Source organism: Artemia sp. Qi Xiang Cuo, chromosome 5 (assembly GCF_049724085.1).
Source record: "Artemia sp. Qi Xiang Cuo chromosome 5, ASM4972408v1, whole genome shotgun sequence".
In the NCBI taxonomy this organism is placed as follows: Eukaryota; Metazoa; Arthropoda; class Branchiopoda; order Anostraca; family Artemiidae; genus Artemia; species Artemia sp. Qi Xiang Cuo.
Genome location: NC_142798.1, coordinates 54326410 through 54398498, shown reverse-complemented (window position 1 = coordinate 54398498; position 72089 = coordinate 54326410). Strand labels below are relative to the sequence as shown.

General features: G+C 35.0%; 1 protein-coding gene across 6 annotated transcripts; it reads left to right on the top strand.

Moving 5' to 3' along the window:
• The first annotated feature begins 25832 nt into the window (after window positions 1-25832).
• LOC148952277 (uncharacterized) lies at window positions 25833-61997 on the top strand. 6 transcript variants are annotated; one of them, XM_089089712.1, is made up of 5 exons: window positions 25833-25890; window positions 48658-49522; window positions 51161-51372; window positions 58066-58203; window positions 61171-61997. In XM_089089712.1, the coding sequence occupies exons 2-5, from the start codon at window positions 48661-48663 to the stop codon at window positions 61894-61896; spliced, it is 1938 nt and encodes a 645-aa protein (XP_088945838.1). In that variant the 5' UTR covers window positions 25833-25890; window positions 48658-48660; the 3' UTR covers window positions 61897-61997. The 6 variants fall into 6 exon arrangements, with proteins under 6 accessions (XP_088945838.1, XP_088945841.1, XP_088945840.1 ...); XM_089089715.1 differs by having other exon boundaries at window positions 25836-25884; XM_089089714.1 differs by having other exon boundaries at window positions 25858-25894.
• The last annotated feature ends 10092 nt before the right edge of the window (window positions 61998-72089 follow it).

The following is a 72089-nucleotide window of genomic DNA, read 5'->3' as shown; positions in this document are numbered from 1 at the left end:
AAATCAACTAGGCTAAACAAAATGGCTGTCTCACAATTTTTATTGGATGTGTTTGGGGGAATGATGGGCGTGAGGGGGGGGGGGGGCTAGTTGCCGTCCAATCACTTAAGACTATTAAAAAGGGCACTAGCCCTTTGAATTTGCAATCGAACTAGCCTGTTTTGAAGTTTCTACGACAATGCCCTCAAAAAAATCTTACATGGCCCCAGGGCATAACTTAAAACCTTACCACGAGGGTTGTCGGGGAGTGTCCTCCTCAAAAAGATATTTTCTATCTGGAAATCAGCTAAGCTGACAATATGCTTATCTCAAAATTTTGATTGGATGTGTTTGGGGGAGTGATGGGCGTGGGGGGGCTAGTTTCCCTCCAATCACTTTCGACTTTTAAAAAGGGCACTAGCCGTTTGAATTTCCAATCGAATGAGCAGGTTTTAAAGTTTCTATGACAACACCTTCTATAAAAACCTTATATGCCCCCAGGGCATAACTTAAAACCCTTGCCCTGATTGTGGGGGAGTGTCCTCCTCAAAAACTTATTTTCTCTCTGGAAATCAAATACGTTGAACAAAATGACTATCTCGCAATTTTGATTTGGTTTGTTTGGGGGAAAGATGGGAGTGGGGCGGGGGCTAGGTGACCTCCATTCACTTTCGACTATTAAAAAGAGCACTTGCCTTTTGAATTTCCAACCAAATGAGGCTTTTTTGAAGTTTCTACGGCAATTCCTTCTATAAAAACCTTATATGCCCCAAGGGCATAACTTAAATCCCTTTCTCTGAGGGTTGTGGGGGAGTCTCCTGCTCAAAAACACATTTTCTACTTTGAAATCAACTACGCTGAACAAAATGGATATCTCAAAATTTTGATTGGATGTGTTTGGGGGAACGATGGGCATGGGCGGCATACTTGCCCTCCAATCACTTTCGACTATTAAAAGAGCACTAGCCATTTAATTTCCAATCAAATGAGCCTGTTTTGAAGTTTCTACGACGACGCCTTCAATAAAAACCTTATATGCCCCCAGGGCATAACTTAAAGCCCTTGCCCTGAAGGTTGTGGGGGAGTGTCCTCCTCAAAAACATATTTTCTATCTGAAAAACAAAATGGCTATCTCACAATTTTTGTTGGCTGTGTTTGGGGGAATGATGGGCATGGGGGGGGGCGAGTTGCCCTCCAATCACTTTCGACTATTAAAAAGGGCACTAGCCCTTTGAATTTCCGATCGAATGAGCTTTTTTTGAAGTTTATACGACAACACCTTCTATAAAAACCTTGTATGCCCGCAAGACATAACTTAAAACCCCTGCCCTGAAGGTTGTGGGGGAGTGTCCTCCTCAAAAACACATTTTCTGTCTGGAAATCAACTACGCCGAACAAAATGGATATCTCAAAATTTCGATTGGATGTGTTTGGAGGAATGATTGGCGTGAGGGGGGGGGGGTTAGTTGCCCTCCAATCACTTTCGACTATTAAAAAGGGCACTAGAACTCTCAATTTCGAATCGAATGAACCCGTTTTGAAATCTCTAGGACAACCCCTTCTATATGAAGTGCCTTGCTTTAAAAAAAAATAATAAACTGTGCATTGTGTCAACACTGATCTTATATGCCCTCATGGTATAACTTGAAACCATTGCTCTGAAGGTTGTTGGGGAGTGTCCTCCTCAAAAAGATATTTTCTAGCTGAAAATTAACTTCGGTGAACAAAATGGCGATCTCAAAATTTGTATTGGATGTGTTTGGGGGAATGACGGGCGGGGGGGGGGGGGCCTAGTTGCCCTCCAATCACTTTCGACTATTAAAAAGGGCACTAGCCACTCCAATTTCCAATCGAATGAGTTTCTACGACAACTCGTTCGATACGAAGTGGCCGGGTATCGAGAAAAAAAAAACAAATTGTGTGCACATCGTTCTTTACTTAGGCAGCGCTGGCACGCTACCTACAATTTTCCCTCTTCTGTTCGTGTGATTTGATAAGGTACTAGTTAACTGGGAACGGAAGAAATCTGGGCCTGTTTTTTTTAATCTTGGGTCAATACAACAGTTTTCCTATAGAAAAAAAATATTTTCATTTAAGTCTCCCTGTCTTGGTTTATATATATGCCAAAGCTAATCTAAAAAAAAAAAAAAATTGGCCAGTTCTGAGCGGTTATATATCGATACAACTAATTTTCAAAATATTTTTGGTTTCATTAAGGTCTACGTGGTCCTGTACATGCGTTTTTTAAGTTACAAGCCTATCAGATATAAAAAAAAAGGGGGGTCTATTTTCGACTCTTGTGAAGTACTATAGCCGGATATAGTTTTAAATTTACTTAGCGCATAGCGGTGCAAAGTAAACTTAAAAGTGTCATTTTGAGGCTGACTGGAGAGACAAAGCTTAAGGCCCTGTTTGTGAGTATTTTGGTCTCATTTCTGGGCAAAACAATTTCTTAAAAGTTTCTTTTGGGCTCAAGAGACCCTTTGACTCAATAGACAAATGATATAAATATCATGCTTTTAAGAAATTAATTTAAAAAACTTTTTTCACAAAACAAGTTTTTCAAATAAAACCAAAAAGCTCCATTAAGCCAAGAATAAGCAAAAAAAAAGTCAAATAATCTTCCAAGCGTAAAACTATCACTATAAATAAATAAATGAAACTCAAAACGAACAGAAATCAGAGGCAACGCTGTAGTGTTGCCTATAGTAAAAGCCATACGGCTCCGATGTTTTATTATTATTTATTTATTTTTTTCCCCAGAGGCACTTCACACGGAAGGGGTTGTCGTAGAAAATTCAAAGAGGGCTCATTCGTTTGGAAATCGAGAGTTCTAGTACACTTTTAATAGTCAAAAGTGATTGGAGAGCCACTAGCCCCCCCCCCACGCCCATCATTCCCCCAAACCCCGCCCCGCACAATTTCGAGATAGCCCTTGTGTTAAGGGGGGTTGATTTCCTGATAAAAAATTTGGCTTTGAGGAGGACATTTCCACAAAACCCTCACGGCAAGGGTTTTAAGATATGCCCTTGGGGCATATAAGTTTTTTATAGAAGGAGGTGTCGTAGAAACTTCAACACAGGCTCAATTGATTGAAAATTAAAGGGCTAGTGCCCTTTCTAATAGTCGAAAGTGATTGGAGTGTAACTAGCCCCCTCCCCCCCCACACCCATCGTTTCCTGAAACACATCCAATCAAAATTTTGAGATAGCAATTTTGTGCAGCGTAGTTGATTTCCAGATACAAAATATGTTTTTGAGGAGGACACTCCCCCACAACCCTCAGGGCAAGGGTTTTAAGTTGTACCCTGGGTGCATATAAGGTTTTTATAGAAGGCGTTGTCATAGAAACTTCAAAAAAGACTCATTCGATTGGAAATTCAAAAAGCTAGTTCCCATTTTAATAGTCGAAAGTGATTGGAGGGCGACTAGGCCCCCCCCCCGACGCCCATTATTCCCCCAGACACATTCAATCAAAATTTTGAGATAGCCATTTTGTTCAGCGTAGTTGATTTCGACATAGAAAATATTCTTTTGAGGAGGAAACTCCCCCACAACGCTCAGGGCAAGGGTTTTAAGTTATGCCCTGGGGGCACATAAGGTTTTTATAGAAGGCGTTGCCGTAGAAACTTCGAAAAAGGCTCATTCGATTGGAAATTCAAAAAGCTAGTGCCCTTTTTAATAGTCGAATGTGATTGGAGGGCAACCAGCCCCCCCACACCCATTATTCCTCCACACACATGCAATCCAAATTTTGAGATAGCTATTTTGTTCAGCGTAGATTATTTCCCAATAGAAAATAAATTTTTGAGGAGGAAACTCCCCCACAACCCTCAGGGCAAGGGTTTTAAGTTATGCCCTGGGGGCATATAAGGTTTTTTATACAAGGTGTTGTCGTAGAAACTTCAAAAAGGCTCATTCGATTGGAAATTCAAAGGGCTAGTGCCCTTTTTAATAGTCGAAAGTGATTGGAGGGGCCCTAGCCCCCCCCCCCCCACCCAACGCCCATCATTCCCCCAAACACATCCAATCAAAATTTTGAGATAGCTATTTTGTTCAGCGTAGTTGATTTTCACATAGAAAAAATGTTTTTGAGGAGGACAATCCCCCACTACCCTCAGGGCAAGGGTTTTAAGTTATGCCCTGGGGGCTTATAAGGTTTTTATAGAAGGCGTTGTCATAGAAACTTCAAAAAAAAGGCTCATTCGATTAGAAATTAAAAGGGCTAGTGCCCTTTTTAATATTCGAATGTGATGTGATTTGGGCCAAACGAACGAACAGAAATTAAAATTAACTATCTTACAAACGTAAAGATAACCGGTACAAACATAAATAAATGAATAAATCTTATATAGCTTCAATATTTTTTATTGATTTCCCCCCAGAGCTGTTTTATATGCAAGGGTTAAAAATAACATTTTGTTAAAAATAGTTGAAAGGTTAAGCAACAAAACTCTGGCGTCGACAAAACCCCCCTGGGCCCGGGGGCAGTAAGGGATTCTCGTATAAACTTCAGACATGACTCATTTGATTGGAAATTGGAAGTTCTAGTCTAGCTCTTAAGAGTCAAAATTGATCGAAGGGCAAAAAAAAACCACATGCCCTTTTCCCCACCACTCCCTTTGAACTAATTATGTTTATAACGGAAGGCTCGATGACAGTTTAAATGTTTTGATATTAACAAACACTTATTAGGCATCTGCTCTCCTCCATAACAAGGAAAGAGACATAGAATGTAATATAGTGGCGGACCCTGAGGAGGGAAAACTCCCCCACAACCCTCAAGGCAAGTGTTTTAAGTTATACCCTGGGGGCATGTAAGGTTTTTATAGAAGGTGGTGTCGTAGAAACTTCAAAAAAGGCTCATTCGATTGGAAATTCTAAGGCTAATGCCCTTTTTAATAGTCGAAAGTGATTTGAGGGCAACTAACCCCCCTCTCATGCCCATCATTTTCCCAAACATATCCAATCAAAATTTTGAGACAGCCATTTAAATAAACGTAGTTTTAAGTTTTGGAAATTAGATCTTTGAGGATGACAACTCCCCCACAGCCCTCAGGGCAAGGGTTGTAATTTAATGATCTCCGAATCCTTCCCATTATTTCTTATGGAAGGGATGCTCGTATAAACTTTAGAGAGGGCTAATTTGACTGAAAATTGAAAGTTCTTGTTCACTTCTTAAGAGTCAAAAGAGATTGGAGGTTAACTAGCCCGCCCCCCCTCCTCCAGGCCCTAAATGCATCAGATAAAAATTTTGAGATAGACATTTTGTTAGAATATTTCAAAGTTCTGATAACAAAAAACTCCAGTGTCAACACAGCCCATCAGGGCCCGGGGGTAGGCGTTTTAAGTTATGCCCTGTTGCATAACTTATTAAGGGGGGTTTATAACTTATGGGAAGCGGTTTTGTGTGGGAAGAACACATAGAAAATCTATTATAATTATCCAATTATAAGGTTAAAATACGTACTCTGTGATAGATGCAAAATTGTTTTGGCACATAAAATCCGATTAAGGTCAATTCCAAACAGTCGTGATCCCTTTGTGTCAGCAAGTGAAATGGTCTAAACCCCCTTATTGGAGCTATTTTTTCAACCCATTCATTGTTGTCAATCGCTGTCCACAAGCTATGCAAGCTGTCTATTGTTCATATATCAAGTTTTTATCAAAGAGGTAATGGTATAGGCTTTGAAAAAAGCCTCATTCGATGTAAATTGAAAGTTCTAGATCTGAGTTTTAAAGTCAAGAATAATCGAAAAGTAAGTACCCCTCCCCCCATGCCATAAAAACTTGAAACTTTTTGCAATCAAAAACGAACAAAAATTAATTTAAAAAAAACTTTCCGAAAAATAAGTTTTTCAAAGAAAAGTAAAGGCCATTTTAAACTTAAGCTCAGGAGATACAAATACCTGTTAAAATTCAAACTCAAAACGACCAAAAATTACTATTAAAGAATAAATGAAACCCAAAACGAACAGAAATTAAATAAACAATCATAGCAAAAAACATACAACAAGTAATAATATAGATGAATAAATAGATCTTAAAGCGAGTAATGCTTATATTGAATATGAAAATCAAACTTAAAAAGAAAACAAATATTTTGCTATTAAAGTATAAATGAAACTTAAAACGAACAGAAACTAAATAAACAATCAATGCGAACAAACATACAATATATATTAATGTAAGTGAATAAATAAATCTTAAAACGAGCGGAACTTAAAAAGAATATGCAAATCAAGTTTGAATCGAATAAAAATAACTAGAAACAAGAGTTTGTGTATCGTCTCACTGCAGAAGCCTAAAACCTACTGCGTCATTGGCGCTTTACTGAAAACGAATTATATTACAAATGTTTTCTTTTGTACTTAATATTGAAAATAAATATTAAAATTACAGCAAAATTTTGAACTGATGAGTTTTTAGAAATTAATATCATTATGCATCAAATATTCAGTTTAATTTATTAGTTCTTTTCAAGATTGGTCAAGACAAATATAGTTTCACTACAAGCAAAATTTGGATACTGCCCCATTCTTTAACTGTAATAATCTACAGGCTTCTGTGACATTGGTGCTTCACTGAAAACAAATTACATGTATAATGCAAATTTACTATTTTCCAGTTCTTACAGCATTGCAAATGAAAATAGAAATTAAAATGAAAAAAAACTTAAACTGATGGATCTTTCAACAATTAATATCACCATGTATCTAATATCAATTTGATTTTGGTTATACTTTCCAAGACTATTCAAGGCTCATATAGTTTTGCCATTTTTTTTAACTCTGCCGTTTTTTCAACCTAATCGTGTTAGTTTGTTACGAAAACATTCTATGGTTTCTAGGCATTTCTATTTGAGTGGAAAACTGCACCTCAAACTTTGTGGAACATGCATTTTCTTGCATGAAACACCAAAATATAATAAAATGTCAAGTTTCGGAGTGTTCCACCACTCGCAAGCAAGTGCCATTGGTATTTTTGAATCCGCATGGTCAATTTAGGGATTGGAAGGTAGGCTAATTCTCGTAGCAGCCCCATTCCGTCGTGGTATAATCTACCAAGCATACAACTACCCCAAATCAGCATCAATAAATAAATGAAACCTAAAACGAACAAAAATTGAAATAAATATTAGAGTCAAACTCAAAACGAGCATAAATTAATATGAGTAGGGTTAAAAACCCCTATGCTTTCTAAAAACCAGAATATAATTTGTACTTTACTGAAAAAAATTCAAATGAGTTTACTGAAAAAAAAATGTGCATTGTCAATTTAATTTACATATGCTGATATTCCCTAAAATCTTAATTAATTTCTGATTTCTTAAAGTTAGAAAAGTGAAAACATTTCAAAGAATTGTTTTCAGTAATGCGCCAATGACGCAGTAGGTTTTAGGCTACTGCAGTGAGGCGATACCCAAACTCTTGTTTGTAGTTATTTTTATTCGATTCAAACTTGATTTGCATATTCTTTTTAAGTTTCACTCGTTTTAAGATTTATTTATTCATTTACGTTAATATATATTGTATGATTGTTCGTATTGATTGTTTATTTAATTTCTGTTCGTTTGAAGTTTCATTTATACTTTAATAGCAAAATATTTGTTTTCGTTTTAAGCTTGATCTTCATATTCAATCCAAGCATTACTCGCTTTGGGATCTATTTATTCATTTATATTATTACTTGTTGTATGTTTTTTGCTATGAATGTTTATTTAATTTCTGTTCGTTCTGGGTTTCATTTATTCTCTAATAGTAATTTCTGGTCGTTTTTAGTTTGAATTTTAACAGGTATTTTTATATGCTGAGCTTAATTCTAAAATTGCCTTTAATTTTCTTTGAAAAATTTATTTTTCGGAAAGTTTTTTTTAAATTAATTACAATAAATAGGCAAGTCAAACTCAAAACAAGCCAAAATTAACATGAGTAGGGCTGATCACCCCTATGCCTTCTTAAGACCAGACAATAATTTGCTCTTTACTGATAAAAAAAAACAAAAAACAAATGACCATGGATTGTCCGTTTAATTGACATGTACTAATACTTATTCCTTAAAGTTTTAATAACCGTTTATTTATAAAAGCTAGAAAGGTGAAAACGTTTCAAACGTATTTTGTTTTCAGTAAAGTGTAAATTGTGTTCTGGTTTTGAGAAGGCATAGAGGTTATCAGCCCTACTCATGTTAATTTTTGCTCGTTTTGAGTTTGACTCGGCTATTTATTGTAATTTCTGTTCGGTTTGAGTTTTATTTATTTATTGATATTTGTTTGTGATAGTTTTACGCTTGTAAGATTATTTGACTTTATTTGTATTTATTCTTGGCTTATTGGAGCTCTTTACTTTTCTTTGAAAAACTTATTTTGCGGAAAAAGTTTTTCAATTAATTTCTGCTCATTTTTTATTGACATAGTCTTAGGATATGTTCCTTATTATAATAAAAATTGGTATTTCTAAACTTTTGTATTTGCGTCTTAATATTTTACTAAATTCCAAATTGACTTTATAGAAAGCGTCACCACAATACTCCCTATTTTAAGAAGAGTTGTCACAACTCTCAATACTTTACTTTAAAATAACTTAATTTTGCAGATAGTTCTTTTGCTGCCATCTTTGGGTCTTTCTGTGAATACACCCTCAATGGGTTTATTTAGGGTCATGTTTATGGTCAAATAAATGCCATGTCCTTTTTTTCCAAAGATATCAGTTTTGAAATTTATCCTTGTTTCTCTTTTCTCTGTCTCTGTCTTTAAGACTGTAAAATTCTCTTTTCATCCTCATTCTCATATGCATCTTCTGTTTTAGTTTGACCCCCAGTGGATTAAGCATTATATTAGTGGTTCTTCTTAAATTAGATTCAAAGCTATATTAGAAACTAGTTGATTAATTGAGTTTAAATTTAATTCCCATTAATAGTTGAATTTATCTGGGTGATGTGGTTGATTTAAAATTTATCTTCCGGGTTTAGAAATGCCTTGGATAAATTATACATAACGATTTTGCTTTTTAAATACAAAACATTTTCACATGTTTTTCCAACATAAAGCATTTTCACATTCTTTCAATAATATAAAGCCATCTAGGCTACTTAGCACTTTCTTTGATATTTTCTAGGCCTAATTTAATTTATGATTTAATCTCACTTTATGATGAACTGGTAGCAAAGTTTGTAATACTGCATACAGTTTCCAGAATAACAGTTGACCACTTATGGTTTGGTTTCTGATGGCATGAGCCGTTAGTGTGAGGATACAATTGAACTGGTTTAAAATTTACTAATTTCCAAAAATGCGTCAAAAACTGATTGAAAAAATGGATCCGAAAGGGTGTTACAAAAACTTGATTTCCAAAAAAAAACAAGGCTGTATCTAAAATAAATATTCATATTAGAATACACTTAAAGCATAAAGTGTTACATATATAGTAAAAAGAAACATTCAATTTTGTAAAGGTTAATTACTCTTAATTACTTTTCTTTCTTTTTACTCTAAACATAATATGCCGCTTAAATAGAAACATTATGTTTCTTGCTGGTGATTGCTTTCATCATCCTCTTCAAACTTAATACTTAACGGATTATTTCACAATAAAAATACTTATACGTTGACTCGAAGTCAAACATTTATGTATAACATTAAATTACTAGTTAAAACTTAAAGTAAATAAAAACATAGTATATACACAAGCATTGTGTAATAACTTACACAAGTATTTTTTAAGTCGCAAAACTAGACACAACATTCAAATACTGGTTAAAACTTAGAACATTTGAAAAAATTAAACACGGTATAGACTAGAATTGGAATTAATTCCAATTAGTGTTTTGTTAATTGCTTATGAACTATTAATGTAGAATACTTCTGGAATGATACAAAAAGCAACATAAAAAAAAACTCAACAAATTAATTCGCTATATTTACTTGGATAGTTTAGATATATATATATATATATATATATATATATATATATATATATATATATATATATATATATATATATATATATATATATATATATATATATATATATATATATATATATATATATATATATATATATATATATATATATATATATATATATATATATATATATTTATATTTATATATATATATATATATATATATATATATATATATATATCTATATTTATATATATATATATATATATATATATATATATATATATATATATATATATATATATATATATATATATATATATATATATATATATATATATATATATATATATATATATATATATATATATATATATTTATATATATATATATATATATATATATATATATATATATATATATATATATATATATATATATATATATATATATATATATATATATATATATATATATATATATATATATATATATATATATATATATATATAAGTTATGTTGATATATAACTTAATTGCTAAAAACAAACAATAATTATGTACCCTAACAATTTATTTAATCACTGCAATATATGTTCTTTTTATAACTTTTAAATAAGTCCGTCTAGACTTTTATCTGATAAGTCTTAATATTTACAAAAAAATTCAACTCCAACAAGTAGATTTATGCACTATAACTGAGAACTGTGATTGGCCTCTATATAAGGGCTTGGCAATAGTTCATCTAACATGACTTTGCTATTAAATTTACTTATTTACATTTTTTTACGATAACAATTCCATATTTAGGAAATGTTTTCAAAATACCTTTATAACTATATATATTTTCTCACTAACATTTGTTACCACTATGTGCATTTCCCATATACGACTATCTACATTTGTTTTTCGCTTCTTTTTCTTATCTTTGTTTTACAAGATTGGTTATTTCGAACCAACTTGTGTCATTAACTGCTAGCTTACTCTTTGTCTGTTTGTTCATTCAATTTTTTGAGCTTTTTAATTCTTTTTGAATGTTAGGTACTTGAGACAGTTTTATAACGTTTTCACCTTTTATCCTATTTTTCCGCTTTAATGTTCCTTTTGGGACAAGGCTCCGTTTACAGATTTGATTTGATAAGCTCAGAAATTCAGCTGTTCACCTTTTTACCTGTAATGACACTGTTAATTGACTTGTGCCTGCACTCTGAAGGTTGGCTTAACAGGGCTGCTTTTTGGTAGCTCCTTACAACTTTATATAGATTCTCTTGTCATCGGCTACAGCTAAAAGGACTATTATGAACCTTTACACACAATAATTATTTATTATTAGCCACACTTTTATTTGTGGCCATAGTTATCTCTTGGGCTCTTTCTATTATAAAAATGGTGGCCCTCCTACAAGAAATATGTCCTTGCCTATATTTTTCTTGCGTAACGTAATCTGTTTTAAGACATATACGCGATATAGCTGTTTTCGCTTTAGCTTCCCTGACTTTTAGTAGTCCTGCCTTAAATTTCAACTTCAACTTAGGTCCTTTAGGCTATTAATGTGCCTTCTTTTATTTGTTCTTGCGATGCTAGTCACTTTTCCGAAAACGACTCCCACATAAAAGAGCATAATTTTTCCTGTCTACTTGGAGCATATCTCCAATATTTCTATTAATCTCGGCCATAGCTACACCACTGTCACGGTAGCTCCTTAGTATTAATGCTACTTATTTTGTACTTTAGTACAAATATTTTGTACTAGTCTCGTTCGGTCAGTTCAATATGCACGTATAACAGAGTTTAAATGACTCCATTCATTTTCTTTTCCTTCAATTCCGTCTGGATATATTTTAAACTTGAACCCTTTTTTTCCTTCTTTTTTGATTATTTACTTCAATGAAGCCTAAGGTTTTTTTCAAGTCTTTTTCAGTATTATAGGTTTCTTCTAACCCTATATTTATATGTTTCATGTTTTATTCAATTACTTTTACAAGTTTTTATGAAGATTGCCATTCTATGGTCAAATTCATTATCTCCTTATTTTTAAGGGGGGTGGGGTGTCTATTTTCGCATTATGTATTTTTTTGTAATTATTTAAATTTCTCTCTCCAAAAGTGTTTGTGTTCTAAAAGTACTGTATTTTTCAGTTGATTTTTAGAACCTTTTAGTTAAGTTTTTCTAGCCCAGTTGTCCATAAAATTGCAATTTTTACGATATATTGGTTGCCAATTTTATGCTATCTTTATTTACCATTTTATTTGCCAAAGAAAGAGAGACAGTAATTCCCTTGGCAAGGCTAAATAACTATAAATTTGGTGCAAACTATCTGTGGTTTATTGATAAGCTTGAATCTTGGATAATTATATGAATGAATTTCTGTTCATTACTGCGAGTTTTTTGTTGTGTAATGTTATATTTTATTTTCAAAGAAAAATTGAATACGTTTAGTTTGTGTTAGGGTTCATCGGATTGGGATTTGGGTGTTTGGGTTCGCACAGGTGACAACCAATTGTTTAAACTCGGGATCTCCAGTGCCAGTTCGTTTTCTCAGATCCAATACATCGCTAGAGTTAAAATTAAAACCTTGAACTACTGTGGTTTGCTTGTGACGCTGAGGTTTATTTTTGGCTTATTTTTTAATGGATTTTGTTGTTGGCTTTTACCCCCTGGTAAGTTTTTAGGTTATAATTTATTTTTATATTGCTTATCGTTTCTTTTACCTAACATTTTTTCTGCTTTCTCAGCTTGTTCTATGTTTCGCTTAAGTCTTTATATCGCTTGATTATTATCTTAAATATTTTTTTCCTTTTTACCTTTTGTAACTAATAAAAAAAAATACTATATTAGACTATAGCTAATTATAATAAGATTACAGCTAGCTTGTACATGTAGTCGACTTAATGTAAATTTTTCTGCCTTTCGCTATTATTGTTATTTTTAATTTCCGTCAAAACAGTTTTTTTAATTTGACTGGAGGTGCTACCTCAGAGTTCAAAGATCAGTAGATGCATTGCGTGTACTTAACAACGTGAGACCAGCAGTAATTGAGCTCCTCCCAATTTACTAGCTTCCAATGACCGTATTTCCATAGTCTACCTGCCTTCGTTTCTTTCAACAACCCCAAAAATAATTTTCTTAAATATACATATCAAAAGAATCGCCCTTGAATGCTGATTTTAAATATGTATAGTTCAATTAGTTTCATTACACCCATTAAAGTTACGAGACCATAATTAATTTCTTTTATGAAACGTAATCTTGACGTTATTAACATACCGAATAAAGGAAGAAAAAAATATAGATATTTCTATAGAGAATCTTTACTCGTTTTCTTTTTCCCAGGTCATCATTATTTTATTCAAATACTAATCGACTGGGAGCGGCACTCGTTCTCCCTTTTTCTGTTTCTTGATCTGAGTTTTGGATTCCAAATTTTTGACTCTCTTCCTTATAGTATTGATACGTTTTACCGTGGATTTTATAATGTGGTTTACAAGGTTTCAAATTTAAGCTTGGTTTTTTTGCTACGTCATATGTCTTTAGCCTACGTTCCTCTTGACGTTTGGCCTTTTTCATTAGTGATTTAACTACTTCTGCTGCTGAAGAAAGAACTTATTGCTGTTTTTCTGGTTTATTTACTTTTCTCTATAATTTTTCTCTTAAGGAGGTTTTTCTTAACGATGGCCCAGGCTTAGTTATATCTTTTTCTGTAAAAGAATTATCGGTTTCACATTCTGTTAGCTCATGTCTTGTAGATGGTATTTGTTCCAAAATCAATTTTTATGTACAAACTGTAGTTGAGTCTAGCGTATGAAAATCAGATAATTCTTGGGCTTTTTCCAATTTTTCTTCTTCTTTGGATTTAACCTCTGGTTTATTATGCCTTAAACCAGTAGGTTGTTTTTGAGGCTCTTCTCTATCGCTTCCATCACTAGTTTCCAATGGGCAATGAACTTTTCCGTTTTTCTCTTGTTTGTTGTGGAAAGTTTGTAGCCAAGACTGGGCTAAATACTCCTTCTACTTTTCCCAACTCTTGTGGTCGTTAAAAAGGTCATAAAAGTCATATGGCCTTTTGATATATACTGGTGCTACTGTTTCATCTATTTTTTCTTCTGAAGAAATGGGCTCTGATTTCCATGATTTTGAGAAAAATCCTTTTTTCATCCTATTATGGTGTACTATTTCTTCCTTTTCATTACACTGATGTTTCAAAACATAAGTTAAGTTATTTGGTAGAATTTTTACAATTTTATAGGGCCCGTTCCATTTCGATTTTAACTTTTTTGTCCCTTCGCGATTGGTTTTGTATACATAGACCAAGTCTCCTAAACAATAATAAGTCTTATTTTTGCTTTTTCTGTCAAACATTTCTTTTTGTTCTGTCTTCCCATCCTCCAAATTGTCATTAACTTGTTCCATAGCTTTTTTCATCCGCATAAACATTTCTTGTCTATTTTGTTCAAGATAGTAATTTGTTATATCATTCTGTATTTCATTCACACAAATTCTGGCATCTTTTAGATGTTGTCAAAAAATGACGTTTTTTTAAAGAACGTGAAAAAGCCGTATTAACTGCAAAAACTATGAATGGTATGTGGTCGTACCATTTATCATTTTCCTTTCTTGCGTGTATCCCAAGCCAGTAAGCCAATTTTCTATGTATATATTCAACTTTTCCATTAGTTGACTCCGTGTCAGATGAGGTAGACCATCGCTTTATACCAGAATAGTCCGTAACTTTGTCTAAAAATTTGGCTCTAAAACATGGCCCGTTGTCACTAAGCAAAACTCTAGGGTACAGCCCGTGTTACGGAATTAGCCGGTTGATTAATACGTTCGCAATGGTTTTTGCTTTTCGTCTTTAATGGGGAAAGCGTATAAATATGAGTTGAAATGGCCAACTATGGTTAGTACACACCTTTTTTCTTTCATGGAAACTGGTAAACTTCCTTCTGCCCCCCAAATGTCTATAGACATTAATTTCCTACCCCTGGAGGGGCTGGGTATCGACCCAATTCAGCCCTAGGGTTCTTTGGTGCCGACTTCTGTTTGGTACACTCTTAGCAGCTTTGTATGAAAGTTTTTACTTTTGAGTACATCTTTCCAAAAGAAAAATTTCCTTTTATCCAACAAATAGTTTTTGCTTCTTCCATGTGAGAGCCACTAGTTGCGTGTGCAATCTGTAAAATGTCTCCTTCCTTCGATTTTGGAATTACTGGAATAATTTATAAGTCCTTTTTTCTATAATCTTGTGGTGCTCTGTAATATCTTGTCAAAATATTTTTACATTCATCTAGATCAAAATTATCCAAGTCCGTCGAAAATTGTATGAAGTATTGCGGCAGTTCTGCTCCTTTTGATAAAAAGGATTTCATGGCTGAACGAAACTCATCTTTATCTTGATGTTTCAAAATATTTCCATTAGATAGTATTTTCACCCCGTTCCATTCGTCTTGGATGGTTGTTTTCAAATTTTCTTCCGTATCTTGACTTCGTGACAAATAGTCTGATAAAATGTTTGTATGGCCCTTTATATATATTGGGGTACATGAATATACTTGCAGATGTAGTATCCATTGTGTCAGCCGCACTGAAGGATTTTGCATCGTATGTAGCCAAATCGGTGATCTTTGGTCTACGCATAAAATGAACTTTTTTCGAGCAAAATTTGGCGAAAATATTCTGTAAAAACTTTAAATACTAGGCATTCTATTTCAACCGTTGAATATTTTCTTTCCGCCTCTGTCAACGACCTGCTGGCATATTCGAAAATTGATTCTACCTCTTCCAAATTTATGTTTAATAATATGGCCATAATTCCGTACCCCAAAGCATCTGTTTGTAAACAGAAGTCTTGTGACAAATCTGGTAGTTTAAGTATTGGCGCCTGTGATAATTGCTCTTTATTTCATTCAGTGCCTGTATTGCGTCCGATGGACATTGGAATTTGCCTGATTTTTTCAAAAGGTTTGTCAAAGGTTGTGCTATTGTTGCATAATTTTTAATATATCGTTGGAAATAACTTAACAAACCAATAACTGATCTGCAGCTTTTTTGATTTTTTGGTGGCTTTAATTTTTCTATGACCGTAAATTTTCTGGATTTGGTGAAATCGTGCCTTGGTTTATCAGATATCCAAGAAAAACTAGTTTTGGTACTGCTATTTTTAACTATTCTGGTTTAATTTTAAGCCTGCTTTTTCAAATTTTTTCAGTATTTTTCTATGTCCACCTAAATTGTCTTTTAGGTTTTAAATAAAAAAAAATATATCATCTATGTAAGCCAAGGTATCTTTTTTCCTTTCTGGTTCGTTGTCTTTTAACACCAAATTCATTAGCCGACCAAAACAGTTTGGACTAAATGATAAGCCAAAAGGCATATGTTCAAATGTAAACGTTCTTCCATCATCTAAGATTACTGTTGCCTTGTACTTTGTTTCTGGATCTAAGGCTATTTGCCAATATTCTGCTATTAGGTCAAAACTAGTGTAGTATTTTGAACCTCCCAGCGAATTTAATATCGTATCAATTCGTGGTAATTTCATAACATCTTTTACCATGACTGCATTTAGCGCTCTAAAATCTATACATGATCTGCAGGTATTGTCTTTTTTTCTGACTATTACTAGTGTAAAACACCACTCGCTAACACTCTCTTTAATTACACCCTGTTCTTCCATTTCCTTTATTTGGTCGTCCAGCCATGATTTTAAATGATAATGTGTTTTATACGGTGATTTTTAATCCGAGGGCCCTTTGTTGTTACTTTATGCGTGATTAAGTGGGTTAATCCGTAATCTACTTTGTTTTGCGAATGGCCTTCTAAAATCCCAAAGGATATTTCCCACCTGGGTTTTTGCATTTTCCGGTAAATGTTTTAAATAAAATTGTTGCAAAACGTCAGTTTTTGTCATTCCATACTTTTCTTGTGGTTGCGGTTTCGACGCTTTTTTTTCGCGGCTAGTGAAATTTACGCTTAATCCTGGGCTGTTTAGGGATTTTATTTATGAATTTGAAATCTTTTCTACTGACCCAAGTGCTATTTGCTTCAGCTTTACTTTGTTATTACTTAGATTTGATAATTTTAAGTATGTGATATCATTTTCATTTTTAATAACTTTCTTTCCACGAAAATTGTGGGGTATTCTTCGAGGGTGTATCCCCCTATCTTGGCATCCATTGCTTTATCCCTTCCTTCTTTTGTACTTAACGTTGCCAGCACTTGAGCTGTTGTTCCCCCTTCTATTGTGATTTTTCCGTTTATTTTTAGGTTATAATCCGAATCTTCATTCTCCTTATCTGTTGTTACGCAAATTTGCCTATTAATTTCATTTGGCTTCTTTATGGTTATTGTATAAGTTAGGGGTTCCCACACGATCCCATATTTCCTTACAGCATCTACTCCTAGAATACAAGGAAATGGTAGCTGCTTACACATTATCACCGTTACCATTATTTCCTTATCTCCTGTGCTAAATTTTAATGGACATTCCCCCAATATTGTCAGCTTGTGACCTGTTACTGATGTTAGGGTATTCTGACATCTGCTTACGCGATTTTTGAAACTAGGGGGAAACCTCTTAAAAACTTCCTCTCAAATTAATAATTTAGACGCACCCGTATCGAGTAAAAATGGTTAATTTTGGAAACACTCAATTTTAACACAACGCTAAATTGGTAGATTATTATTATTTGTATTTGTATCTCAACACTCTAAACTATAAGGGGGTCTTTATAAGGATTCAGCTCTGTCGATCCTTACAGGCTGATTTCTCCGTTTAAATGCCCACTGTTTGACTAAAAGTTTCTGAGGTTACCCCAGTTTCCTTCAGTGTTACTATTTTGATCCTGGGTATTGTTAATCGTTTGATTTCTAGTCCTTAATTCAGGAATATTATTAGGTGTTTGTCAAGAATTATTTGTTTCCCGCCTTCCTAAATGTCTGCCCCCCTCCCTGCGTTCTGAACTGGTGTCTTGTCTTGTACATCTGGCCTTCTTTGCGTATTCTATGCCAGCAATATGCCACATAGTGGTTCGGTTTGCTACAATAATACCAATTAAACTTTCTTTTGAATTGTTTGTTGGTTTCCTGTTTACTTCTAAATATTCTTGATCTGCCATAACTGTCTGTCTTTGGTGGCAGTGGGTGCCCATACTTTCTATAGTTATTAGCTGCAACGACCCAATGTCGTAGGATCTGTCAGCTGCTTCCCTATACGGTGACCTTTGGTCTCCGTCGCGCCTTTTTGGTTCAAGATTTGGCTCCTCAAAGCTCACCCGCTTCTGTCTCCTTACATATTTTTCACTTTCTTAGGCTCCTGTGTTGTTTATTGACTTCTGATCAAACTTTTTCATGGCCTCGTTAATTTTTACCTTTGTTTCTACTAGGATTATAGCCTGCTCTAGATTTTCAGGTTTCCGTGATAATATTAGTCTTAATAAATTTTTTTGAAACCCTTGCGGAAAAGTATGTAATTGTACTTTCTGTACGGTCTCGTCATTTCCGCCCTTCTCTAACTGTAAGCATACATATCGACAAATTTTGTCTGCATATTCCCTGATACTAGTTGAGGTTTTGAATGTCACTACATCTGTTCTTAGCCTCTCGGAGATACTCGTTTCTATGAACCTTGTTTTAAAATATTCGATTATAGTTCTAATGTCTTTGGGCTCTTTTTCATTAATGATCTCAAAGTGTTTAAGGGCGCTTCCCTTTATTGTAGCTACAACGCATTGCTCTTTAACCTTATCGTCAAACGACTCAGTTAGTTCGTCGAAAATTTTAAATTTTTCGATAAACTCATCTACACATGAAATTCCCGCGTATTCTGGTATAATTTTGGCAATTTCAAGTACCGTTGACTGGGAAGCCGTTTTTTCCTCTGGTAAAGCCATTTTATTTCTAAAATTAAATTTTATTTAGTCCTCTCGACCCAGTTTTTACAACTGCCACCAGTTGTAGTAAAGTGGTATTATGGTATTTGGCTGATGTTGTGGTTGATGCCTTTATTCTCCCTTTATAGGGGAGATAAACTATGGCCCTAAGGTAGTTAAACTTTGATAGCGTGCCTTAGGCTTTGACCTGACTAATGAGGCGTACCAGCTGGGTATTTTCGAGAGACTAAATATAGATTGTAGACAGGTTGGTTGTAATACAATACTTTTATTCAGTTATCATACAATAGTACAAAGTTCAATAATATATATATTCTGCTGGGACGGGTTTTTCCTGGTAGAACAACAAGTATCAGAAATTTACAATAAGACATAATACAATAAAATACTTAGACACTTACAATAATCCGACAATATTCCAAGGTATTTCTAAATCAACGGACCAGAGGTCAGTCCGGCATAAAGTTAGTATCAGGCCGCCCTTCCCATAAAATGTATCTTTTATACATTTTCCTCAACCACACCTTCCGGGACCCAACTGAAGCACATAGCTAGGAAGTGGTAATTTCTCAATTTCCTGTTAAGCACGCACTAGCCAGGATATGTGCCTTATCTTAATAAAAAGTGGTATTTCTAAACTTTTGTATTTGCGTCTTAATATTTTACTAAATTCCAAATTGATTTAATTAGAAAGCGTCACCACAGATACACTTACGCTCTCTTTATTGATTTAAATTGTAAGCGCAGAAGTAATGATAGTAGTACCCCTAAAAATTTCAACTTAATTCCCCCAGCCGTTCTCGACCTATTGCTGAGGTATCTTATTGGCAACCATAATCAAAATACCTTTCGATTTATTTTAAAGCAACATTTAGTTTCCTTTATGGGTCAATTGCATATTTGTTGGGGGTTGACATGCCTAATATTGCTAAAGATATAGTTGATGGACAGTTCTAATATGCTAAACAAAATGGCTGTCTCGAAATTTAGACTTGATGCGTTTGGAAAATGAATGAGCTTGAGTTAAAGGATCCTTGCCCTCCACTATCTTCATACTCTTAAAAAGGGTACCAGAACTTTTAATTTTGAGTTCAATTAGCTCCTATAAAAGTTTCAATGATATTTTTACCTAATATAGAGTGTTGCTGCCTATGATATTCCGTATATGCCCTTTCGAAAACCTGCATTCATACAGTTCCTTCCTTTAATTAAAACTCCTAAAAGTTTTATTATAGTACCCCCCCTAGTGTCATTAGTTATAGTAACCGTAGTGGTAGTATTAAAAGTAAACAAATAGTGCCTTCTGGTTAGTTCAAAATCTCCCACAACTTACCCCTTAAAGGTCTAACCTAATAATATAAGTTGTTCATCCGCCTCAATATTCCTTAAAAGCTTCGCCTTAATACCATTAGCTTGCGCAGTAGCAATGGTTGTAGCAACATTAGTAGCAGTATGCGCATAGCACCTTTGTTTTTTTAATATCCCCTTCAACACAGGCTGAAAGCTACAGCTTAATACATACCATAAGCCATTCCTGAAGCATTTCATGGGTCCGCTTGACAACCTGTTTGGGCATAGTGTGTTTCAATTTAGTTCCACAGAGCTTCTATATATTCCGAATTTTTCATATTAATACCCTTTGTTTTAATAGCGGTAGTGCTGGTAATAGCTGTTGAATTAATTGTAGTAGCCTAAGCTTTCGTGGCAGTAGTAGTAATAGAAGCAGTAATAATAGCAACAGTAGCAGTAGTATGAGTAGAAACTACGGCATTAGGATGCAAGTATTTTCTGTTGGTTAGTTCAAAATCCCTTACAACAAGCCTTGTTAGTTTCAAATTCACACACAAACTGTTCCTAAGATATTGCTGTTACATCCTTTTGACAACCTGCATACAGAGGGTGTGTTCTGATTCAGTTCATCTTCCCCCTTCAAAATTTCTTGAAAATTTTACCTTCATGCCCTTAGGCATAGTTGTAATAGTAGTCACAATATTAGTATAAATATTACTAGTAATAATATTGAGTAGCGGTAGCACTACTAGCACTAGTAGTATTAACCTATTGCCTTTTGGTCAGTTGAACATCCCTCTCATCAAGTCCTGAAAGTTTCAATTTAATACAATTAGCCATTACTATGAAATTGCTGATATTTCCTTTTGATAACCTGTATGTTCATATACTTCTTGAAATTTTTTTCTCAATAATGATAGCCCTACAGGCAGTTGCAATAGAAGTAGTAGTAGTAGTAGTAGTGAATGTAGCAGTAACAATAGTATTAGCAGTAGCATGCACATATTGCCTTTAGGCGAGATGAGGTTTCCCTTTAAGTATTCTCTGAAAGTTTCAACTTAATACCCAAATCAATTCTTGAGATACGCTATTTTGACAATGTGCATGCACATAGCGTCTTTTGATTTAGTTCAAATTTTCCCTTAATACTCTAAATGGAGTAGTGTGGTGGTAGTAGTAGAGGTGATAGTTGTAGTAGTATTGATGGCATGCAAGTATTGCCTTTTTGATCACCTCCCTTATCATTTTCTGAATTTTCTAAATTTATATACTCAGCTACTCCTGTTTTGTACCCTTTTGGCAATCCGTGTACACAAAAAAACGAGTTTTGATTTAGTTCATCACTCCCCTCAACATTCTTTGACGTCTTCTTGGAAAGTAAAGTTCAAACATGCATACCTTTCTCAACAGCATATACTACCTCTAAACAATGAACGAATTGCCTAACTCACAGCCCTTGTCCTGAGGACTGTGGGGAGGTTGAAACCCCAAAACTGGACCTTTCAACAATGCTGAACAAAATAGCTCTCTTAAAATTTCGATGTGATATGTTTTGGGGAATGATAATCCCGGGGAGGCTGGTATCCCTCCATTCATATTTGACTCTTAAAAAGGGGACTAAAACTTCCGACTTCTAATCAAATGAGCTCTTGACTTTGACTTTTAAAAGGGAACTAAAACTATATATTTCAAATTAAATGAGCCTCTTCTAAAGTTCACACGACCACCCCTTCCATAAGAACCTTGCATGCTCCTGGGGCATAACTTACAACCCTTACCCCCAGACTCTGGGGGTTCTTTCCACCCCAAAGGCCTTATTAATCTTTGGATTATTGTTGAACAAATAGCTTTTGTAAAATTGTTATCGAATGCAAATGTGGAATATAAACGTAGGCTCTGACTCTTAAATCTTACTCTTAAAAAAAAGAACTAAAACATCAGATTTCCAAACAAATGAGCCCCCTCCGAAGTTTTTACGACCAGCGTTTCCATAAAAACCTCATATGCCCTCGGGGCATAGTTTACAACCCTTGCAAAGAGGGCTCTGCGAGGGTGTTTGTTATCATCAAAGACAAATTTCCAGACTTTTCAACTACGCTGAACAAAATGACTGTCTTAAAATTTTGATTAGATGTGTTTTGGTAATGTATGGAAGTGTGGGGGCTTGCTGCCCTCCAATCAATTTCGACTATTAAAAAAGGCCCTTTCAATTACGAATCAAATGAGCCTTTTTTGAAGTTTCTACGACAACAAATGATCTTCTCAAAATTTCTATCTGATGCATTTTGGGAAGATACGAGCTGTGGTGGAGAGTATTCGCCCTCCGATCACTTTGAAACTTAAAAAGAGTACTAAAACTTCTGATTACCAATCCAGTGAGCTCCTCCAAAGTTTATACGACCAACAATTCTATAAGAACCTTATGTGCTTTATGTGTGTGTGTGGGGGTGGGAGGGGGTATCCACCCTCCGATAACTCTAAATCTTAAAAAGGGCACTAGAACTTCTGATTACCAATCAAATAACCCCTTCGAAATTTATACAATCACCCTGTCTATATATACCTTATATACCCCCAGGGTATTACTTACAACCCTTCCCCTGAAGACTGTAAGGGGAGGGGGTAGTCATCCTCAAAAACATAATTTCCAGACCTTTCAAATATGGACCTTTCAAATAAAATTTTGATTCGATGTGTTTGGGGAAATGGTAAGCATGGGAGGAGTGTCCAATCACTTTCGACTATTAAAAAGGGCACTAACACTCAATTTCCACTCGACTGAGCTCTTTTCGAAGTTTATACAACAACAATTGTTCATCTCAAAATTTCTATCAGATGCATTTTGGGAAAATGAGGGGTGTGTGGGAGGGGGTATCAACCCTCTAATCACTCTGATTCTTAAAAAGGGCATTAGAACTTCCGGTTAGCAATCCAATGAGCCCTCTCTGAAGTTTATACGATTACCCTTTCTATATAAATCTTATATAACTCCCAGGGCATATCTTACAACCCTTGCCCTAGGGACGGTAGGGAGATATTATCCTCAAATACATAATTTTCAGACCTTTGAACTATCTTGAACAAAATGGCTATCTCAAAATTTTGGTCAGATTTGTTTGGAGAAATAGTGGGCGTGGGAGGGGGGTTAGTTGCTCTCCAATTACTTTCGACTATAAAAAATGACACTAGCCCTTTTAACTTATAATTGAATGAACCCTTTTCGAAGTTTCGACGACAACTCCGTCAATGCGAAGTGCCGTGGTCTAACCCCCTCCCCCCCCCCAAAAAAAAAGGAATTAAATAATACATTTTGCCTACATTGCTCTTTACTTAGGCAGCACTATTGGACTGCCTATGAAAATCCTTTGGGCAAACCAATGCTTACATAACAAAATGTTCTGGCACCCTTATTTCTTTTAGAAACGTAAAATCATAAATCCTCTTATCATTCCCAAACACTCCTTAGAAGTTTTAGTTGAATCTCCTCAGTCGTTCTAAAGATATTATAACTAATTTATTTTTGAAAGCCTGGTTGTTTGTACTGTCTTTTGATTCTTCTAAATGCTTCATCATCAATAGATTCGGAGTTTTATTGGAGCTACTAGTGCAAAAGCTTTAAGGCGTATACGAGATATACATTTTTGGCTTAAGCATGCTCTCCATCCAGCACAAAATATAAATTAACCTTGTTCCTCATACACTCCAATAATGTATGCTTAATCTCAAAGACACGTTCTAACATTTTGTAGATATTTGCTACATTTATAACTTGCATACATGGTATATGATTTCATTTAATTCACTTCTATTTCACCGTAAGTAAAAATTTTAAGTTCATTTGGCCCCCGGCACCACCAAAAAATTTAAACACGGATCCCCAAGCATTCCTTTTGATACTATGCATACACTTTTTTGACAGCCGACATAAATATGTCTTATTTCAGTTTACAATAAACCAGAGACTGGTAGAGCCAAAATTTCTTTTAACAAATTAAACAATGAAATCTTTAGACACTTTTTCTCTTCCCCTTTCCCTAAAGTTAAAACCAGATCTCCACTGCCCCCCAAAACTCCCTAAAAAAAATTTCTTTGCTCCTCAAAATCATTCTCAGGAATTTACAGTTTTTTCTTTTTATCATTTTGCAAAACATACTGTCTTTTGATTTCCTTTGCTAATAACCATGAATAGATTGCCAACTTATAAATAATTAAAGAACATTTCAGAGATGGATATCTTTGCTTAAATGTTGTTCTTTTTAATAGAGGCTCTATCATTTACTTCCCTGCTGACGCTACCGTTAATCTGTTGTCCCTATCCTGTAGATGATTGTGACGTGAATCTTCTGTAAGCGATTCCTAATTTTAAAGCAACGTTTCCTTGGTAGAAAAATCTATACAATCTTTGGAGATGATATTAATCGCCATTTTGCCGCCAAAGAGAATCAATAATGTTTAAAACTGGTAATGAAGATGATATATTAATCCCTGGATTACCAATACCAGCTGCAATTTCTGCTCAATCCTTTGGGCAAACCAATGCTTACATAACAAAATGTTCTGGCGCCCTTATTTCTTTTAGAAACGTAAAATCATAAATCCCCTTATCATTCCCAAACACTCCTTAGAAGTTTTAGTTGAATCTCCTCAGTCGTTCTAAAGATATTATAACTAATTTATTTTTGAAAGCCTGGTTGTTTGTACTGTCTTTTGATTCTTCTAAATGCTTCATCATCAATAGATTCGGAGTTTTATTGGAGCTACTAGTGCAAAAGCTTTAAGGCGTATACGAGATATACATTTTTGGCTTAAGCATGCTCTCCATCCAGCACAAAATATAAATTAACCTTGTTCCTAATACACTCCAATAATGTATGCTTAATCTCAAAGACACGTTCTATTATTTTGTAGATATTTGCTACATTTATAACTTGCATACATGGTATATGATTTCTTTTAATTCACTTCTATTTCACCGTAAGTAAAAATTTTAAGTTCATTTGGCCCCCGGCACCACCAAAAAATTTAAACACGGATCCCCAAGCATTCCTTTTGATACTATGCATACACTCTTTTGACAGCCGAGATAAATATGTCTTATTTCAGTTTACAATCAAACAGAGACTGGTAGAGCCAAAATTTCTTTTAACAAATTAAACAATGAAATCTTTAGACACTTTTTCTCTTCCCCTTTCCCTAAAGTTAAAACCAGATCTCCACTGCCCTCCAAAACTCCCTAAAAAAATTTCTTTGCTCCTCAAAATCATTCTCAGGAATTTACAGTTTTTTCTTTTTATCATTTTACAAAACATACTGTCTTTTGATTTCCTTTGCTAATAACCATGAATAGATTGCCAACTTATCCATAATTAAAGAACATTTCAGAGAAGGATATCTTTGCTTAAATGTTGTTCTTTTTAATAGAGGCTCTATCATTTACTTCCCTGCTGACGCTACCGTTAATCTGTTGTCCCTATCCTGTAGATGATTGTGACGTGAATCTTCTGTAAGCGATTCCTAATTTTAAAGCAACGTTTCCTTGGTGGAAAAATCTATACAATCTTTGGAGATGATATTAATCGCCATTTTGCCGCCAAACAGAATCAATAATGTTAAAAACTGGCAATGAAGATGATATATTAGTCCCTGGATTACCAATACCAGCTGCAATTTCTGCTCAACAGACCAGCCAAAAAGGCGAACGGACCTTCATGGTGAAGGTTCAACGGACCTATGAAGAACCTGCTAAAAACAAAATTAGAGAAGAAAGGAACTACAACGTCAAAATTTATAAGTTAAAATTAGAACTGACGACTTTTCAATATGCCCAAGTAATAGTAGGTCAACGAAAATTATTAGCTTGGCAGTTTCGCATAATGAGGCAATATAAAATTTTTGTCACTGAGGTCAACCTAGGATAGACCGTAATGAAACTTTCATGAATGGATAAATTTTTACAGGATCTCATACAGTAACGTTCTAGATTAGGGTAAAAGGTGTGGTAAAATTCTAGTCTAGCTACTTTTTGGTATCTTTGAAAGGGGTTAAGTTAGGAAATGAAGCTTTCAAGAATGGGTCCATAGACTGAAGTAGCCTAGGCTATGTCCTGGTGAGGTATTTTGAAGTATCTATGGATTCAAAATTTCAATAGGTATAGACCTGTTATTTAGGCAAATTTGAGGGCCCTCTAGAGAGAAGGAGTGGAGGTAGGTATAGGTTCTTTAAAATAGCTGGTAATTTTTTACCAAATCATATTATTGACTTACAAATAAAGTAAATATAGACCACTAGATGCCTTTTTTTATGCTCTTTAGAAACATAATAATCATTTTTGTCAGAAATAAATCTTAGCCCCCACCCCTATATATATACCAACTCAGGGTATATATTTGCACATTAGTTGGGTTAGCCTACCTACATATGACAATATAGAAACTTTTTTTTATATCTGAGCAATAGAATGTTGTCATTTACTCTTATATAGAATGCAGTATAAAGTCAAACAGAAGACAATATCATGCTTTCTCCTATTATGTAGAATGATAAAGTCATACAGATGACTTTATGCCTCATTCTTCTATAGGCCTAGAGAAAACATAAATAAAGTCATACAGATGACTTTTTATACCTCATTCTATTTTAAAGCAAGCAAAAATAAAGCCATACAGATGAATTTTTATGTCTTACACTATTAGCCTATAGGCTAGAGCAAACATGAATAAAGTCATACTGATGACTTTTTATATCTTACACAATTATAGAGCAAACATGAATAAAGTAATGCAGATGGCATTTTATACCTTGTACTATTTATGGCAAACATGACCAAAGTCCTACAGATAACTTTTTAAACTTCATACTTTTATGGAGCAAACATGAATAAAGTCATACAAATGACTTTTTATACCTTGTATGTTTGTAATTATATATTTCTATTTCTAGAGAAAAGATGGAGAATGATATAAAGTTTTCTGTATGACTTTTTAAACATCAAATCATTGTAGAGAAGTACAAATAAAGTTATACAGAAGACTTTTTGGCTTTCTTATTTAATATATGATCCACAAAAATGTCATGCAGAAGAAATTATATTACCCCACTGATACATAGAGAAAACAACAAAAAGTCATATGTAAGAATTTTTTCATGTTTGCTCTATAATATTATGAGGTATAAAAAGGGGATACCACCAGATGGCTAATTTGAGAGTGTATATATATACAAATTTTTAAATTAGTCAACCAGTATTTTAAGCCTAGGAGTCCAGCTGGACAAAAAGAAACATTAAGAAAACAATTCTTACTCTGTATTATGTAGAATAATCCTGGTTAACACATTTTACAGGGAGCACTTTTAACTTCACTTCTGTCCTGGTTTTTCCAGTTTTTCTAAGAAATTCATGATTTTCTTAGAGCCTATATATTCACAGAATAGCCTATATACCCCCACCCCTCTAATGTATAAATATATACCTAGAATTGCATCCTCAATCTAAATACAACATCCATTTGCATCACAAATGAACTTTACTCTCATATTAGCCTTGTGGTGGATGTCCTATAAAAAGTCTTCTGTAAGACTTTATTTATGTTTGCTCTATAATAGTATGAGGTATAAAAAGTCATCTGTAAGGCTTTATTTTTGTTTGCTCTATAATATCAAGAGGTATAAAAAGTCATCTGTATGACTTCATTTAAGTTTGCTCTATAATAATATGAGGTACAGTATAAAAAGTCATCTTTAAGACTTTATTTAAGTTTGCTCTGTAATAGTATGAGGCATAAAAAGTCATCTGTAAAACTTTATTTTTGTTTGCTCTATAATAGCAGGAGGTATAAAAAGTCATATGTGTGACTTTATTTAAGTTTGCTCTATAATAGTATGAGGCATAAAAAGTCATCTGTAAGACATTATTTAAGTTTGCTTTAGAATAATATGAGGCATAAAAAGTAATCTGTATGACTTTATTTAAGTTTGCTCTGTAATAGTATGAGGTACAGTATAAAAAGTCATCTGTATGACTTTATTTAAGTTTGCTTTATATTAGTATGAGGTATAAAAAGTCATCTGTAAAACTTTATTTTGTTTGCTCTATAATAGCAGGAGGTATAAAAAGTCATCTGTATGACTTTATTAAAGTTGGCTCTATAATAGCATGAGGCATAAAAAGTCATCTGTATGACTTTATTTAAGTTTGCTTTATAATAGTGTAAGGTATAAAAAGTCATCTGTAAAACTTTATTTTGTTTGCTCTATAATATCAGGAGGTATAAAAAGTCATATGTTTGACTTTATTTAAGTTTGCTCTGTAATAATATGAGATATAAAATGTCATCTGTATGACTTTATTTATGTGTGCTTTATAATAATGTGAGGCATAAAAAGTCAACTGTAAGACTTAATTTTTGTTTGCTCTATAATAGTAGGAGGTATAAAAAGTCATCTGTGTGACTTTATTTAAGTTTGCTTTATAATAGTATGAGGTATAAAAAGTTATCTGTATGACTTTATTTAAGTTTTCTCTGTAATAGTATGAGGTACAGTATAAAAAGTCATCTGTATGACTTTATTTAAGTTTGCTTTATATTAGTATGAGGTATAAAAAGTCATCTGTAAGACTTTATTTTTGTTTGCTCTATAATAGCAGGAGGTATAAAAAGTCATATGTATGACTTTATTTAAGTTTGCTCTGTAATAGTATTATTTAAAAAAAACTACGTTTTCTAAAGAGTTAAAGAGGCTGAGTTACAAGGTTGAACCTTAAAACGTACAGGGATTAGGAGGAACAGTTGGGGGCTGCCGCCCCCAAACCCCCTGCTTTTGCAGCTGTTAAATAAAAAAAAAAGTTTTTTAAACTGAAAGTAAGGAGCAACATTAAATCTTAAAACGAACAGAAATTACTCCATATATGAAAGGGGCTGCGCCCTCCTCAACGCCGCGCTCTTTATGCTAAAGTTTGACTTTCTCACAACTCTTTTTTTTAAACAATAAAAACTTTAGCGTAAAGAGTGAGGTGTTGAGGAGGACACAGCCCCTTTCATATACGGAATAATTTCTGTTTGTTTTAAGATTTAATTTCACTCCTTACTTTCAGTTTAAAAACTTAATACTTTTATTTAAAGGCTGCGAAAGCAGGGGTTTGGGGCGGCAGCCCTCAACTGCGCCTCCTAATCCCTGTACGTTTTAAGGTTCAACCTTGTAACTCAGCCTCTTTAACTCTTTAGAAAACGTAGTTTTTTTTCAAATAATTTCTGCACGTTTTTGTACAGTTTATTACTTATTATTGCTTGACTAACTGTTAGCTGATTGTGTCAGGAGTAAAAGTTGGGGGGCTGCCACCCCCCTAACCCCCTGCTCTTGAACATTCTTGTGTTAACGCTTTTAATTCCTGAATACTCAAATCATGTCATACAGGGTGCCTCCTAATCCCTGTACGTTTTAAGGTTTGAACTTGTGACTCAGCCTCTTTAACAGCCCCCCAACTGTGCATCCTAATCCCTGTACATTTTAAGGGTCGACCTTGTAACTCAGCCTCTTTAACTCTTTAGAAAATGTAATTTTTTTCAAATAATTTAAAAAAGAAACTGAGTTTCTTTTTTAAACTTTCAATTCAGTATATGAAAAGTTTCCTAAAAAATTTCATCTGATGGTGAATCGAACCCGGGTCTTCCGCCTGACAGTCAGGAGTATCGACCTCTGTACTAAAGAGGCACAATTGTAATTGTTTTTTAGTAAGTGGAATGTATTTTTGACGCAAGCAAATCCCCACAAAACTTGATATTTGGTTTTTGGAAAACAGGGAAGGAGTGATCAGATTGAGCTGAAATTTCGAGGATAAGCTCCCAGGCCCCAGGAAAGCTTATCCTCTAAATTTCAGCCCGATCAGACAACGTTAAAGGGGGGGCTGTGGTGGGAAAAATTAACATGGGCTCTTATAGGAAAACAAGGTTTTTCATAAATGTAAATTCGGGGGATAATTTTTTTGGTCTGAAAATATCAAAAGGCCCTAACAGGCCGAATTCTGCTTCGAATGAGTCCTCATTCACCCGGATCAGTCGCCAACTGTGGCCTGTAGGCGTGGCTAAGAAAAAAAAATTTTTTTTTTGAACTTTAAGTGGCTATATTTGGTTTTTGGAAAACAGGGAAGGAGTGATTGGATTGAGCTGAAATTTCGAGGATAAGCTCCCGGGCCCTATGAAAGCTTAACCTCTAAATTTCAACCCAATCGGACAGCGTTAAAGGGGGGCTGTGGTCAGAGGCTTGAAACTTCCGGCCCACTTTTACCCATGAAGATAAAATCGGAGGGGGGTGAAATTTTGCACGTTTCTTAGTTTGAGCTTGGGCTACGAAATGGGATTACTGCTGTCTCTCTGCAACCGCTAGACCAGAAATCGCTTAACATTGTGGTGGGTCGCCTCTTTATAGAGGCACAAGTGTGCCTCCTTGATGAGGTATAAAAAGTCATCTGTATGACTTTATTTAAGTTTGCTTTATAATAGTATAAGGCATAAAAAGTCAACTGTAAGACTTTATTTTTGTTTGCTCTATAATAGTAGGAGGTATAAAAAGTCATCTGTGTGACTTTATTTAAGTTGGCTTTATAATAGTATGAGGTATAAAAAGTTATCTGTATGACTTTATTCATGTTTGCTCTGTAATAACAGGAGGCATAATAAGTTATCTGTATGACTTTATTCATGTTTGCTCTGTAATAGTAGGAGGCATAAAAAGTCATCCATAAGACTTTATTTTGTTTGCTCTATAATAGCAGGAGGTATAAAAAGTCATCTGTGTGACTTTATTTAAGTTTGCTCTATAATAGTATGAGGTATAAAAAGTCATCTGTATGACTTTATTAAAGTTGGCTCTATAATAGCATGAGGCATAAAAAGTCATCTGTATGACTTCATTCATGTTTGCTCTGTAATAACAGGAGGCATACAGTCATCCATATGACTTTATTTTGTTTGCTCTATTATAACAGGAGGCATAAAGTCATCTGTGTGACTTTATTTAAGTTTGCTCTATAATAGTATGAGGTATAAAAAGTCATCTGTGTGACTTTATTTAAGTTTGCTTTACAATAGTATGAGGTATAAAAAGTTATCTGTATGACTTTATTCATGTTTGCTCTGTAATAACAGGAGGCATAATAAGTCATCTGTAAGACTATTTTGTTTGCTCTATAATAGAAGGAGGTATAAAAAGTCATCTGTAAGACTTTATTTTTGTTTGCTCTATAATATCAGGAGGTATAAAAAGTCATCTGTATGACTTTATTTAAGTTTTCTCTATAATAATATGAGATATAAAATGTCATCTGTATGACTGTATTTAAGTTTGCTTTACAATAGTATGAGGTATAAAAAGTTATCTGTATGACTTTATTCATGTTTGCTCTATAATAACAGGAGGCATAAAAAGTCATCTGTATGACTTTATTTAGGCTGCTCTTTATATGAAATCATGTAGGACTAGGCTATAAAAAGCCATCTGTATGACTTTATTCATAATGCTTTATAGTAGAATGATATACTAAAAAGTCATCTGTATGACTTCATTTAGACTGCTTTTTGTTATTTGCTCTGTGTATCAGTAGGGTAGGCTAATATAATTTCTTCGATATGACATTTTAGTTGATCATATATGAAATAGGAAAACCAAAAAGTCTTCTGTATAACTTTATTCATACTTCTCTATAATAATTTGCTGTTTAAAAAGTCATACAGAAGACAATATCATTCTCCATGTTTAAAGAAAACACAATATTGTCTTTTGTTTGACTTTATAGTACTTTCTATATAAGAGTAAATGACAATGTTTGTGTCTTAGAGTATAAAGAATCAATGACTTTAATAGTCAAACATTGCTCACCCCATTAGGGGGGTAAGGGGGGGGAGTTTAATCTTACCTCTCATTTACATCAGAAATAAAATTTACCCCCACCTTCTAATATGCAAATATATACCCTGAATTGGTATATATAGGGGTGGGGGTAAAATTCATTTCCGACAAAAATGATTATTATATTTGGAAAGAGCATAAAAAAAGGCATCTAGTGGTATTTTTATTTTATTTGTAAGTCAATAATATGATTTGATAAAAATTTACCAATAGCCTACCTTCCCAGGACATACTTTGGTAAATTTTTACCAAATCATATTATTAACTTACAAATAAAGTGAATATACCACTCGATGCTTTTTTTTATGCTCTTTCCAAATACAATAATCATTTTTGTCTGGGAAATGAATTTTACCCACACCCCTATATATATCAATTCAAGGTATATATTTGCACATTAGGGGAGGGGGTGGCAAATTTTATTTCTGATGTAAATGGGAGGTAAGTTTAAACTTTACTCCCACCACCCTAATGTGCAAATATATAGCCTGAATTGGTATAGGCTATAGGAGTGGAGGTAAAATTTATTTCCAACGAAAATGATTATTATATTTGGAAAGAGCATAAAAAAAGGCATCGAGTTGTATATTCACTTTATTTGTTTGTCAGTAATATGATTTGGTAAAAATTTACTCATACTTTAGCCTGTAGGCCCATCTCTGGAAGTTCCATTTTCCTAACCTAACCCCTTTTCAAGATAGCCAAAAGTAGCTAAAGTAAAATTTCACCAAACATTTTACCTAGATTTTTGGTTATCAGTTTCTTTTCCTCTGGCTTTAGTTCTGAAAAATGTAATTCTGGTTATTTGAATAGAATTTTAAGCCATATCAATGTTTGTTTTTTTTGTTCAGAATTTAGGAAATGTATTTGCATATCTTTAAAACTTTATAAATTAGGATTGAGCAAAGTTGTGAAGCTGAAAACAATTTTGTTGTACTTCATTTAAGCAGAAGATCTATTTTGCAAGGTTCCATTTTTATAACACACAGATTTTTAAGCTCATCAAAGGTCAGGACTCTCTAGAGAGAGAAGGAGTCTAGGTAGGTAGGCTACTTCAAAATTCCTTCATGGGACATACTTTAGCCTGTAGACCCATTGCTGAAAGTTTCATTTTCCTAACCTAACCCCTTTCCAAGATAGCCAAAAGTAGCTAAAGTAGAATTTTACTGTACCTACCTCCATTCCTTCTCCCTCTAGAGGGCAGTGACCTTTATAAATGTGTGTGTTATGAAAATAAAACCTCACAAAACTGATTTTCTGCTTAAAAGAAGCACAAGAAAACTTTTCAGCTTCACAACCTTGCTCAGTCCCAATTTGGAAGGTTTCAAAGGTCTGCAAATACATTTCCTAAATTTAGAAAAATATCATTGATAATTACAATGATTTATCATTGATATATGACTTAAAATTATGTCACTGGGTAACAGCTAAAAAATTGCCAGGGGTTTCTCAACTGATTTAGACTAATTTTGGTTTTTGAGTCCAAATATTGCATTCATTTTGCTCTATGAGGTCAACTTTTTGAGATACAGCCATAGGCCTACCTGACAAGCTGTATATATGCTAATGTCAGGGGTTTTGAGTTCAATCATGTTTTGAAGAATATATCAAATTACAACATTATTTTATTTCTCTAAAGTAGCTGCATATGTGTATGCATGATTGCAAGGTTATTTAATTGACCATTAGCCAATCAAATTGATTCTAAATTTCATTGCTTAACATTAACCTGTATTTTTCTATTTCTTTCACTTGATTGATATGGCTTCAGAGCAAGGGTAATGCAGGAATGATTCTGACGTTTTCTGATGCATCTGCAGAGATTAAATGCTTTCAGTAGACTAGAGGAACATCACAGGATTTGCAAAGTGCACCCACGAGGCTTATTTTGAAGTCAAATTGGGTGAGCAAAATAAGTATTTGGCAATGCACACAGTGTGCAAGACAAATGTGGAATACCTCCAGCAGTGGACAAAGGATGCAAAAACATTGCTAAAGGTTAGGATTCTAATGGTTTGGAGGGAACTGTTAGACCATGCATTGGGTTGTTACTTCTGTTCCATCAATATTACTGGCATCAACAGGAAGAATTGACATGGCCTCCAGTACCCTAACCTTCCATCTGCCTGCCATCCAGTTGCTCACTGGGAAGAAATTCCTGTATCAGCATTCACAAAGCTTCCTGGTAGTGATGACAAGGCCACTAGTGCAGACAAGGGAGGATACACAGAAGAGATTTTTTCTGTAGGGAGGATATTTTTTGCTATATAAAATAAAAAATGGTCTGCAGCCCATTTCACAATGTGAGCTTGATGACCTGGTTTGGGATCTCAGCTTGTCAAAAACTTTCTCCAAGCTGTTGGCCCCCAGACTCAAAGAGAAAAATCTACTTGGTGAGGATATGCATATCAATTTATTTTTTAGAAGGCAGGAGGACTACATGGGCTACTTCTGCAAGAAGCAAGACACTGTGTACTGCCAAGATGTTGCTAGTCTTTTTGGAAAACTCAACACTCCTCAATTTGATCCAAGAGATTGACACTTCATTGACAGCAACAAATGCTTTTTGAAGTATGTATTCCTCTGCACCAGGAACCAGTTTGCCTCAATCCCTCTTATGCACTCCACAAATTTTAAAGAAAAATGTAAAGCAGTAAAGTATGTGCTCAACAAAATCCAATATGTGCAGCACCAATGGATTCTCTGCATTGACTTCAAGATGGTGAACTTTCTACTTGGTCAGCAGTCAAGGTTCACAAAGTACCCATGCTTTATGTGTATGTGGTAAATTTGAGATGGATCCCAGCCCTATGTAGAGAAAGAGTGGCCAGCATCAAAGCAGTTAGTACCTGGGGCAAGAAACATTATATACAAACTTCTTGTTGACTGAAAGAAGATATTGATCCCAAAGCTACACATGAAGCTTGGATTAACTAAGTAGTTCAAGCATGCTCTGGACAAGGATAGGAGTTGCTTTAACTACCTATCCCAAGCCATTCCACAACTGGCCATTAAGAAGCTGAAGACTGACATTTTTGAAGGCCCAAAGATACAACAGCTCAGAAAGGACACATAGTTTGAAAAATTCATGAACATGCTAGAGTGCTCTGCCTGGAAATTGGTTGTACAGGTGGTGAACAACTTCCTAAGGAACACAAAGGCAGCAAACCATGCCATACTCATCAGCAGCATGACAGAGGCCTTCCAAAAACTTGAGAGTTTAATGAGTATAAAGATACACTTCCTGTTCTCACACATGGAGAAGTTTCCTGAAAACCTTGGGGCATTGAGCAGCAAGCAGGGAGAAAAGTTCCATTATAGCTTGCACCTAATGAAGGAGATGTACCAGGGAAGGTGGGACACTGTCATGATGGTAGACTACTACTGGTTGCTGAAGAGACAACCCAGATGTTTTCATATTTCATCCTAGCTAAATTATATAGCCCACTGCAAATTTACCATGAAATTTAACCACCCACTAATGTGCATATATATACCCTGAATTGTTCATGGCAAAGTTTCAAATTGCAAATTTCAGTGCTATTTTTGTCAATGGCATTTGAAAAACTTGAAACAGTAGGAAAATGGTTTATATTTGAGTTGCCTAATAAAACAGGTTTGAATTGTTATAAATGAGTATTTTTGGAATTTATTACTCATAAACAACTTCACCCCTTTAAGGGCTCAAGATGCAACTAGCCCCAGAAGCAATTATTAAATTACAAAAGAGCCTAAAGCAAGGCATCAAGTGACATTTTCACTTTCATCTTAGTGAAATTATAGTGCCACCTAGAAATTTACCCAAAAAAAGAAACTTATAACTGAAAATTTGGGTAAAATATTGTTTTATCAAAATTTCATTAGGCAAAATTTTTACCTGTCAAGTAGATTTCTACTTGACCTGTCAAACAATGCAAATTTCTAAGACTTAAAAATCAGAAGAGAATTAACATGGAAGCTTGGCAGTATCTTCTCAAAGTATGTTTTTGGTCCTGGGTTCATTGCTGAAAGTTTCATTTTCCCAACCTAACCCCTTTCCAAGATAGCAAAAAGTAGCTAAACTATAATTTTACTAAAACTTGTTATCCTAAAATTGCAGCAATTGACAAGGAAAGATATTACAAAAAGAGTTCTTACTTCATTATATGAAAAAAATTGTAGTTAACACATTTTGACAGTACTTTCAATATATTTTACCCCTAAACCCCCCTAATGTGCAAATATATAGCCTTGATTATAGGCTATATTTCCAATAGGCCTACATTTTGCCATGTGCCTCTTTTCTTTCAACCTGTGTAGACCTGAAAGTTTCTGCATTGAAAAAATCAAGAAATGGATAAACCTTGTACCTGTGTCTACCTTGAGCATACCTTTTTTTTGCGAAGTAGGCTATAACTTTTATTACATAGACTATTAGAGGTTATCAAAGGTCAGTAGCCTCTAGAGGAAGAAGGAGTTAAGGTAGACGCTTCAAATTGTCTGTCCAGGAGTTCATAAAGATCCAAATCCAAGATCCAAAATAGCAGCTCTTAAGAAGAAAAAAAATATGCTAGAACACAATGAGAGAAATTTTTACAATGCTCATTTCTATAGTTTTGTTTGCATTTTTCAAAATTCATACCTAGCCCCTCTCTATTGGTTTTTTATAGCTCTAGGCTATGTAAAAATTACTAACCCCCTGCAATGAGGGAATTCCTACTTTATAATATGCAACAAATATTAATGAATCTTTTCTTTCTTTCTTTTTCATTTTATCTGTTTTTGAATCAATGTTCATTATTTATTATGTTATTTTTTAAATAAACTAGGGCTAATTAACACCATTAGAGGGGACAAGGGAAAAATTGTCAATAACACTAACAAAATAATAATAATTATAAACATAAATAAGCAATCTAAAAATGTACTTTTTTTTTGTTCCAGCATGTCTCCTTCTGAAAAGATGTTTTTCTGGACCTTTACCAAATTTTACTCTAATAAATTTTACCCCCATCCCTCCTGGCACTAGTTTAATGTTTGACCTCCTCAGAAAGAAATGCTTTAAATTCTTAAATGTGCTTTATAATTTAAAATATGTATTTATATCAATCCTGAAAATACTCTAACCTACTCCTATAGCCTACTAGTCAATTATATAGCTGAAATTATATGTTTTCCATATTTGACTCTTTTCATCAAATTAATTTGATGGCAAACAAGCAGCATCAACAGCTTCAGGAAATAAGAAAATTCTTGGGGAATATATATTCTGGGCTATATATTTAACCTTTAGTGTGTGAGTAAGATGAAGTGCTTTTAAGAAATATATAAGTAAGTATTTTAGAATTTTTTCAAGTACTTTCATTCTATGGAGATCAACAACTAAGCTAGCCGCCGCCCCCCTTAATGGGAAAATATATAGTCCAATATGAATATGTATTAGGGTGACCAGATCTTGTAGAGGGGAAATCGTTTTTTAGAATTTTGTTTGTTTTAACTACGTACATAAAAGGATTGCCCTTTCCAGATATTGAGATACCCAAAATTTTAGCTCTATCAAACAACGTTAACCCATGCTGTTTGTTGCTCAAAGTTTGAAAAAATTCCAAATTTTTGTCCAAAAAAGCTGACATATCAAGCCATAACTCCGGAATGGTAAATAATGAAAACCTGCTTAATATCTCAAAAGAAATCCAATATTGTTCTTCAAATTTCATATTCTATACATAATTGTTGTTATTTTAAGTCAAACCAATTTGCAACAGCCTGGTACCACACTAGGAGTGTACTTTGTGTATTTTGTCATTAAGTGATAGATTTTGATTTTTTTTTTTTTTTTTTTTTTTTTTTTTTTTTTTTTTAGTATAAAGCTGAAATGTAATAAAACAAAGAAATACTGTAAAACTAAAGTAATACAGTAATACTAAGTCTAATGACATTTTATTTTAAAATATAAAAGTTAGGTATATAATATGCACAAAAATGATACAGACACAGTGAAATCATGACTTGATAATTTTACATTGTTATTTTATCTATTCTAGAGCTTTTGTTAAAGTAGTTTTTGAAATGCCAGGATATAATACTTGGCTTTTGCTTACAACTTGCAGGACATATTGTTTTTCACCTTCATCTTTTGTCAGAACATTGTTAAAGTCATTTATTAATTTAACACCATGCTCAGCCACATCACTAACTGTTTTGACAATTTTCAATCCTTCTTGGAATCCATTATTTTGAGTTAGGTGTTTGGATGTTGTTTTAGAAAATCTGTTTATTTTATTAAGTCAGTCAACAAATGTAAATATTTCTTTGGTTAAGTAATTTACCAATCCTCCATCAATTACCTGTTTTAATTTTTCTTTCCTGTTTTGGGTTCACAACCCTAATGTTGCTCTGATGGTTCATCTGTGCTACTGAGTAATTTATTAGCCATTAACAACTTTTTGTTTTCTGTAATGGTGAGATAAAAAAAGATAATCCCAACAACTCTGCATTCAACTACTACAAATGGTTCGAAAATTGGGTCAGGGCTATTTCCGCAATGTCATTGTCACATTCTTTAGAGTCAAACAAACTATACAAAATACCTAAGTCTTGCTTTGGTGAAAGATGAGCATTTGGAGCATTAAACCAAGTAAGTAGTGTAGCATTATCTATTATATTTGCTTGTGCTTGCTTATGTATGCTTTTGCTTATATTGCTTGCTTGTGCTTATTATGTGCTTATTGTGCTTATTTTATTATAGGTGCTTGGGTCTAAATTAAACTATTGAATCAAAGAATTCTACATGGTGTCAGAAGTCATGGATATAAGTCAACCATCAATCAACTGGAACACTATTGATCTTGCTTCTGAATGGATCAAGTTCGAGAGTCATGCAACACTGATGTGCAAAGGTCCCCTTGCTGAAAAGTCAAAGAAAGTGCTATGTGCCTATCTTCTCATATGGGTTGGTAATCAAGGGCGTGAGATATTCAGCACATTTGAGCTCACAGAAGCAGATAAAGACAAATTCAAGGTGTATTTGAAAAAGTTCAGAGAGTATGCAGCCCCTAAGAAAAACCAAGTGTTCTCACGCTACATCTTCCAAAAGCGAGACCAAAGAGACACTGAAAATGTTGAGAAATACACAACAGAACTAAAAATTCTAGTCAAACCAGCTGGATATACTGATGAAAGTGAGATGGTGAGAGACAAAATAGTATGTGGAGTGACAAATCCTTGACTTTGTGAGAAACTCTTGGGAATTGGTGATAGTCTCACACTTACCCAAGCTGTCACAATTTCTCGTGCACATGAATTCACCCAAGCGCAACTCAAAACATTTGTACAGAAAGAAATCAAGCAAGAAGTGGATGCCATTTTAAAAAGCAAATACTATCCGTCTCATAAGAAAGCAGAGTGCTACTTCTGTGGTGGCACATACTCTCTCCAACACATATGCCCTGCTAAAGGAAAATCATGCTCAAAGTGCAAAAAGAGTAACCACTTTGCCAAAGTCTGCAGAAGCAAGGCAGTGAATGCTGTTGGCAATGGTGCAACAGAGAGCCCTAGTTTCACTAGTGAATTGCAAAATCAGGAAGAAAACAAGGTATTTCTATATGCAATTGGAAAAGACTCCAGCAGTGATGAAGTTTTTGCAAAAATATCTGTCAGTAGAGAGCTGAAGATCAAATTTAAAGTTGACACTGGTGCTCAGGTCAACATACTCCCATCTCAATACTTAAGTAAACTGTCAGAAAAGCCAAAGCTAACAAAAGCCACTCAACGATTCACCAGCTTCTGTGGGTCAGCCATACCCTACCTTGGGGTACGCAGCCTGTCACGAAACGAAAACAAAGACACAGCCTATCTGGACACCTCCCATGCAGCAAATCCGCATATTGATTCTTATCCAACAGAAGAAGCCCGCGAAATTGATCAGGAGTCACACAAAGAAGATGCGCCACTGTCGCCAAACTCATCACCAAACATCAGACCTGCCTCCCCGCGCCATGCGGAAGTTACACCACTCCTTTCTGTATCAGTGAACTTGCCCCGGACCCGCAGTGGCAGAGTGATTAGGCCAATAACACAGCTTGATATGTAGACTTTGTTAAGTGTGAAGAAGGGAGATGTAGCATTATCTATTATATTTGCTTGTGCTTGCTTATGTATGCTTTTGCTTATATTGCTTGTTTATGCTTATTATGTGCTTATTGTGCTTATTTTATTATAGGCGCTTGGGTCTAAATTAAACTATTGAATCAAAGAATTCTACAAGTTGTAAGTAACTAGGAATATAGATAGGGCATACACAGGACTTTTTTTCTTAGAAATCTTAAATTGACAGCAAAAAAAAGAACATTTTAAAGCAGTAAATAGCCTTTCCCATCCAACTAGCAGGATCAATGGCTCCTGGGGTTCTAAGACCCACAACATTGCCATGCAAAGATCCAGCAAATACAAGAACCAACTGCAATAGCTCTTTGTAGTCACCTCTGGGTGTCTCTCAGTTAATTTGGTTTTCAATTCAGCAGAAACATTTGCGATTACTTCTGGAGTTACCTGCTTTTGTACTTGATTGTCACAGCTACCTGTGTCGTATTTTCCTTTGTCTATCTTGCGTCAAGCAGTGAGGAATCTCTTAAAAATGTCTGGATGAGGCCCATTGGTTGATCCCTTAGCCTCTTCCTAGCTCTGTTATGCATTATGGGTTGGCTCCTCATTTGTAATATAATATTTGAAGACATGAATATGTCGTGAATCAGGGATAACAAGCTGAAGATTACTTGTGCAGGATGATGACTACTGATGACACAAGAGTATAGCCAATTGCTGAGAACCATGTTCTGTCTATGATGGTGACATAGACAGAAACTTTTTCAAAGTTTCCATTCAAAAAGATCCCAGGAACTTTTTTCTGTCTGACTGTAAATTGCAGCATGAGAGGTAACAATGTTTAAAGACCAAGATCATATTAGCAATGGAGTGATGGATTCAAACGTTTTTAACTGGACTCATTGGTTAACGTTGTTGTAGCACAGTGGACTGATGCTCTGGCCAGTGTTTTAAAATTACTGTAAAATAAAAACTGGGTAAGTAGAATTAATAAAATAAGGTAAAATTGGTACAAATATGATAAAATTTGCAAAATAAGATAAAATGAGTTACTCTCTTGGAGATACAAGGTAAAATTGGTGTTTTAGAGTTAACCTGTAGCTACAAGACCAGTTGAGCATTTCTTTCTATGCATCACACATCTTTCAATGACATTTTTTAATGATTCTGATTTTATGGGCTTAAAAAAGGTAATGCCCCTTTATCAGTTATGATTAGAACCTCAAGAACATTTTGTACCTTATTTGCATAATTTACGTCAAATTCCACCCTTGCATAGCTGATTAACGCTACTTTGGCAAAGGCAATGCAAAGGCAATCTAACTGCCTATATGCAATTAGCTCACACATCCAAAGCATGAAATCAGCAGCATTTCAAAGTTTTCCTCTGAGAATTGTTTGTGCCTTTGAGTGATTAAACAAAAAAAAAGCAGGTTGTTTCGACTGAAAGTAAAGATCAACATTAAAACTTAAACGAACAAAATTTATTACGATATGGGGAGGATACCCCTCCACAATACTTTGCTCATCATGCTAACGTTATTTAGAATGTTCAAAAAGCTATCTTATTCCAAGTTAACAAACCTCGTTTTTCACTTTTTGTTTGTAAAGGATTGGGATGCAAAATCATGCTTTAGTGAAAAGAGCAAAGTATTTAAGAGGGGACATCTCCCACATCCCACCACTGAAAATTCCCACAGAGAAAATTTGCCTCTAAAAAAATGTCTGTTTACTTTCCAATAACAAATGCTTTGTCTAAGCAATAGGCAACAGGCTTTTCTTTTTTGAATTAAGTGAAAAGTTTAACTGAAAGTAAGGAATGACACTAAAACTGAAAACAAACAGAAATTATTCCATATATGAAAGGTGCTGTTCCCTCCTCAACGCCTTGCTCTTTACACTAAAGTTTGACTCTTTGTCACAACTCTACTTTTTAAAACAATGAATTAAAAAAAACTCTGAAAAATAAGCTTTTCAATGAAAAGTAAAGGCCATTTTAAACTTAAGCTCAGCAGATATAAATACCTGTTAAAATTCAAACTCAAAACGACCAGAAATTATTATTAAAAAATAAGTTAAATCCAAAACGAACAGAAATTAAATTAACAATCATGGCAAAAAGCATACAACAAGTAATCATATAAATGAATAAATAGTTATTAAAGTGAGTAATTCTTAGATTGAATATAAAATCGAGCTTAAAACGAAAAAAAAATATTTTGCTATTGAAGTATTAATGAAACTTAAAACAAACAGAAATTAAATAAACAACCAATGCGATCGAACATACAATATATACTAATGTAAATGAATAAATAAATCTTAAAACGAGTGAAGCGGAAATTGAATATGCAAATCAAGCTTGATACGAACAAAAACACTACAAACAAGAGTTTGGGTATCGCCTCCTTCTCTCACTGTAAAAGTCTAAAACCTACTGCGTCATTGGCACTTCATTGAAAACTATATATGTCTTGAACAGTCTTGGAAAATATAAAAAACATCAAATGGAATTTTTCTTGTATAATATACTAAGTTTTTCAAATCAATCAGTGCTAAATTATATAATACTGTATTTTACTTTCCATTTTTAATGCTGTAAAAACTAGAAAAGAAAATACCTAGACTTTAATTCGATTTCGGTGAAGTACCAATGACACAGTAGTCTTTAGTTTTTTTACAGTTAAGGAAGGGGACATTTTAGGGGTCTTGAACAATTTTAGAAAGAACTAATAAATTAAACCGAGTATTCAATGTATAATGATATTAATTGCTGAAAGCTCATCAGTTCAAAATTTTACTGTAATTTTAATGTTTATTTTCAACATTAAGTACAAAAGAAAATATTTGCAATACAATTCGTTTGCAGTGAAGCGCCAATGATTCAGTAGGCTTTTGGTTTTTATTTACAGTTAAGGAAGGAGACAGTACCCAAACTCTTGTTTGTAGTGAAACTGTATTCGTCTTGTACAACTTTAGAAAGATCTAATAAATTAAACTGAATATTTGATGTAAAATGATATTAATTACTGAAAGCAGATCAGTTCAAAATTTTCCTGTAATTTTGATGTTTATTCAAAATTGAATGGAGGGCAATCAGCCCCCCCCCCAAACCTAGCATTTCCCAAAACACATCCGATCAAAATTTTAAGAGAGTTTGTTTTGTTCAGCATTGTTGAAAGGTCCAGTAATTATGTCTTTGGGGATGTCAACCTCCCCACAGTCCTTAGGACAAGGGCTGTAAGTTAGGCCATTCATTCATTGTTTACATATAGTAGACGTATGTTATTGACAAGGTATGCATGTTTGAACTTTACTTTCCAAAAAGACAAAGGGCATTCTGGTGAGCTTTTCAGAGAATATTGAGGGAGGTGTTGAACTAACTCAAAACACGTTAGGTGTATATGGATTGTCAAAAGGATGTAACACAGGAATAGCTGAGTATATTAATTTGGAAAATTCACGAAATGATAAGAGGGGTGATCAAAAAGGTAATATTTGCATGCTACTAATACTACTACAAGTACCACCACTACTAATACCCCACTACTCAATTTACAGTATAGAGGGGACATTTGAACAAAATTAAAAGACGCTATGTACATGCACATTGTCAAAATAGCACATATCAAGAATTGATTTGTGTATTTAGTTGGAAATTTCAGAGTGTGCCTAAAGGGGAACATCATCTCACCAAAAGGCAATATATGTACACTACTGCCAATACTACTGTTACTGCTACATTTACTACTACTACTACTTTTATGGCAAGTACTTGTATAGTCAGTAGCATTAAGATGACATTTTAATAAATCATGTGTGTATGAGGGTTATTAAAAGTACATCAGTATTGTCATAGAACGGGCCAATTGTATTAAGTTGAAATTTACAGGACTTGATGAGAGGGATGTTCTACTGACTAAAAGGCAATATGTTAATACTACTGCTGCTAGTAGTACCGCTATTCAATACTATTACTGGTAATATTATACTACTGCTATGACTACTATTACAAGTATGGCTTAAAACTATGGCTCAAAATTATGGCTTAAAACTATCAAAATTATCAAGGAATTTGGAGGGGGGAAGGTGAACTGAATCACGACACGCCGTCTGTATGCAGGTTGTCGAAAGGGTGTAACAGCAATATCTTAGGAAGAGTTTGGTGTATGAAGTTGAAACTAACGGCTTGTTGTGAGGGACATTGAACTAACCAAAAGAAAACATTTGTATCCTAATGCTAGCGCTTCTACTCATACTACTACTACTGTTACTATTATTACTACTTCTATTACTACTAATGCCGCTAAAGTTTAGGTGACTACTATTAATTCTACTGCTACTACTACTACTACCACTACTATTATTAAAACTAAGGGCATTAAGGCGAAAATTTTTGGACATATAGAAACAGTATGGAACTTATTCACACTGCCCACACAGGTTGTCAAGCGGGCGTATCAAAAATGCTTCAGGAACTGTTGATGGTATTAAGCTGAAATTTTCAGCGTCTGTTGAAGGAGATGTTAAGAAACCAAAGGTGCCATGTGCTTGCTGCTACAACTATTGCTACTGTGCAGGCTAAGGGTATTAAGGTGTAGCTTTTAAGGAATATTTTGGTGGATGAGGAACTAAATCAAAACCAACTATGAGCATGTGGACTTTCGAAAAGGTGACAAAACAATATCTGAAGAACTACTTATATTATTAAGTTAGACCTTTAAGGGGTAAGTTGTGGGGGATTTTGAACTAGCCAGAGGGCACTATTTATATACTTTTAATACTACCACTACAGTTACTGTACCTAATGACATTAAGGGTATTAAGATGAAGCTTTTAGGGAACGTTTAGGAGGAGCTTCAATTAAACCAAAAAAATACTATTTGTGTCGGGATTAAAATTTGCCGAAAGAAATAGCAAGAAAGAAAACTGTTGAAAAAAAACACCACTCTATAATAGCTATAAATATCATTGAAACTTTTAAAGAAGCTAATTCGATTCAAAATTAAAAGTTCTAGTGGCCATTTTTAGAGTAAAAAGAGATTGGAGGGCAAGCAACCCTTCTCTCAAGCCCGTTCATTTTCCAAACGCATCCAGCTAAAATTTGAGACGACCATTTTGTTCTGAATAGTAGAACAGTCCAGGAACTATGCCTTTAGTGATATTGAGCATGTCAATCCCCCAGAATTATGCAATTGACCCATTATGCTTTGAAACTAAATTTTGCTTTAAACTAAATAAAAAGGCATTGTGTTTATGCTTGCCTATAAGAAAGCTTAGTAATATATCAAGCACGACTGGGTACTCTTACAGTTTAAATAAATAAAAAGAGTGTAAGTGTATCCGGTTGTCAAAGAACAAAGATAGAATCTTTTGGGAATGGTATTAAGTTCTATTTTTCTGGTCAACTTCAGGAGTTATAAAATTGAATTAAAAAATACTGTTTATTTCAGGATTAAAAATTGTTGAAAAGGTTTCTCTAACATACAATTAGAAACCAAACTATGGATTTTCATAGAAAAAACCGACAAGATATAAGAAAATAAAAATATGAAAAAGACTGACAATAAAAAATGTAAAAAAAAAATAAATTAAAATACTTTTTCCTCCAGAAAACACGTTTTCAATGAAAATTAAAGAGCTCCATTAAGCCAAAAATGAGCTGAAATAATTCTGGTTATTTTGGGCTTAAGGGAGCTCTTTACTTTTCTTTGAGAAACTTGTTTTCTGAAAAAATTTTTAAATTAATTATGAACAAAGAAGCATTTAAGTCTTGTTTAGGTTAGCAAGGTTTAGTAATAAGAAGAGAATTTTTTAAACCACATTGGCGTGCCATAATCTAAAGAAAGAAAACGATCAAAAATTCTTTTAAGGCCAAACGAGAATACTGAAAAAACACACAAAACTAATATCCGTTGATGGTAGTTCTAATTTTTTGGATTTTTTGCAAATCGCAGATATTGGCAAATGACTCGCTTTATTGTTGTTAGGTATTTGTTTTAATTCTTATAGTTTTTGGCTGCAAGGTATCAGCTGCAAAAATGCAAAAATGCAAGGTATCAGCCATACTGGTATGCGTCCATGTAGTCAGCTGATGGAAGCTGTAGTAACTGAGAGGGGAAATTTCACACACAGTTTCAGGAAAAAATAAGACAAAGTCTCAGATAGATTTCCTTTTTAATTTGGGGACTTAATGCTGTGATTTGTTTGTATTTTTCAACATCCCTCTCAACATGTCCGGTTTCTTAATATATTGCAGTTCTTCCTTTTGATAAGCTGGTTGCATATAATTCCTATTGATTTAGTTTAACATACCCCTCAACGTTCTCTGTTTCACCTAAATACCCCTAGCCCTTTTGGGTACACCCAGTATCAAACATTTCCTCTTTTCCTAATGATAAATCATGCTTGTAAACACTGGGAAAATTGCTTAATTTACAGTTCTCGCCCCGGAGCTGTAGGGGACATGGTATCCCTGGAGGCATAGCTATTAGACCTGAACAAAGTTGACTATTTTGAACAAAATCACAATTTTGAAATTTTAGATCAGTGATGAGCAGAAAGGGCATCTAAAAAGTGACAGGAGGTGGGGGGTTGCCTTCCAACATCTCAATATACCTTGAAAGTTTCAACTTAATGCTCTCAGCCTCTCCTTAGATATTCCCTTTTGGCAACCATTAAACACATAATGTGTTTGGCATCCCTCTCAACAATTTCTTAAAGTTTCACCTTAATGCCTCAAGCCTTTTTGGAAACTCAGGATCGAACATGCCCTTTTTTCTAACAAAAAAATCTCATACGTTAGCAATGAACAACTTCCATAAGTTGCTGTTCTTGCCCCGGGGGTTGTTGTGGCGGGGGTATAGTAGAACTAAAGCCTCGACCCTTTGGACTATTTTTAAAAATAACTTCTATATCAAAATTTGTATCAGATGTACTTTGGAGAAAAGGGCTTGGGAGGGGGAGGGTGCGTTTCCCTCCAATTACTTATCATCATACTAAGTTATTTGTTTTCACAGAAACTAGGCAAATGCCTCTAAACTATCACACTCAGTCTTATCACCTATCTCATAGAGGGGTTTAGTTGAAGTCCTCTTCAGATTGCTAGGTACTTCAACGTTTTCAAAAATCATATTCATAATTCAATTTTTCTCAGCATAGAAAACCAAAATACTAAAAATTAAGTAAGTCAACTCAATTTAGACACCAGAACATAAGAACATAAGAGAATGGAAGATTACTATACTTGACCCCATGTTTACTGGTCAGCACATCTATTGGACTATTTGCTAAGCCCCAGGCTTACAAATGTGCACAACTCAACAAATGTGCGCATTAGCCAGAGCAACCAAAGAAGGTGCAACCATTTTTCAGAAGATGAAAAGGGGAACTGCTCTCTATTCATTGTAAACAGGATTTGACCTATCTTAGCCGCATTTTCAGGCTCAGTGGGTTCGAAGTTTCAACCCCATGTTTTCCTCGAGAACCCGCTTTGTGAAAACGCTTGATGCTCTAGACGAGAACAACCTGTGTTCGAACCCTCTGACCCGTGAACAACCCGTCTTCGAACACGGGTTGTTCTCGTCTAGTGCATCAAGCGTTTTCACAAAGCGGGTTCTCGAGGAAAACACGGGGTTGAAACTTCGAACCCACTGAAATTAGACGAAACTAGATGAAAAACCACAAACTTGAAACTAGACGAGAACAACCCGCGTTTGAACCCGCTGAGCCTGAAAACGCGGCTCCTGAATCATAATCAGTAAGGGAAGTAGTCATCAACCGGTTTTGTAACCTAACGTTTTTCTCTGCTGTCTAGGGTGCTATATTACTGGACATTGATGATGATACGGTTGCAGGAGGCTTTGTAGATGGTGGTGATGATCAAAGGTATTGGGTTGGAGGGATGAGCAGTTTCCATAAATGTACTGGTGGTGAGTTGTTTGTTTTGTATGTACCCAAGGTGTGATGACGAAAATTTTCTTGGTTATGATGAGGAAGGTGAAAAACGAAGTTTTGAAGGTAAGAAAAATGGTGGACAAAATTCGTGGATGTGAACAAGGTGACATTTAGTAATGATGATGTTACAAATACTGCTCCTAATACCACTACAAATATTACTTCTACCAAAAGGGCTAGCGTTGACTTTAAAAGCAGAAAATTCATCCATTTTCAGTAGGAAAGATTCTGTTGAGATACAGTTGCTCTTGGGTCTTTTGGAACTCTCTTTGGCCATAGCTGTAGTTGTATCTAGTTGCATTAATTATATTGATGTATCTTATTTTGGTTTATGTTGCCGTTGAATTTTTTTAAAAATCTTATTTGGTATAAAAATTGAAATATTTAAAGAAACTATAATGCCAATGTTGCTTTTACTAATTTTGTCTTTTAATAGTATTCCTTGTTTTTTTTTGTTTAATGAAATAAAAAAGTTGATCCGGTGCTATCCTCAATTCTGTGCTTACATGCATCCTGGCTGAGGGGAGGGCTACACGAATTCTCTCTTTGCTTTTGGTCCAAAGGATCCCACCCCCTTGTAAAAGTTGAAAGATAGTAAAGTAAAAAATATACTTTTTTTCTGATAACGTAACTAAAAGTTATTTATTCAATCTTAATTTCAGAAAATGGACATAGATGAGCTGGACGAGTTTGATTTACAAGAAATAGAAGCAGCTTTATATGCTAAGATTCATCATGAAATTTATGAAGAATCTTTAGGGCCAACAGAAGAAGCATCATCTATTGCATTATCTAGCTCTTGTATAACAGAATCATACACAGCAGAAGACAATTTTGTAGCGGTTCAATCTCATACAGCAGGATATTTTAGAAGTTTAGAAGAAGAGGCAATTTCTATAATTGAGGAGGGATCAAAATACTCAGTGCAATCCAAATGCATAACCTCTAGTTCCAAAGCGCCTACAATAACACTCTCTGACTCTGATGAAGATAGTGTCTGTATTTCTATACATGAGTCAGATAAAGACATAATCCATATTGATTCAGATTCAGATGTTTCTATTATATCAACAGAGGTGATAAATAAAAACGAACCATCGTTATTGAAGACAAGGACAGGAGTTTCTTCTTTTTATAAAAAAAAGGATGACGACCCGCTAACCAGTGGTGAAAGAAGTTTTCTAAGATTTCATTATGGATTTGAAAAAGATAAAACAGAATTGGCCAAAAACAAGAAGAAGAAACAACATGTTGTATTCGAATCTGATTCAGATGAAGAAATTCACATGCGCGACATAACAAATCTGGATTTAGATATATCTCTAAATATAGAAGGGATGCTTGAAAGTGAACACACTGATGTTTTAAGGAAAATTGACGCAATAGTAAACCAGTCAGTGCACGTTGAACAGCAAGATGGAGAAGGCGACAGAGTACCCAGAAGCTGGACTGATGACATGAAGCAATTCTACAATAATACAAAAGACTTATGTGATATTGATGCGGTTATTAGACAATTACCTAAAGGTTTGATAAATCTTTTAATGTGGTTCTAATAGTAATATTATAGCTAAAAAAAATGCTATCTTTAGTTTAATGTTCCAGTCATCTTTTATAAACTTAAAAAAAAAAAAATCTATTTAATGACAAAAAATATATTTTTTCTCTTTATTTTAGGTTAATAATATTTATTTAATGGAATTTACTCATAAAAGCATTAAATCAAGAGTTATTTGAAGGCTGTATCACTAACAAAGATTTGAGTGGAGACAAGTTGTTGGCCTGTATTAATTGAGCAAAGCTTTCTACAAAACCATTAAATTTTGCCTTTTCAGTTTGTTGTTGTTTGGAACATGCCAAAAGCCTATAGTGCGTATGGTTCTGTAGAGACTATGACAACTACTGTCTAAGCCTAACGTCTTTTGACACATAAAAGTCGGTAAAAATATTTCCTTTTGAAGTAAATTAGTTATACAAAATCTTAAGAGTTTTACTTTAAAGGGAAGAATATATGAATGGCAAATGATGGGTTAAGAACCTTTTCAGTAGGAAAACGACCTTCCCTATTCAATTGAGTCTGGTATTGAGACTTATAATTTGTGAATATTGAAGTATTTAAATGGAAAAAAAGGTTTCTTCTTTTGCCCAGGTATTGGACCAATTTTATATTTTAAAAATCCTAGTAATGTGTAGATTGCTTTAAATTTTTTATTACGTTTTTTGTTCCTATTGGTGCAGGTTACTGTTTGCCTACAATTGGTATCAAAAACTGTTGTTTACTAATTTATCACAAAAGTATGTTCTTATGGAATAAAAAGTAGACTTTTAGACAATCTTTGGCAAAAAAAAAGAAAAAAAAAACTGGACAGGCACACATGCTGAAACTGTTTTTGGAGAGAGTAGAAAAAAAACCCCATAAAATTAAAAATTAATTTGGAAAATAGAAGAAACTAGAAAATTCTGTAAAAAAAACTCAAGATTTTTGGGGAAGGGGAGTAGACCCAAAGCCTCCTCCGACCCTCCACCTTTGAATGTGTCAGGTAGTGAATGCAAGCTATGTTTTCAACTATATGTTCTGTTAAGCATAGGAATTGTAAAAAAAAAAATGAACCTTAGACATTGTAGAAAAGTATGGTTTGGTTCTTACTTAATCAAATGAAATTCTGTCATTCAGGGCTGTAGCTTCAAATCCACTGTACCTGAACCACTTATACACAATGGGTTGGTGATTTAATTTTTGTACAAAATGTATTCCTCTGGAAAGATTTACATAAAAGCCAGTTTAATTGTACACTCGTTTGAACTATTTGAGATAATAGCTCTTTTCTTTTATATATTTATTAGGTTTGCTCTTGTATGAAAAGTAAATTCAACAATCGCCTTCTGGACAAAATCTCTTTGATAGTTTTTAAGAAAGTATTTGAACCAGGTGACTGAAACTTCCAGGAATCCTCAATTATCAAATCCTCAAAATCTCTGAAAGTCTTATTCACCTTGCCCAACTATTTGCTTTAGATTATTAAGAACCAGCTAAAGAACTTACACTGTATTTACTGTTTTTTGACTACTGAGGAAAAACTTCTTTGAGACCCTTATCACATTTTTGGATTTCTAATTCTAATGAACAGACAAGACCTGATCTTTTTTGTATGTTCTGCTTTTCAGACAAAGAGCTATGGAAAATAGATCCTGCTGATAAATATAAAGATTTTAGGAGAAATAGGTATTTCAACACCTATAAAGGGCGATGTAGTAACTGTAATCAAGTTGGCCATCCATTTAGAGAATGCCCAGATCCGATCAAACCAATCATTTGCTCAATGTGTGGAGGTATTGGCCACAATCGATTCCAATGTCAGCTTGCATTGTGTTTACAGGTAAATGTTATCGTTCTTCTTTTTCTTTTCTTTTTTAATCCAAGATGAAATTTCTGCAATTTTTGGCATTGCGAAATACTTAAGAGAGTAAGATAGATAAGATATATTCATAATTAATTAGTCATACAATGAATAGAATATTCTAATCCCCAAATGCTCCTACGCCTGTAAAAGAGGTGGAACACTTACATTCCAATTAAAGACTAAATCAATAGAAGAAAAACAGTTTAACGCAAGCAGGTTTATGCATGAAGGCATACTTTTTGGGAAAACACTAGACATTCAGGGGGAGGATGTTGAGTGAGAGAATGGCTTAGTGTTTATGCCTGTGTATAAAGGTGGGCGGATAGAGGCGGAATACTTTTTTTTAGACTAGTCTGGACAAGGTCTGTTGAGTTGGTAACCTAAACTTGCCAGATCTATTTCTTTAGAACTTTACTAATTTCGACCCTGAGTTCTTTACCTTTCAAAGATATTACCTCAAGTCTAGTTTTCAAAGCTACCACTTTAATTTTTAAAATTTAAGTGCATTATGAATCTGGTATGCTAATTTTGTGATATAGCAAAATAAGAGTCATTTTGAGAGGACTATATCTCAAGGTGACATGGTAACCATAGAAAATTTAGAATACAAGTATGAAAAGGGTATCTTCGATGGATTTAGATTATTCTAACTGACTTAATGTAGAAAACCTCAATTAGTAACAACTCCGACATCTTTAGAAGCAAATCAGTATCGACTCCGAAATTATAGTTTGAAGGACCCCCTTCCTATTGTTTCAAGGGGGCTCATTAATAGTCAGAAAAGGATATTCAGTTGCGTCTGTAAAGTTATAAATTGATTAGGGGTTCTTCTCTAGGATAAACTGTCGCTTTGTGGACAAATATTCTTTGATGTTTTGAAGGCAATCGGATGAGCAACGTGGATGAAACTTTGAGAGATTTTTCAGGAGTTGATATTTCAGCTGAATTCTGAAAGTTTAGTTCATCTGCCTCTGCTAATTTCTTTAAATTCTAAATTTATTGGTTTCTTTTTTTTTTTGCCGTATTTTTGTGTTTTTTATTTTGACTGTTATGTGAATTCAGCAAATATTGGCTTGGGATGTTTAGTTTTTTTAAGTGATTCTTATTTTATGCAATATCACAGAAAGTCTGTCCAGAAAGTAATTTTTGCCCCTAACTCCACTAAATATTAAATAGAGTAGCTTTGCGTCGTAAGTGATTTTACCTGAGATTTACCACTGCTAGTGCAATGGGCATCTAGAATCCTAGCCCCCCCCCCCGAAAAGCATAGCTAATTCCTCCTTCTTCCCATAGGTTGAAACTTCCCCAACTTAGGTGTTTTTGCTATTGCTATTAAGGTTCCCTGGAGCTTGTTTTTTGTAAATTATGTGTAAGTAAAATTATACTCCTGAAAAAAAAAAAAATAATATGATTGGGTGATCACAGTAGATATTCCATATTCATTAAGCAGTTGTTTTTTTTAATCTAGTTTCACTCCTAGCTAAAAGATTTTAATGCATATCCTGTTTTGGCATAATGATTAGGTCATAAAAGAAGTTTGGTTTCCCCTAAGGAGGAGATTTCTGTTGTTTCCAAAAAGATTAGTGAAAAATCGCCATTTGTTGCTGATTCAGGAATGATAACTATTATTTAAATTCACCGCAATAGGGAGATTTTATTTTGAAAAGAAATTTACAGAAATTTTGAAAAAGAGTCTGAAACCCTTTGAAATGGCATCGCACCAACCCGAAAAATACACCATTGGAAATGAAGTTGTCTAAATAAATCCATCTGATCATATTTCTTCTGAAAGGGTAGTATGAGTTAGTTCTGAAACAATTCAGACTGTAAAGAATTTGTGTAGGGGGTTTTCAGAGTAAAAACGTGTCCACAGTCATATAGATAAACATTCTCACTGACAATGTACGTATGCAACCGTATCGCTCGGTCTCTTGTAGCCAAATTTGAAAATTTGATTTTAGTTTAAAGAAGTGTGAAATTGGAATTGGACAGTTGAGAAGCCGGCTGAGAAGTGGATGGGCAAATAAATGCCCCTAAGCAGGGGCAAGCAACGATACTCTATTTACCCTTATGCGGAAAAAGTGTGTATGTTAAGTCATAGGCAGCGCGCTAGCGCTGCCTAAGTAAAGAACGATGTGGCCACAATGTGTTTTTTTTCTCTAAAAGTCATTTCGTATCAAAAGAATTGTCGCAGAAACTTTGAAAATGGCTCATTCGATTGGAAATTGGGGTGGCTAGTGCCCTTTTTAATAGTCAAAAGCAATTGGAGGGCAACTAGCCCCCCCCCCACGCCCATCATTCCCCCAAACACATCCCTCGGAACAATGTTGGCACAATATACCATATATTATTTTTTTAATTTAGAACAGGGCTCTTCATAAGGAGGGGGTCGTTGTAGAGACTTCAAAAGGGGCTCATTCGATTGGAAATCGAGAGTTCTAGGGCCCTTTTTAATAGTCGAAAGTGATTGGAGGGCAACTAGCCCCCCCCCCCCACGCCAATCATTCCCCCAAACACATCCAATCAAAATTTCGATATAGTCATTTTGTTCAGCGTAGGTGGTTTCCAGATAGAAAATGTGTTTTTGAGGAGGACATTCCCCTACAACCTTCGAGACAGGGGTTTGTATTTCTGTCATGAGGGTAGGAAAGGTTTTTTAGAGTTAGTGTGGTAAAAGTTTAAAAACAGATTAAATCAAATTGAAATTTAACTGATTTATACCCTTTTTATTTGTCACAATTATAAAGTTAGCCTCGAGCCCCACCACGCCTCTCAGATACTCCCGCATACCCCGACAAAATTTGTGAACAGTTATTTAGTTCGGCTTAGTTGATTTCAACATATAAAATGTGTTTTTGAGGAGGAAACTCCCCACAACCCTCGGGGCAAGGGTTTTAAGTTATGCCTTGAGGGCATGTAAGAACAATGTTGGCACAATGTGCCATATATTATTTTTTTACTTTAGAACAGGGCTTTTCATATGGAAGGGGTCGTCGTAGAGACTTCAAAATGGGCTCATTCGATTGGAAATCGAGAGCTCTAGGGCCCTTTTTAATAGTCGAAAGTGATTGGAGGGCAACTAGCCCCCCTACGCCCATCATTCCCCCAAACACATCCAATCAACATTTCGAGATAGCCATTTTGTTCAGCGTAGTTGATTTCCAGATAGAAAATGTGTTTTGAGGAGGACACTAGCCAAAATCCTCAGAGCAAGGGTTTTAAGTTATGCCCTGGGGGCATATAAGGTTTTTATTGAAGGTGTTGTCGTAGAAACTTCAAAACAGGCTCATTCGATTGGAAATTCGAAGGGCTAGTACCCTTTTTAATGGTCGAAAGTGGTTGGAGGGCAAATAGCCCCCCCCCCCACGTCCATCATTCCCCCAAACACATCCAATCAAAATTTTGAGATAGCCATTCTGTTCAGCGTAGTTCATTTCCCGATAGAAAATATGTTTTTTGAGAAGGACACTCCCCCACAACCCTCAGGGCAAGGGTTTTAAGTTATGCCCTGGGGCATATAAGGTTTTTATATAAAGCGTTGTCGTAGAAACTTCAAAAAAGGCTCATTCGATTGGAAATTCAAAGGGCTAGTGCCCTTTTTAATAGTCGAAAGTGATTGGAAGGCAACTAGCCCCCCACGCCCATTATTCCCCCAAACACAGCCCCTCAAAATTGTGAGAAAACCATTTTGTTCAGCGTAGGTCATTTCCAGATAGAAAATATGTTTTTGAGGAGGACACTCCCCCACAATCCTCGGGGCAAGGGTTTTAAGTTATGCTCTGAGGGCACATAAGAACGATGTTGGCACAATGTACTATTTATTTTTTTTTTCCCCTTTAGAGCTGGGCACTTCATATGGAATTGGTCGTCGTAGAAACTTCAAAAGGGGCTCATTCGATTGGGAATTGAGAGCTCTAGTGCCCTTTTTAATAGTCAAAAGTGATTGGACGGCAACTAGCCACCCCCCCCCCCCTCAACGCCCATCATTCCACAGAACACATCCAATCAAAATTTTGAGATATCCTTTTTATTCAGCGTAGTTGATTTCCAGATAGAAAATATGTTTTTGAGGAGGACACACCCCCACAACCCTCAGGGCAAGGGTTTTAAGTTATGCCCTGGAGGCATATAAGGTTTTTATAGAAGGTGTTGTCGTAGAAACTTCATAAGAGGCTCATTCGATTGGAAATTCGAAGGGCTAGTACCCTTTCGAATAGTCGAAAGTGATTGGGGGGTAACAAGCCCCCCCCCTCCCCTACGCCCATCATTACCCCAAACACATCCAATCAAAATTTTGGGATAGCCATTTTGCTCAGCGTAGTTGATTGCCAGGTAGAAAATATGTTTTTGAGGAGGGAACTCCCCCACAACCCTCAGAGCAAGGGTTTTAAGTTATGCCCCGGGGGCATATAAGGTTTTTATCGAAAGCTTTGTTGTAGAAACTTCAAAAAAGGCTCATTCGATTTGAAATTCAAAGGGCTAGTCCACTTTTTAATAGACGAAAGTGATTGGAGGGGAACTAGTCCTCCCCCACGGCCATCATTTCCCCAAACACATCCAATCAAAATTTTGAAATAGCCATTTTGTTCAGCCTAGTTGATTACCAGATAGAAAATATGTTTTTGAGGAGGATACACCCTCACAGCCTGCAGGGCAAGGGTTTTAAGTTTTGCCCTGGGGTCATATAAGGTTGTTAAAGAAGGTGTTGTCGTAGAAACTTCAAAAAAGCTCATTCGATTGGAAATTCAAAGGACTGGTGCCCTTTTTAATAGTCGAAAGTGATTGGAGGGCAGCTATCCTCTCCCCACGCCCATCATTCCGCAAAACACATCCAATAAAATTTTTAGATAGCCGTTTTGTTCAGCATATTTGATTTCCACATAGAAAATATGTTTTTGAGGAGACACTCCCCCTCAGCCCTCGGGGCAAGGGTTTTAAGTTATGCCCTTTAGAGCAGGGCACTTCATATGGAAGGGGTCGTCGTAGAAGCTTCAAAAGGGGCTCATTCGATTGGAAATTGAGAGTTCTAGTGCCCTTTTTAATAGTCGAAAGTGATTGGAGGGCAACTAGCCCCCCCCCCACGCCCATCATTCCCCCAAACACATCCAATCAAAATTTGAGATAGCCATTTTGTTCAGCGTAGTTGATTTCCAGATTGAAAAGATGTTTTTGAGGAGGAAACTCCTCCACGACCCTCAGGGCAAGGGTTTTAAGTTATGCCCTGGAGGCATATAAGGTTTTTATAGAAGGCGTTGTCGTAAAAACTTCAAAACAGGCTCATTCAATTTGAAATTCGAAGGGCTAGTGCCCTTGTCAATAGTCGAAAGTGATTGGAAGGTAACTCGCCCCCCCCCCTCACGCCCCTCCTTCCTCCAAACACATCCCATCAAAATTTTGTAATATCTATTTTGGTCAGCGGAGTTGATTTCCGGATAGAAAATATGTTTTTGAGGAGGACACTCCCCCACAACCCTCAGGGCAAGGGTTTGAAGTTATGCCCTGGCGGCATATAAGGTTTTTATTGAACGCGTTGTCGTAGAAACTTCAAAAAAGTTTTTTGCGAATGGTATCAAGTTTTCCATTTCAGGTCAACTAGAGGAGGTATGGAACTAAATTAAGCACTACTATTTGTTTTCAGAATTTTAAAAGGGTGTAGGTTGTTAAAAATTACTGAAAAATTTTCTCCAGCATACAAATAGCAGGCGAAACTATAAAGTCTTAAAAAACGAAAAGATTTCAACAGTTATTTTATGTATCCCTGAAAAGACTATGTCAATATAAAACAAACAGTAATTAATAAAAAAACTTTTTCCCCAAAATAAGTTTTTCAAAGAAAAGTAAAGAACTCCATTAAACAAAAAATGAGCAAAAATAAAATCATATAATCTACCAAGCGTGAAACTACCACAAATCAGCATCGATAAATAAATGAAACCCAAAACGAACGGAAATTAAAATAAATAACTGAGTCAAACTCAAAGCGAGCAGAAATTATCATAAGTTGGGCTCAAAACCCCTATTCCTTCTCAAGGCCACAACAAAATTTGCACTTTACTGAAAAAATAAAAATGAATGTGCATTGTCAGTTTAATATACATATACTGATATTTAGTAATCATAATGTTAAAATTATTTGATTTATTAAAGTTATAAAAGTAAAATCACTTATATTTTTTTCAGTAAAGTGCAAATTTTTTTGTGGCCTTGGGAAGGCATAGGGGTTTTTAGCCCAACTTATGTTAATTTCTGCTCGTTTTGAGTTTGACTCAGTTATTGATTGTAATTTCTGTTCGTTTTGGGTTTCATTTATTTATCGATGCTGATTTGTGGTAGTTTCACGCTTGGTAGATTATTAACGCTTGGTTGATTATTTGATTTTATTTTTGCTCATTTTTGTTTAATGGAGTTCTTTACTTTTCTTTGAAAAACTTATTTTGTGGAAAAAGTTTTTTTTAATTAATACCATCAAAGATGCTTGCAGAAGTTTTAGTGATATTTAGTTCATTTTGACAAGACATGAAGTTTGGCTCCAATTTACATCGGGTTTGTGGTTGAAGAAGAGTGAATAATTACTGGGTTATTTGGTACCTTTTTTTTGTTTCTTTTACTTTTAAATAATGATCACAATATTCATTGTATAGTTTATGAAGTCCTTTTATTTTTTTGCAGTGTGGTACAAGGACGCTCAAATATCAAGAGATGTGTTCCAGGTGCCGACGTGATCTAAGAATAATATGCTGTATATGTAAGATGCAGGGACATCGACCGTTCCGATGCCCGGATGTTTGGAGGCGTTACCATTTATCAGTATGTTTTTCTCCCTTTTCTTTGTTATTTGTTTATGATTGCCAAAATAATTATGGGTGAAAAACAAGGACTAGGTTAAAAGAGACGAATATTTCTTTTTTTGGAATCGATACACTTATTTATAATCGATATTCTTATTTTATTACACACTTATAATCACACTTATACACACTTATAATCGATTCCTATTTTTGGAATCGATACACTTGAATTTGAATTTGAGACATATAGCTAAACAAACTACATTTTAAGAAACGAAGGATCCATTTATGGAGATAACAATACTACAAAGGCTCACAGGAAAGAACTTGTGAATTTGTGTGTGCAGCAAACAGGCACTAAGTCTCACAAGCAACTAAAAATTGACAGTACTAAATTTTATGTCATGGATACTTTATCAATAAAGAAATATTATTCCTTTTTCCCCTGTTTTAATATGATTTTCAACGGAAAAGCGGAAGGGTCAACGGAATTATTTTGGAATTATCCTCCGTCCCAGGCTTGTTTGAAGGCTGTTTTCTTTGTATTTTTTCAAGCTAAGATAGTCTTCGCTTTTGGCATTAAAAGATAGGTTCTTGGCTATAGCTCCTTTGTGTGATTTTGATTTATTCCTTTATGAGATATTTATTTATTTATGAAGTAAAGTAGGTAAAAAAGGAACAAAGAAACGGGAAAATACAAGATAAGGGCATAAGCTTTCAGCAACACCTGCAATGAAAAAAGAAGATGGGCCACTATCAAAACCAAAAAAGTGAAAAACAAAAAAAAAAACAGCACAAAACAACAACAGAATTGTAGTGTCATTCGAGCTAAGCATAAGGATCGACTTTTTCTTGATATTATTTGCAATGTTTTGAAGCTTTAAACAAGCGACCCTAACGCGGAACTAGTTTAGCTTTAGTATTACTAATTTGACTTGCTTAATACTTAATGAATATACAGTATTTTAGATACTCTCTCTCTGCAGATATATAATATGTTCTTTTTATTTGTTTTTTTTTACATAAAACATGAAAAACTTTTTCTTTTACAGAAAACACTAAGCTGTTTTACCAGTAGTGAACAAAGCCCACTATAGAGCAGCAAGATCAAGTCGACTAAATCTTCTCCGGTTAACCAAAATTTTGTTGTAGGAAATGCTTAAAATTCGTATGATGTTATTGTTTGCTTCAGAGCATGTCGACAAAAGGCTCTTTCGAAAAAAAGAAAAAAAATAGCAAATTTCTTTAGTTTTCAGCAGGATCAAGTATTAAAAAAATCCAGAACCAGTCGGCAAGACTTCATTCGGTAAGGCTTATTAAAAACAACATATTCACACTTGGGCAAATTTGCATCAAGGCTAATATTGTTCAAAGTTGAAACGGGTTTATGTCTTTTAGCAAGAGTGACCTTGTGTGACTTGTGTGCAAAATATTATAAGTATAAGCTATGTAGCTTATTAGAATGTGCCAGAAAATATACATATCTTCAAGACATGTTTTTAGATTTTAGTGATGGTTATAAGAGAATTACTGGTACTTGTATGATATAGCCCTGACCTAATATTCTTCATCTAAATAGAACCTGTTTCCCTGGCCCTCAATCCTAATGAAACGTACCGATGTATGTTAAAAATAGAATACTTTAAAAATAAAGGTAAAGTATGTGGGTAAAGGGTAAAGGTGAGGGTAAAGTATAGCGAGTCTGCATGCCTAATGTTTTAGGTACAATTATTCTGCATATTATGAAGTAATCAATGCTATCTGCCCCCCCCCCCCAATGTGTAAATATATAGCTCAAATTATATATTTTCCATCTATTCAGTCACTTTTCTTTGTCTTGTCTCATGCTAAGCTCAAAGAAACTAACGAAAAAAACCGGTTCTAAAATGCGTCAATGGATGAACAACTTGAGTGGTCGGGGCTGTATCATACAAGTACCGAATTCCCATATTATTAACATATTCAAATCAAATCTAGTTTCTTTTCTCTGTTTTTTTCTCCGTTGTTGGTGGTACTGAGGTAAATCACTTAACAATAAACGACATATGTTTTAATCCATGCACATGATACAAATATAGTTTAGTGTTGAGGAAGCAGAATATCAAGAATAAAATATCAACAACGGCCCAAATTAAGGATTTTTTACTATCATGTTAATATTTTTGCCGTAAAGAATTTTGTATTATACAGAGGAACTACTAGAGCTATGTACAACTGCTTCAACTCTATTTGGAATCTGTGTTTTAGATGAAATTACATGGCATGATTAAAATCATCGCTGGCTGTATATGCCGTAGTTAGACATTGGGGCTGCGCTGAGTTGGCATTAGTAGTAATTAGACATTCTACAAATAATTAAGTCAATATTAAAAATATTTAGATATTTATCGGCATTTGGAAAGATATCAAAAACGTAAAAGCGATAATTTAAAGAGTGTTTGTAATTATGCTTTTTGTTAAAGCGAAAAATGCTACCTAGTTTGATAAACTTTCTTTTCATTATAGTTTTCCCATGACGCAATGTTCTTAGTATATTAATGGTGAAAATATAGCATGGTGCTAAAAGAGTACATTATGTTGTCCCTTATATTTTCAATAAAGTACTTGGTTTGTTTAGAAAGTAACTTACGTTTTGGCTTGTCTGTTTTTCGCTTCAAGCTCTGTCGATTGCTTATTCGAAAAAGTAACAGAATCCCTAACTTTGAGCTATCGCTATCTAATTTATTAAAGAAAATATACGAACTAGTTGTCTGGTCTAATGTTCCGATAAAAGCTGAATAGAAAATTTCCTACTGCTCGCAATGGATGTCACAGATGACTGCAGTTAAACCTGACGAACATATTTCAATGATAATTTTTATCGTTTTATTAGCTGTCAATTTGCAACAGTTCGAAAAATTATTTGTATAAAATAACAAGTAATCAGTTTTGAACAGTTTCAGCTGTGTGTGCAGATAGTTTATATTTAAAGAATAATATTTTTTAGACGGAGCCAGCACATGTTTTAGCACCCTGTATACCGCCACAACGCTTGATAGTACAAAAATCTGGATGCTGTAATTGTGCCTCCAAGCATCATAGTATTTCTTCATGCCCTTCCAGACGAGAAAGCGTACTACCTCCACACTTTAACGAAACGATCTTTAGCTATGAAAATCCGTTTTGTTCTGATTCAGATATACCCACTGTTTTTAAACGGAAAATGGATGATGAACAGATAAAAGAAGTTGATGAACCTAGAAAAGTTGTTGGGAATCAGGATTGGGATATTGCTCCTCGCTGTATTCACTATAAAATAATTGACTCCTACTCCTTAAAGTTCCGTAAGTGTATATATGATGAAGTTAAAAAGATCTGGCCTACAATCGCTCTTGGTAAGTGTCCCAAAAGATCTTCGAATTCTAATACTTACCTGATTCACGGGATTCATATTGATGGCGCTTCAAAAAAGATTAAAAAGAAAGTTGCATCATATCTGGAAAACGCTTTTGGTTTCTTAAGAAGTGTATCATTGACTCAAGGAAGAAAAGCTGTTTCTCAAAACATGGATAGTCTCGTTGTAGAAAATCGAGAAGCTCTTTTGAATGAGGACATTAGAGAAAGTCCTGAATGGAAAGAGCTTTTCTGTAGTCTTGACCGCCACGTTCAAGCTGTGAAAAAGAAAAGAATGAAAAAGGAAAAGCGAATACAACGTCAACATATTTTTAAATAGTTTGACAACTTAAGCTTTTGCTTGAAGTTTTTCTTCTGTCTGAATTTTAACGTAATAAAAAAATGGTTATTGCCTATTTTTAAACTGCATGTTTCTAAATATTGGTTTAGCAAGCAATAATGCTGACTAGATTATTATATTAATTATCTTTTAGTAGTCCACTTTCTTATTCATAGAAGTAATGAGGATCGAAGAATGGGGGGGGGGGGGGTTAAAATCCGAAAATATATGCTTCGTAACTATGCTTTGCTCCTATTCATTTACACCATATATTCTACAAAGAGTGGAACTGCCAAAAAATATGGAGGGGGGCATAGGATTTGTGCTCAACCAGTGAATTCAGAGCAAACAAAGAGCAATAACGAGTGTATTTTGGAGGCCATTGAATAAAAATGAACCTCACGTGAATTTTCGAAAGAAAAAACTATTCGATAAAAAATTTACATGCTTGCAGATAAGATATTTCGAGGGTTTTTCCCAATGCTCATTATACCTTTATTTGAATATACCATACTTGAATTTTAATGTAATATACCATATTTCCGCATATTTCTGAATACTGGTTTAGCAAGCAATAATGCTGACTGGGTTATCATCTATGAAGAATAATGAATTAATCATTTTTAGTAGTCTACTTTCTTACTCATGGAAGTAACGAAGATTGAGGAAAAGGGAGGGTGGGGCTACAATCATCCATTGATCCGAAAATATACGTTTAACCACTATGCTTTGCTCCCATTCCTTTATACTACATATTCTACATAGACTGGAACTGCCAAAGAAGGTGGAGGGGGTTAGGCTTTGTGCCCAACCTTCTTGTAAATTCAGAGCAAAAAAGAGTAATAGCAAATATATTTTTGGTGTGTATTGAAAAAAAAGAACTTCATGTGAATCTTCTTGAAAAAAACTATTTGCTACGAAATTTACGTGCCAGGAGATAAAATATTACGAGGGCCCTTTTTAATGCTCATTATACCTTCGTTTTGATTTCTAGGTTTACTTTTATTATAAGACAAATAATGATAGTGTTTAATGATATTAATATTTCTTAATCCTTACCCCTAGGGCTGGACTTCGTTTTGTCCACAATAGCGTATCTTTTGAAGCTTTAACCTGTCATAAAAAAAAGTCTGACTTGAAATTTTGCTCCGATGTCTTGTAGGGATGCTGGATGTTTGGAGCGCATAGGGTATTGAAGGAACGACTTGCTGCCCTCCGGTTAGTTTTAAGAAAGGGAAGTAGAATCGAATGAGCCCTTACACAATTTTCTACACCCTTCTGTTCTATATGGTGACATCTGAGTCATTTTACTCTTATGAAAATGAATCATACCCCAGTGAAACACCACTTGTTGAACATACACTTCCTTAGTTTTGAAATAGATATCCTGTAAAAGTTCTAGTCGTGAGTTTTTAAAGAGGAAAAGAATGAAAATGTAAACAACGCCTGTAAACTGACCATTTGCCTAAATAATTTGTGTAAATTTAGTTTGCATTCTTACTTTTCAGTTTGAATTAAAATGCATGATAAATACATTTGTAAAAATCAGTTTTGCTCGCAAAAGTCTAAAAATTCTCTGGTCCAAGGAATGAGTGGTGTCGGTTCCTTGGTTATATTTCAGCTCGGTATTGCTGCTCTCAGAGCTCTTTTGGCGTCAGATGGCTTTTGCTGCAATAAGTTGTTCTTCTATTTCTAGAGAACAATGAATCAGGTTGTTTTAGTAATATACTTTATTATCATAGGCAGTGCAATAGCGCTGCCTAAGTAAAGAGCGAAGTGGGCACAATGTATTATTATTCTATTTTTGTTTTGACCGAGGAGTTGTTGTAGAAACTTCGAAAGCAGCTCATTCGATTGGAAATTTAAAGTTTTGGTGCCGAAAAGTCAAAAGTGATTGGAGGGCACCCCCCCCCCCTACGCCCATCATTTCCCCAACCACATCCAATCCGAATTTTGAGATAGCCATTTTGTTCAACATAGTTGAGAGGTTCAGTAATTGTGTCTTTTGCGATGTAACCCCCCACCCCCACAGCCTTCAGGGCTAGGGCTATAAGTTATACTAGTTGCCCATTGTTAACATGTAATGTAAGGGGTGGTCGTATAAACTTCGGAGGGGACTCGTTCGATTGGAAATCGGAAGTTATAGTGTCCCTTTTAAGATTATTAATTAAAAAAAAATTTCCGAAAATTATGTTTTTCAAATAAATTTAAAGTCTATTTTAAAATAAAGCTATTGATATAAAAATACATGTTAAAATTAAAAATCAACACTACCAGAAATTAATGTTAAATAATAAATTAAACTCACAAAGAACAGAAATTAAATAAACAATCATAGCAAAAAACATACAACAAGTAATAATATAAATGAATAAATAGATCTTAAAGCGAGTAATGGTTAGCTTGAATACTAAAATCAATCTTTAAACTAAAACAAATATTTTGCAATTAAAGTAAAAATGAAACTTAAAACGAACAGAAATTAAATAACAATTAATGCAAACAAACATCTAATATTTATTAATGTAAATGAATAAAAAAATATTAAAACGAGTGAAACTTAAATTGAATATGTAAATCAAGTTTGAATCGAATAAATATAACTACAAACAAGAGTTTGGGTATCGCCTCACTGCAGAAGCCTAAAACCTACTGCGTCATTGGCGCTTTACTGAAAACAATTCTTTCATTAATTAAGATTTTAGGGAATAAATATCAGCATATGTATATTAAATTGACAATGCACATTTTTTTTGAGTAAACTCATTTGAATTTTTTTTTTAGTAAAATACAAATTATATTCTGGCTTTTAGAAAGCATAGGGGTTTTGAACCCTACTCATATATATTATGCTCGTTTTGAGTTTGACACTAATATTTATTTTAATATTTGTTCGTTTTGGGTTTCATTTATTTACTGATACTGATTTGGGGTAGTTGTATGCTTGGTAGATTATATGATAGTCCGGACGCCAGGTGTTGAAAGTGTGAATCATACCACGACGGAATGGGGCTGCTACGACAATTAGCCTACTCTCCACCCCCTAAATTGACCATGCGGATTCAAAAATACCAATGGCACTTGCTTGCGAGTGGTGGAACACTCCGAAACTTGATATTTTATTATATTTTGGTGTTTCATGCAAGAAAATTCATGTTCCACAAAGTTTGAGGTGCAGTTTTCCGCTCAAATAGAAATGCCTAGAAGCCATAGAATGCTTTCATAAAAAACCACCACGATTAGTTAGAAAAAATGGCAGAGTTAAAAATAATGGCAAAACTATATGAGTCTTGAACAGTCTTGGAAAGTATAAACAAAATCAAATTGAATATTAGATATATAATGATATTAATTGTTGAAAGATCCATCAGTTCAAGATATTTTTTTCACTGAAATTTAATTTTCATTTTCAATGCTGTAACAACTGGAAAATAATAAATTTGTAATATACGAGTAATTCGTTCTCAGTGAAGTACCAATGAAGCAGAAAGCTTTAGGTTTTTGTAGTCAAAGAAGGGGACAATATCCAAATTTTGTTTGTAGTGAAACTATATTTGTCTTGACTAATCTTGAAAAGAAGTAATAAATTAAACTGAATATTTGATGCATAATGATATTAATTGCTAAAAGCTCATCAGTTCAAAATTTTACTCTAATTTTAATATTTATTTTCAATATTAAGTACAAAGGAAACATTTGTAATATAATTCGTTTTCAGTAAAGCGCCAATGACGCAGCAGGTTCTAGGCTTCTGCAGTGAGGCGATACCTAAACTTTTATTCGTTGTTATTTTTATTCGATACAAACTTTATTTGCATAGTCAATTTAAGTTTCACTTGGTTTAAGATTTAGCTATTCATTTACATTATTAAATATTGTATGTTTGTTTGTATTGATTGTTATTTAATTTCTGTTCGTTTTAAGTTTCATTTATACTTTAAAAGCAAAATATTTGTTTTCGTTTTAAGCTTGATTTTCATATTCAATCTAAGCATTACTCGCTTTAAGTTCTATTTATTCATTTATATTATTACTTGTTGTATGTTTTTTTGTTATGATTGTTTATTTAATTTCTGTTCGTTTTGGGTTTCATTTATTCTTTAATAATAATTTCTGGTCGTGTTGTGTTTAAATTTTAACAGGTATTTGTATCTCCTGATGTTAAGTTTAAAATTGCCTTTAATTTTATTTTAAAAACTTATTTTTCGGAAAGTTTTTTTTTTAATTAATTTTTTTTCTTTTTTGATTGCAAAAAGTTTCAATTTTTTATGGCATGGGGGGGGGGTGCTTACTGTCCGATTATTCTTGACTTTAAAAACGGATCTAGAACTTTCAGTTTAAATCGAATGAGGCTTTTTTCAAAGTCTACGATTACCTCTTTGATAAAAACCTTGTATATGAACAATAGACAGCTTGCATAACTTGTGGACAGCGATTGACAACAATGAATGGATTGAAAAAATAGCTCTAATAAGGGGGTTTAGACCATTTCACTTGCTGACACACAGGGAAAACGACTGTTTGGAATTGACCTTAATAGGATTTTGTGTGCCAAAGCAATTTTACATCTATCTCAGTGTGTGTATTTTAAACTTATAATTGGATACTTATAATAGATTTTTTATCTGTTCTTCCCATACAAAACACCTTCCCATAAGTTATAAACCCCCTTTAATCAGTTATGCCCCACGGCATAAATTACAATGCCTACCCCCGGGCCCGGGTGGGCTGTGACGACACCAGAGTTTTTTGTTATCAGAACTTTGAACTATTTTAACCAAAGTTAATCTCAAAACTTTTATATGATACATTTAGGGCTTGGAGGAGGGGGGGATAATTACCCTCCGATCTCTTTTGAATCTTAAAAAGAGAACAAAAACTTTCAATTTTCAGTCAAATGAGACCTCTCCAAAGTTTATACGAACATCCCTTTCATAAGAAATAATAGGAAGGATTCGGAGAATCCTTAAATTACAACTCTTGCCCTGAGGGCTGTCGGGGAGTTGTCATCCTCAAAGACCTAATTTCCAGAACTTAAAACTACGTTTAATAAAATGGCTGTCTCAAAATTTGATTGGATGTGTTTAGGGAAATGGTGGGCGTGAGAGGGGGGTTAGTTGCCCTCAAATCACTTTCGACTATTAAAAAGGGCACTAGCCCTTTGAATTTTCAATCGAATAAGCCTCTTTTGATGTTTCTACGACAACGCCTTCTATAAAAACCTTATATGCCCCCAGGTCATATCTTAAAACCCTTGCCCTGAAGGCTGTGGGGGAGTGTTCTCCTCAAAAACATATTTTCTATCTGGTAAACAACTCCACTGAACGAAATGGGTATCTCAAAATTTTGATTGGATGTGTTTGGGGAAAGGATGGGCGTGGGGGGGGGAGGGGGCTAGTTGCACTCCAAGCCCTTTCGACTATTAAAAAAGGCACTAGCACTTTAATTTCCAATCGAATGAGCTAGTTTTGAAGTTTCTACGACAACGCCTTCTATAAAAACCTTATATGCCCCCAGGGCATAACTTAAAACCCTTGCCCTGAGGGCTGTTGCCTGAGGTATAGTATCCTCCTCAAAAATATATTTTCTATCTGGAAATCAACTACGCTGAACAAAATGGCTATCTCAAAATTTTGATTGGATGTGTTTGAGGGAATGATGGGTGTGGGGGGGGGGGGGCGAGTTGCCCTCCAATCATTTTAGACTATTAATAAGGGCAATAGCCCTTTAGTTTCCAATTGAATGAGCCTGTTTTGAAGTTTCTACGACAACGCCTTCTATAAAAACCTTATATGCCCCAAGGGCATAACTTAAAACCCTTGCCCTGAAGGTTGTGGGGAAATGTCTTCCTCAAAAATATATTTTCTATCGGGAAATCAACTACGCTGAACAAAATGGCTATCTCAAAATTTTGATTGGATGTGTTTGGGGAAATGATGGGCGTGGGGGAGGGGGAATAGTTACACTCCAATCACTTTCGACTATTAAAAAGGGCACTATCTCTTCAATTTCCAATCGAATGAGCCTGTTTTGAAGTTTCTACGACAACGCCTTCTATAAGAACCTTATATGCCCCCTGCGCATAAATTAAAACCATTGACCTGATGGATGGGGATGAATCTCCACCTCAAAAATATGTTTTATGTTTGTAAAGCAACTACGCTGAACAAAAGGGCTATCTCAAAATTTTGTGTGGATGTATTTGGGGGAAGAATGGGCGTGGGGGGGGCTAGTCGACCTCCGGTCACTTTTGACTATTAAAAAGGACACTAGCCCTCTAATTTCCAATCGATTGAGCATGTTTAGAAGTTTCTACGACAAAGCCTTCTATAAAAACCTTATATACCCCCAGGGCATAACTTAAAACCCTTGCCCTGAGGGTTTCGGGGGAGTATCCTCCTCAAAAATATATTTTCTATCCGGAAATCAACTACGCTGAACAAAATGGTTATCTGAAAATTTTGATTGGATGTGTTTGGGGAAATGATGAGCGTGGGGGGGGGGAGGGGGGCTAGTTACACTCCAATCACTTTCGACTATGAAAAAGGGCACTAGCTCTTTAATTTCCAATCGAATGAGCCTGTTTTGAAGTTTCTACGACAACGCCTTCTATAAAAACCTTATATGCCTCAAGGGAATAACTTAAAACCCTTGCCCTGAGGGTTGTGGGGGGGGGGGTATCCTTCTCAAAAACATATTTTCTATCTGGAAATCAACTACGCTGAACAAATTGGCTATCTCAAACTTTTGATTGGATGTGTTTGGGGGAATTATGGCCGTGGGGGGGGGGGGGGGGGGCTAGTTGCCCTCCAATCACTTTTTACTATTAAAAAGGGCACTAGTCCTTTAATTTTCAAACGAATCAGGCTGTTTTGAAGTTTCTACGACAACGCCTTCTATAAAAACCTTATATGCCCCCAGGGCATAACTTAAAACCGTTCACCTGAGGCTTGTGGGGGAGTGTCCTCCTCAAAAACACATTTTCTATTGGTAAATCAACAACGCTAAACAACATGGCTATATTAAAATTTGGTTTTGATGTGTTTGAAGGATGGTTAGGGGGGAGGGGGGTTACTTACACGCCAATCACTTTCGACTAATAAAAAGGGCACTAGCCCTTTAATTTCTAGTCAATTGAGCCTCTTTTGTAGTTTCTACGACAAAACCTTCTATACAAACCTTATAAGCCCCAAGGGCATAACTTAAAACCCTTGTCCTGAGGGTTGTGGAGGAGTATCCTCCTCAAAAATATATTTTATATCTGGAAATCAACTACGCTGAACAAAATGGCTATCTCAACATTTTGATTGGATGTGTTTGGGGGAATGATGGGCGTAGGGGGGGGGCTGGTTGCCCTCCAATCATTTTCGACTATTAAAAAGGACACTAGCCCTTTAATTTCCAATCGAATGACCTGTTTTGATGTTTCTACGACAACCCCTTCTATAAAAACCTTATATACCCCCAGGGCATAACTGAAAACCCTTGCCCTGAGGTTTCGGGGGAGTATCCTCCTCAAAAATATATTTTATATCTGGAAATCAACTACGCTGAACAAAATGGCTATCTGAAAATTTTGATTTGATGTGTTTGGGGAAATGATGGGCATGGGGGGGGGGGAGGGGGGCTAGTTACACTCCAATCACTTTCGACTATTAAAAAGGGCACTAGCTCTTTAATTTCCAATCGAATGAGCCTGTTTTGAAGTTTCTACGACAACGCATTCTATAAAAACCTTATATGCCCCCAGGGCATAACTTAAAACCCTTGCCTTGAGGGTTGTGGGGGGGGGGTATCCTCCTCAAAAATATATTTTCTCTCTGTAAATCACCTACTTTTAACAAAAGGGCTATCTCAAAATTTTGATGGGATGTGTTTTGGGTATTTATGGGCGTGGGGGAGGGGGGGCAAGTTGCCCTCCAATCACTTTCTAATATTAAAAATGGCACTAGCCCTTTAATTTCCAATCGAATGAGCCTGTTTTGAAGTTTCTACGACAACGCCTTCTATAAAAACCTTATATGCCCCCAGGGCATAACTTAAAACCCTTGCCCTTAGGGTTGTGGGGCAGTATCCTCCTCAAAAATATATTTTCTATCTGGGAATCAACTATCCTACTCTGATCAAAATGGCTATCTCAAAATTTTGTTTGGGTGTGTTTGGGGGAATGATGGGCGTGAGGGGGGGGGCTAGTTGCCCTCCAATCATTTTCGACTATTAAAAAGGGCACTAGAACTCTTGATTTCCAATTGAATGAGCCCCCTCTGAAGCTTCTACGACGACCCCTTCCATATGAAGTGCCTCTGGGAAAAAAAATAAAATAAATAATAATAAAACATTGGAGCCGTTTGGCCTTTACTTTAGGCAACGCTACAGCGTTGCCTCTGAAAGACTGATCGAAGGGAAACTTCTCCCCCCCCCCCCCGCCATTGCCCTCTTTTCCCCAAATGCATCCGATCGAAATTTTGACGTAGCTATTTTGTTCAAAATAGTCCAAAGATCATTAAACAATGTCTCTAGGGTTGGCACTATTCCCCGAGCCTGAGTGTGAGGGTTGTAAGTTGTGCCCCGGATGCATATAAGGTTTTTATTGAAGGGGTGGTCTCATAAACTTTGGGGCAGGCTTATTTGATTAGAGATTGAAAGTTCTAGATCCCTTTTAAAGAGTTAAAAGTGATCGAAGAGCAATTAGCCCCTACGCCCTCTTGCCCCCAAATGCATCCGATTGAAGTTTTGAAATGGCCCTTCTGTACAAAATAGTCCAAAGATCATAAGAATACCTTCAGGGTTGACCTACCCTACCCCCCCCCCCCCCCCAGAGCCCAGGGGTATTGGTTATAAGTTATATCTCAGGGGTATATAAGGTTTCGATGGAAGAGGTGGTCGTATAAATATTGGAGAAGACTCATTTGATTTGAAATTAAAATTTGTATTTCCCTTTTTAAGAATGAAAAGTTATCGGAGGGATAGTAGCCCCCCCCCCCCCCCCCCCCACTTTTACCCAAATGCATCGGATCAAAATTCTGAGATAGCCCTTTCGTTCAAAATAGTCCAAAGTTCATACAACAATACCTCCCGGGTTGGCACAATCCCCCAGAGCCTAGGGGCATCGGTAGTAAGTTACGCCCCGGGGGCATATAAGGTTTATGTGGATTGGTTGGTCAATATAAACTTTTACAAGGCCCCCATTCAATTGGAAATCGCAAGTTTTAGTGCCCTTTATAAGAGTCAAGTATCATCGGAGGGCCACTAAACATCCCCCATCCCATGTCCACTTTTTTCCCAAATCTATCCGATCAACATTTTGATATATGTCTTTTTTCAAAATAATCCAAAGGTCAAATAACTATGCCTCCTGAGTTGTTAAAACCCCCACAGTCCCGAGGGTAAGGGATGTAAGTTATGCAAGTTGCATATTGTGAACATATAAAGTTTTTATGGAAAGGGTGGTCGCATAAACTTCGGAACAGGCTTACTTGATTTGAAATCGAAGTTCTAGTTCCCGTTTTAAGAGTCAAAATTGATCGGAGAGCAATCAGCCCCCCTACCCATCTCGCCTCTTTCTCCAAACGCTTCCGATGAAAATTTTGAGAAAGTGATTGGAAATTGAAAGTTCTAGCGCCCTTTTTCAGAGTCAAAAGTTATGGGAGGGCAACCAGCCCACCCCGCACTCCAATCATTTTCCCAAACACATGCAATCAAAGTTTCGATACGGCTGTTTTGTTTAGTATAGTTGAAAGGTCCAGTAGATATGTCTATGGGGATGTCAACACCCCACAGCCGTCAGGGCAAGGACTGTAAGTTAGGCAATTCGTCCATTGTTTACATAATTATAGTCTATGTTATTGAGAAAGGTGAGGATGTTTGACCTTTAATTTCCAAAAAGACGAAGGACATTCAGGTGAGCCTTTCAGAGATTGTTGAGGGGAGTATTGGACTAGATCAAAGCATGTCATGTGCATATGGGTTGTCAAAGTGGCGCAACTCAGGAATGACTGAGCATATTAATTTGGAACTTTCAAGAAATGATCAATTATCCAAAAAGGCAGCATTTGGACGCTACTACTACTATTATTGCTATCGCTACGACTAATAATACCACTTCCAGGCGCGCAGCTTGGGGTATGAGTTGGGAGGTGGGATATTGAGATGTGCCAACAAAATCCTCCAGTGTGCTGACAAACGGGGACACA

Excerpts from the sequence above, each read along its gene's own strand:
- LOC148952277 (XM_089089712.1), top strand. The coding sequence starts at position 48,661 with ATGGACATAGATGAGCTGGACGAGTTTGATTTACAAGAAATAGAAGCA. Across the intron at positions 51,373-58,065 it reads AGCTTGCATTGTGTTTACAG|TGTGGTACAAGGACGCTCAA; the intron begins GTAAATGTTATC and ends ATTTTTTTGCAG. Across the intron at positions 58,204-61,170 it reads GGAGGCGTTACCATTTATCA|ACGGAGCCAGCACATGTTTT; the intron begins GTATGTTTTTCT and ends AATATTTTTTAG.